The 62166-nt window shown below is 38.9% G+C and overlaps 1 protein-coding gene and 1 non-coding gene across 3 annotated transcripts; one reads left to right on the top strand and one right to left on the bottom strand.

The window, feature by feature from the left end:
• The first annotated feature begins 8538 nt into the window (after positions 1-8538).
• Positions 8539-60971, top strand: KLHDC10 (kelch domain containing 10). Of its 2 annotated transcripts, XM_043965009.1 has the most exons (10): positions 8539-8812; positions 33593-33679; positions 47443-47664; positions 48393-48547; positions 54472-54620; positions 55451-55535; positions 56400-56466; positions 58330-58377; positions 58925-59064; positions 59577-60971. In XM_043965009.1, exons 1-10 carry the CDS (start codon positions 8659-8661, stop codon positions 59784-59786), a joined length of 1317 nt encoding a protein of 438 aa, XP_043820944.1. In that variant the 5' UTR covers positions 8539-8658; the 3' UTR covers positions 59787-60971. The 2 variants fall into 2 exon arrangements, with proteins under 2 accessions (XP_043820944.1, XP_043820945.1); XM_043965010.1 differs by lacking the exon at positions 33593-33679.
• On the bottom strand, positions 12738-12844 carry LOC122730244. Its single transcript, XR_006353437.1, has one exon. It is a non-coding gene; the product is annotated as a U6 spliceosomal RNA (small nuclear RNA).
• Positions 60972-62166: the final 1195 nt, after the last annotated feature.

Here is a 62166-nt window from a genome sequence, read left to right as displayed (position 1 = left end):
TTGAGGTAGGGTGAAAGGAACAAGCTGTGTACATAGATAAGTAAATACAAATGATAGCACTAGCATTTGGGGAGGTCAGGATAAACTTCATGTAGTAGGTGGCTTTCAAGCCTTGAAGAAAGTTAGGGATTCTAAGAGGTTGAGGTAAGGAGAATGTATATTCTGGGCATAGAGGGACAGCCTGTAGAAATGGAAAAAGGAATGTCATGCATGGAGAACAATGCAGTTTATGCTGTGCTAAGGAGAGTAAACATGAAATAAATTCATAAAGAGAGAGCTGAGGCTGTGAAGGTCTTTCAGAACCAAACAACGTCACCTATATACTTCCTTAAGCTCAGTTTAGCAGATGGTAATGGAGATATGGTCCTGGTTGGAGGAAATGGAAACCAAACTGGTCCATGGCAGTTGTCTATAGTATTTTGTCTAGCACCTTTCATAAGCCTGCAACTCTCTAACTCTGTGATTTTGGACAAGTCACTCTTAGTTTCATCGTCTTTAAAATGGGAGAAAGGTTGGACCAGAAGGTCTCTAAAATTCCTTGGAGGGGGCAGCTAGGTGGCGCAGTGGATAAAGCACCAGCCCTGGATTCAGGAGGACCTGAGTTCAAATTTGGCCTCAGACACTTGACACTTAACTAGCTGTGTGATCCTGGGCAAGTCACTTAACCCTCATTGTCCTGCAAAAAGCAAAACAAAAACAAAATAAAATAAAATCCCTTGGAGCTTTAGAGTTATGATCTTCAGCCTCTACAATGCTGATTATGTAGTAATTTCTCATTCTTATGTTGATCTTGATCACATATAATATATACAAATCATGAATGAACAAATGAACATATACAAAAGGTGAATAATTCAAGAATCATAGAATTTAGGGGCAGCTAGGTGGTGTAGTGGATAAACCACCGGCCCTGGATTCAAGAGGACTTGAGTTCAAATCTGGCCTCAGACACATAACACTTACTAGCTGTGTGACCCGGGCAAGTCACTTAACCCCCATTGCCCTGCAAAAAAAAAAAAAAAAGAAGAGAAAAAGAATCATAGAATTTTAGAGCTTATCTTAACATGTTACATAATGTAAGTGCTGTTTGTTCCATTTAGTTCAACCCTGTTATTTTACAAGTAGAACAACTAAATCCAAAAATGGCAAGCCACTCAACCTTGTATGTAAAATGAGGGCGTTAGGGCAGCTAGGTGGCACAGTGGATAGAGCACTGGCCCTGAAGTCAGGAGGACCTGAGTTCAAATCCAGCCTCAGACACTTAACACTTACTAGCTGTGTGACCCTGGGCAAGTCACTTAACCCCAATTGCCTCACCCCCCAAAAAAAACAAAAAAAAAATGAGGGCTTTGGCTTAGTTGACCCCTGAATTCTTACCCAGCTCTAAAGCTGTGATCTTAAATTTATTTATTTTTTTGTCAGGGCAATGAGGGTTAAGTGACTTGCCCAGGGTCACACAGCCAGTAAGTGTCAAGTGTCTGAGGCTGGATTTGAACTCAGGTCCTCCTGAATCCAGGGCCAGTGCCTTATTTATCCATTGCACCACCTAGCTGCCCATGATCTTAAATTCAATGACTGCCATGGAGCTGCTTAGTACTTTGCACAAAACTTCTGTGTTTGCTCACAAGTGCAGTTCAGATAGTTCTAATGAACTTTATTAGACATAGAATGATGAAATGCTCCTAAAAAAAGACTCTGCTGGCTGATTTGATCTTCTTGAAATGGAAATAAAGTATTTGCACAGAAGGTCCTTCCCTCTGGAATTTACTCCCCTTTCTAGTCCAAAAGAATCTGAGTGGATTGACCTTCAGGGCAGAATATTAAATTTCTCTACCTTTCTAAACAGGCACAGTACTTTGGCATTTTCTTTTCGTTGTTTGTTTTTGTTTTTTTAAATAGGAGAGTCTAACTGCTGCATTTAATTTAATTGCTGTACAGCATTTATATTTTGAATCCATGCCCCAAAGGCCCCAGGCATTGGGTGTGCTTGTAATTAATCTCAAAAGCTGAAGTAAATTTTCATTTGCGTCAAAACCTGTACCTTTTATGTGGGGAAATTAGACATCTCTATATATAGTATGCTTTGCCTGGGGAAACAATTTCAGGTAAAGCTGACATTCAAACCTGGGGTCCTGACCTTTTTGATTTGCTGGTTGGTATCTATGGCTCTGATAAACTGGGCCAAATTCCAGTCAAGGAAATGATATTCATAAAATTTTCCAGGCTGTTTCAATTGTATATAACACTGTCTCCAACCTCTTGTCTTGCAGTCTGTTTTCAGTCTTAGAATTGGCTCGATTTCAGCAGTTTTTATTGATTTATATGTTGCTCTGAGGGACTGAATGTGTTATGGTCAATGTCTCTGGTGGAATACACATCTGTCATGGATGATGAAAGCTAGCAATTGTTTTCTCACTCAACACATTGACAAGCAAGGGTAGTAAGTACTTCCAAGCCAAATATATTCTATTCTTGCCACATCTTCTTTTGGTAAATCCTCCCACGTGCTCCCCTGTTTTGAATTTACCTCTTTTGTTTTTATTGATACCTTGGCTTTAACACAGCTGATCAACAGAAACAAACACTGTAAAAACATGTATTTCCTAAAGTTAAGCAAAGTGACATGAGTGTTTACCCTGATAGGACTGAATATGTAATCTTGAAGTCTTGTAATTTCCTGACTAATGTGGGGTTTAACTTGAACAAGGCAGTACTAAGGTTGAGGTTTACCAGTTAAGTTTTGCCTTTATTTAAGTTATTGTAGTGGCTATGTATATTGTTCCTTTGGTTCTGAATTATTCATTTTGCTCTATTTTAAACAAGTTTATATCTTAAATTCTTCATATTTGTCATTCCTTACTATGAACTTGTGGACTTGTGACCCTGTGTACCATCCCTTTTTGAACAAATCTCTTTGGCTTTCCTGGCCCTACTCTCTTCTGCTTCTTTTCCTACCTATCTGACCATTCCTTTCTCAGTCTCTTTTGCTGGCTCAACTTCCATGGTACACTCCCATAACTGTGGGCAGGAACTCCCAGGGCTCTGTCCTGGAAACCCCTTTTCTTCTTTATCCTTCTGTATCCTCTCTTAGTGATTTCCTCAGCTTACATGGGTTTTGTAATCAACTCTGTGCAGATGAGTCTGAAATCTATACATAGATTTAAAATCTTTCTTCTGAGGTCCAGACCCACAGTAGCAACTGCCTGCAGAACATCTGCAGTTCAAAGTCCTATTGGCATCTCAAACCAAGCAAGTCCAAAACGATACTTACTCTTCCCTGCCCTCCTTTCACAGTTTTCCTCTCCTCCAAACTTCATTATTCCATTAAGAAGGTCACAACTTGACAAATATGATGAATATAAAGAAGTATGAGAAAAGTTACATGAAATGATGCAGAGTGAAGTAAGCAGAGCCAAGAAAAAAAATTCTACACAGTGATTACAACAAAATAAATGGAAGACCCACCACCACACACCAAAAGTAGATGTTGCACAATTACAAAGAACAAGCATGACCACAAAAAAGAGAGAAGAGAAGATCTCCGTCTCAAGATGGGAAGTTTACTTTTGTGGAAGTATCTGAGGCTGGATTCAAATTCAGATCGGTCCTGACTCTAGGTTCAACACTAGACCCCAGCTTCCTTCCAGCTCAAAAACTCTATGAATCAGTTCTCTCATACTCTGGTACCTGGGTGATCCCTATCTTTATCAATTCAGGATGAAGATAGTTAGGTGCGGAAATGGACGTGGTGATGAGCCTGGAATTGGGAAGACCTACGTTAAAATTTGGTCTCACACACTTACTAGCAGCTTGACTCTGTGTAAGTCACTTGCTGTCCATTTATTTATCTGTTTCCACAACTGTAAAATGAGGGTAATAATAATCTACCTCCTAGGGTTAAGGCTCAAATGAAATATTTGTAAAGCACTTAGTACATTGCCTGACATACAGTAGGTGCTTAATAAGTGTTTGTGTCCTTAAGAATAACTGTCCATATCTACTGAATTCAGTCATCCTTGATAGTTTGATGAGTTATTAAAGCTTACATACCCGCACATGCAACTTTTTCTTGTCTGTTTCACTTACCCTCTTGTCCCATGCAGTAGAACACAAATACTGGCGGCCTGTTATGTGTTTCTTACTGTACTGGAATTGTCAATGTTGTCCTGTCGTTTTGCAGTTGTGTCTGGCTTTTCGTGATCCCGTTTAGGGTTTTCTCGGCAAAGATACTGGAGCGGTTTGCCATTTCTTCGTCCAGTTCATTTAACAGATGAGAAAACTGAGGCAAACAGGGTTGAGTGACTTGCCCAGGGTCACACAGCTAGTAAGTGTTATGCATCTGAGGCCAGATTTGAACTCAAGTCCTCTTGAATCCAGGGCCAGTGGTTTATCCACTGCGTCACCTAGCTGCCCCCTGAGGGCTGCATTTGAACTCAGAAAAATGAATCTTCCTGACTCTGGACCCAGTGCTCTAGCCATTGTACCACCTTCCTGTATGCAAGGAGTTTAGCATCTAGATGGGAGTCAAATCCAACACAGATAAAAAACATTTGTGTACAAGTATCAGATTATTACTTTTAATTCTCTGTAAAGGCTATTAAGAAAGGGAATTCTGTGATATTTTTGAAAATTACTTTTAATTATTCATACCTGTTTCCATGGAAGGTGTGAACATTTCCATTGGCATCTTATTTTAAACCATAGCTCCTGCAAAATGGTTATCTTGAAACCTTGGGAAGATGGGCTCTTGTTGGAGTCACCACCCCTTTGCACTGACATATCTATCTAGGACTATGGGCCACTTTTTGCTTTTTCCCTTGGGCATGCTGCCTGGAAAACTTAATTCCCCTAACTAGGAGGAATGGGCTCCGAAATGATATCCCTAATACGCTCCTTTCTCAGCCAAGAGTCCCAGGATTCTCTTCTTCTGATCATGCTGTTGCATTTTTTGGGCCAGGGAAGTTCATGTGAGGATCCCTACCATCAAGATAAGAGACTTATTATTACCCTCATTTTCTAGAGGACCACATTTTAGGAAAGCTGTGTTTCACTTTACTCCCTACTCTGATGTTATCTTCATCTTCCTTCTCTCCTCTCCTAGTTCTATAATCATTAACATGATCAAATAAACTGTCATTGTTCCTGAATGGGGTGTGGTAAGCCCCCTCTTGCTACCTTGTAACTGTCAACAACAAAAAAGTCTCAAGATGTTTGGAGTCCATCACCTCCCTATCAGGAGGTGGGCAGCATGCTTCATCCTTAGTCCTGGTGATGTGGGCATAATTTGGGGTCAAATTGATCGTGAGGAGTCCCAAAAGAATTAAAGATTCAGTGACTCAGTTTCCCAAGTTTTATTGCAATACTGTGAGTGACCACAGGGAGAGAACCAGAAAAGTAGAAAGGTATCTCTCAAATAAAGAAAGGAAAGACAGTTATATTTATAGTATGAATAAATTATCAGTCTCATAATCTCTACCTTCGGGGCAGCTAAGTGGCACAGTAGATAAAGCACCAGCCCTGGATTCAGGAGGACCTGAGTTCAAATCTGGACTCAGACACTTAACACTTACTAGCTGTGTGACTCTGGGCAAGTCACTTAACCCTCATTCCCGCCCCCCCCCCAAATAATCTCTACTTTGGGGAGGTACAGGGGAGGGCCTGTCCTCATAATATTCTCCACCTTGGGGTGTTACAGGGGAGGGCCTATCCTAATTTGGAGTTCCTGGGGTCCTAAGCCAACCCCCAAGACCAGTACCTTTTTCAGTGGAGGTGTTTTTTGGGGGTTTACATGTCATAAGGTGAATCTGGGGACAAATTTGGCTATTTCTGTACATGTATCTTTCTGATTCCCATGGCTAGTTTCAAAACACCTTCATTTTTCTTTTATTTCTAGTCTGAATTTCTGTAGGCTGTCAACTTATTTAAAGTCATGATGGCTTCTCTCCCTCTGTTCCCGTTATGGGTACTGATTTCTGTGGGTACGAGAATTTAGCATCATGACTTGTAAGTTATCCATTAACTGGGGTCTGACTCCCTTTGAGAGTTAATATCTGAATTAAAGCTTGGGTCTTAGGTTTTTCTATTAACCCCTTTTTGCCTCCTACATCACTGGAATCCTGTTTGGATTGTGATTTGTGGTTGGTCATTGTGTTGATCAGAATTCTTAAGTTTTCATTATATATATATTATGGGAGAGCGGTGGTTGTCCTTAAGTATGCCTCAATAAAGAATTATACTTTGGCACATAGTCCAATTAGAATTAAAGTCATCTTAGGGCTTAGAAACATTCTCCACCCCAAACAGAGGGGTGGGGAAAGCTTGGATACTTGTCATATTCCTGAGAAACAAGGGGAATTTTTTTGAAATGATGGTCATGACCTTTGGTCAGGTGGTAGCCACATCTAGTTGACTTTCCTGCTATAGAATTTTACCCCCCTTACTTCTTAGGTATGTCTGTCCTGATATCTAGTTGGTCTATCTAAACTTTAATAGTTCCTATCTGGTCATCTCACAATTGATCTTCATACATTCCTGTTACTGTGTACAGTGGTTTTTCTGGTTCTGCTTATTTCACTTCGCATCAGTTAAAGTAAGTCTTTCTATGTTTTTATTTTATTTTTTGCAATGAGTGTTAAGTGACTTGCCCAGGATCACACAGCTGGTAAGTGTGAAGTGTCTGAGGCCGCATTTGAACTCATGTCCTTCTGAATACAAGGCCAGTGCTTTATCCACTGCACCACCTAGCTGCCCCTTTCCTATGTTTTTCTTTTTTTTTTTTTTGGTGGGGCAATTGGGGTTAAGTGACTTGCCCAGGGTCACACAGCTAGTAAGTGTTAAGTGTCTGAGGCCAGATTTGAACTCAGGTCCTCCTGACTCCAGGGCTGATACTCTATCCACTGTGCCACCTAGCTTCGAGCTCGCCCCCCCCCCCCCATGTTTTTCTGAAAGCATCTCGTTCATCATTTCTTATAGCGAAATAGTATTCCATCACAATCATATGCCATGACTTGGTCAGCCATTCCTTAATTGATAGGCATCCTTTTAATTTCCAATTATTTTAATCCAATTAGGCTTATTTGAAATTCTAAGTTTTGACCAATTCATAATGGCATACCATTTTAAGTGGCTCATATTGTAGAAGGGCCTAATGAAGAGCTAGCTGATGGTGGTGTCCTCTATAGAATCAAGGGAGCATCACTTTTCATTCACATACATATGTCATGGGGAAAATGGGTAGGGGGTTTGGGATAGGGGTTAGGGGTTGGGGTAAGGGTCCTTAGGAATTCCTCTTTAAAGAATTATACCATCTTGCACACAAAACCAATAGAATAAGATAATAGTTTATTTAGGGGCCAGGGAAGGGAAACCAAGAGAGAAATCCTTGGACTTCTCATGGGGAGAAGGCATGGCACAGAGCATGGCTCTGAGAGACCAATCTCCTCAAGCAGGAGACAGGCAGATACTTTTATAGAGGTCCGATGGTGGTCCGATGAGGTGATTGTCTGACTGTGGAAAGTTCCCTTATTGGGGGAGGACCATCCCCCACTGGTGATGACTGGGGGAAATTGGGTGAGGGGCTGCTTAGATCTCTCAAGCCATCTCTGACCCCCTCATCTCACAAAGGCAGCAGCCACACCCTAATTTATCTCCCCAGGGGTGAAGTAGACTGGAATGAAGGGTAGGGGTCCCGGAGCTAGCTAAGTCCGATCTGGTTTCACTTATCTCTTTAGGTGTGTCTGTCTTTTGGTTTAGTTTCTCAAGAAGGTTCTTTGATGTACCCCAGAAAACTTCTGGGGTGCTCTGGGCCCATAACACATCAAACTGAGCTCTTTTCCACAGTTCTTTGTAACCTCAACCATAAGACCCATTTTTAATTTTTTAAACACCAAGCATCTTCCAAGGATACTTTCTGGTTGCCAAGGAAAATGTGGTGGATTGACTTGAGAGACCAATGTTTCCTTGCAGTAAGTTTTTACTTTCGATTGTATGGTAGCGCAGTGGATAGAGCGTGGGGCCTGGCATCAGGAAAACTCATCTTCCTGAGTTCAAATCCAGCCTCAGATACTTGTAGTTGTGTTAATGGACAAGTCACTTAACCCTGTTTGCCTCAATTGCTCTTCTACAAAATGAGCTGGAGAAGGAAATGGCAAACCACTGCAGTATCTCTGCCAAGAAAACCCCAAATGCGATCACGAAGAGTTGGACACGTTTGAAAGATGACTGAAGAACAGTAAAATGAGTGGGCTACACAGCCCTCCCTAAGTCTGCTGCCAGGATTAGCCTTCCCGGTTTTGGATCGATTTCTCAGGAGCTGCAGCCGCCCTTGCGACCTTAGGAGGGTGGAGGAGCTTGTAGTGTGATTGCTTTTTCCTTTCCTCCCTCCCCCTCCCACCTCTACTTTTTTTCTCCTCTTGCCATAGCTATGGTTACCACGTATCCCCTTTCCGCCTGCCAAGAACGCGGCCTTCTATTGGTTGCCTTTGCCGGGGCGGTCGGCTATTGGCCATCGGTGATATTCGTCCGGCCCCCATCCTTTCCTTTTCCGTTCTTTCCCTGTCCCGGGAGAAGGAGCCCAGGAAGGATTACACCTCACCGGCTCTGCCGGCTGAGGAGCGGCCGGGACGGAGCTGGGCCGTTCGCGGGCGGAAACAACGAGTCATGTCGGCGGCCCAAGGTTGGGACGGAAACCGCCGGCGAGGAGGGGGCACCGCGGGAGCCGGCGGCGGCGGTGGCGGCGGCGTCGGGGGTGGGGGTCGCGGAGCGGGGCTGCTCAACCGCTTTGTGAAGCTCTGCGGGCCGCCGCATCTTCCAGGTGAGTCCAGGACCGGGCTTCGGGAGGGCGGGAGCGTCCCCGCTCCCGTCCTGCCGAGCTAAGAGCATTCAGACCCGCGGGCGCTCTGCACGGGGCCGGCGTTTTGTTGCGTAGTGGAGGCCTCGGCATCTGTGAGAACGCTTGACTTTTTAATTTTCTTTATCAGATCAGGTGGTCTTGGGAGAAAAGATACTGGTGTCTTGGTGGTGGGATTCCCTCCGTAAAGGGCGCTCAGATAGGGCTAGAGAGGGGCGTTCTAGGGAGAGGTTCTTCCAGATGGTCGGCGTGTATTTACGGGGCTCAGGTATTTTGAGACGGAAGAAATGAGGAGGCGCAAAAAGGACCCAGAAGTTCGGGGAAAGGTTCTTTCTCTTCCTTACGTAGAGGCCTAGAAAAGGGCCACAGCAATTGGCATTTCAGCCTGATCAAGGACGAACTCTGCACTCTCTGGAAAGGGGTCGAAGGATCGATCAGTGATGTGAGATTTTGGAGGAAGGAAAGGAGGCTTTCGTTTGGGTGTTCACTTAGAGACACACTTAAGGTTTAGCCAAAAGCATGCAGTGGAAACTTCCTTCTCTGCTTCTCCCCCTCCAAAAAAAAAAAAAAGACACGAATATCTTTGTTCCTTGAATTTATACTTTTGATTTTTAGGCCGAATTAAATCAGATGGTTTTTGTGCAGACATCCTAAGATGTTATTCAGTAAAGATATTAGATAGGAAATACTGTCAAAAGATTTAAAAAGATGTTATTAAACATTGTATGGCACGGTACTATTTTAGCTTTTTACAGGACAACAATGGATTGCAAATTATCACAAGCAAAACAGTGGTAGGGTTCTACTTGAATTGAGGCAAAAGTAGGTAGGAATAAAGTCTAAAGGGGTTTTATTTTATTTTACTTCTTTTGGGTCAAGGGATTTTAAGTTTTTAAATTATTAGTTAACAGGACAGGTTTTGACGCACAGTGCCTAGAAATAAGGCACTGTATTTTACAAATGTAATGACTAGTATTTTACAAAGTACCATACAAGAAATTTAGTGCTTTGCTGTGTCACTTGAGTATTTTACAATTTTAATGACTAATTGTAATACAGGAAATTTGCGAAAGTATTTTAAATCTTGTTTAAGTTTTAAACCTGGATAATCAATTTTAGAGGGATATATTCCAGGATTTGGGGATAGAATTATACTGCCTTCCTATATATCTAGCCTTAGTCTTTCTCCAGAACATTTCCAATTACTTATTGTATATCCAACTCAACATATGTTACCTTTTCCCAAACATACCCATTTTATCTAACATTCCCAGTTCTGTTAAAGGCAACACCATCCTTTGTCACCCAGGTTCACCTTGCACTACCTTGATCTCTCACTTTTCCTTACCTCACATATGTCAGTTTCCAAATTTTTTCATTTTTATATTGTTTTATCCTTCTCCTTTACTCACAGTCACCACTGTAGTCCATGCTTTTCTGACAGGACTCTTTGCAGTAGCTTTCTAATATGTAGCTATCTATCGGCCTCAAGTCTCTTCCCTATTTCAATACATCATCAGCATGCTAAGGTGATTTTTTTTTCCCCTAAAGTGCAGTTCTCACCTTGTTACTTCCCAGTCTGGAAATTGCTTGTTGCCACTAGGCTCAGTCACATACAAGCTGCTCTGTTTAGTAAACTCCAGCCTACTTTGCCAACCTTATGTTACTTCCCTTCTCCTACTCTTAAGTCTGGCCAGTTGTGTTTTCTTGCTATTACCAGATAATTCCCTCAAAGGTTCCATCCAGGTTGGAAGGCTTGTAGGATATGGAGTACCTTTGGTATAACTTTTAATTGTTCCCAAAAGATGAAGATAGGTGGGGGCAGGGGGAAAATGGAAATCAGTAAAGATTTCCAAGTCTTCCTTGCTTCCCTTCTGAACTTACAGTTCACTTTTTACCTCCAGTAGTGCCTTTCCCCCTTTAGGCTCTTCACTAGGCTTTTTTCCCCTGGCACTTTGGGTCTTTAACACCTATGCATTCAAAAGAGAAGGATCTGATTTTTATACTTTGAACTAATTAAGGAGGAGGCAGGTAGGTGGGTCAGTGAATAGAGTACTGGTCCTAGAGTCAGGAAGACGTGAGTTCAAATTCAGCCTCAGATCATACATTTAGAGTTGTAAAAGACCTAAGATATCATTTTACCTGACTCCTTATTTTGCAAATGAGGAAACAGGCCCAGAAGCATTAAGCATTGAGGCATGTGGATAGTGTAGTGGATAAAATGTTGGGTCTTCTTAAGTCAGAAAGACCTAATTTATAATCCAGCTTTATATACTTACTTAGCTCTGTGACCCTGGGCAAGTCACTAACCTCTACTTGCCTCAGTTTCCTCATCTGTAAAATGGATCTAATAGCAAATGAGATTTGAAAAGTGTTTAGCACAGGGCCTGTTACATAGTACATGTTATATAAATGTTATCTATTATTTACACTGATGTGTTACCATTCACTTAGGTATTTGCATTTTAAGCCTTTGGAGCATGATTAAGCCATGAGAGCATGAAACAAGGGAGGATTTTTTTTTTTGATGGAGATTGAGGGTTGGAAGGAAGAGATTGAAGACTTGCTTTCTTTAAAAATTAAATTAAAAAAAATTATCAAGCATTTATTATTTTCCCTTCCCCTTCCTCCTTTCCAAAAAAGAAATACAAAACCCTTGCATCATAAAAGTTTAGTCAAAATAAATTCCCACATTGGCCACATCCCAAAATGTGGACAGCCTTCTTTATCATCAGTCCTTTAGAATCAATCAGTCTCAGGGCAGCTAGGTAGTGCAGTGGATAGAGCACCTGCCCTGGAGTCAGGAGGACCTGAGTTCAAATTCGGCCTCAAGATAATTAACGCTTCCTAGCTGTGTGACCCTGGGCAAGTCACAACCCCGATTGCCTCACCAAAACAAAACAAAAAAGAATCAGTCAGTTTTTTCGAATCATGGTTATCATTGTATTGGGAAGAGTCTTTTCAGAACTGTTTATTTTTGCAATATTGATATTACAGTATATATTTTGCAATATTGATGTTACAGCGTAAATTGTTCTTGTTGTATCCACTTCTTTCTGTATCAGTTCAAACGAGTCTTTCTCTCTGTAACCATTCCTTTTGTCTTTTCTTCATACCACCATATTGTTCCATTACATTCATACACCATGATTTGATTGGTCATAAACTCTTCCCCTAGTCATATACAGGGTGTATTAAAAGTCATGAAGGGATTTCAATATTTATTGCCTTTTTTGGTTTGTTTTTAATGTACATCACCATAGCATCCTATAAAATATAAGAAATGAATTTGCATTGTGTAAAAAATTAAATCTTGTGAATGGCAAAAATTAAAAAATAATTTTCAAAAAGTTATCAAAACATCCTGGCTTTTGGCCCACCCTGTATTTGAAAGATAATTTCTTCATTCCTCTAATATTTTATGATGTGACCTTCTATTTTTTACGTCATGTATCCATTTGAAGCTAACCTTGGTATGTGGTATGAGGTGTTGGCTTAAACCTAATTTCTAACCAGACTGCTGTTTTCCCAGCAGTTTTTATCAATTAGTGAGACCATATCCTAGTAGATGGAGTCTGTAGATTTAATTGAACACAGGTTTAAGTTTCTTTTCTTCTGTATGTTGTATACCTCATCTCTTTCACTAATTTGTTCTGTTTTTAAGCACTACCAAATTGTTTTGCGATTTATTTTTTTGTAGAAAGTATCTTTTGAGATATGATACTGCTTAGACATCCTTCCCACTTTTTTCATGATTATCCTTGAGATTCTTGATACTTTGTTCCTCCAGATGAATTTAATTTTTCTTTTTCTATAAAGTAATCCTTTGGTAGTTTGGCGTTGCACTGAATAAGTAAATTAAGTTAGGTACTAATGTCATTTTGATTATTGAAATATGGGGTATTTCATGAGTTTGTGGGTCATTTTTGCACCTGGCCCATTCTAATCCTCTGTATCATTCCTATTTTAATGTATGTGCTGTTGAATTGAGAGCAGCTTGGTGTTTGGTTTGGTCTGGGATCGACATTGGTTTTAGGTAGTGGAGAACTAAGAAAGTGAAAACAAACACTGAATTTTGTTTAGCTTTGTAAAAGTAATATTCGTTGGTCACTTATGTACTGTTTATCTTGTACATATAAATATCATGTATCATCACTATTCAAGAAATGTTATTTAGTAAACATGTTAGATAAAACATTTTTATTTGAGTTCAGCCGTGAATTCCATTTAAGTATGCTTAGGATTCACAGATTGCACAGTTTAGAGCTGGAAGGGACATTAGAGGTCATTCATTGTAAAATTCTCCCCCCCCCCCCCCATTTGAAAGACTAGGAAACTGAGGCCCATGTAGTTTGTTTGTTTGTTTGTTTTTGGTGAGGCAATTGGGTTAAGTGAATTGCCCAGGGTCACACAGGTAGTAAATGTTAAGTGTCTGCGGCTGGATTTGAACTCGGGTCCTCCTGAATCCAGGGCAGGTGCTCTATCCACTACGCCACCTAGCTGCCCCAGCCCATATAGTTTTGGGTTTTTTTTCTGGCCCATATTGTTTTGTGAATTTCTCACAGTACTAAATGGAAGAGCTGATATTTACATTCAGTGTTCTTTCTAATACACTATAATTCCCTCTCATAGTTTATTGTTCTTGTAGCATTATTGTCATAACTTCCTCAGCTCCATTGTGTTTCTGAAATCAAATTCAGGTTGCTAATACATTCCTTTTAAGCAATCATGAAAACTTTTTTAGGTTTTCCAAGTTTTTGGTTTTTAAAAAAATGTTAACTACAGAGGACAGGTTGTAAAACCAGCAGAAGATCCCAAGATCTCAAGACTTGGATCTTTAGTCTGTTGAAAAACATTGGAATCTAGGAGTCTTGCTACCTGGGTTCCTTCCACGCGTGGTTTTTGACGCTAATTAGCTGTGTTGGTCTTGGACAAATCTGTCAACAAGAATTTATTAAGCTCTTACTGTTTGCTGGGCACAATGCTAAGCCCTGGGAATACAAAAAAGACGAAAGTAGTTCTTGCCCTTAGGGAGCTTTTATTCTAATGGGTGCTTCACCACGGGAACAACTATGTACCTACAAGATAGATTGAGGGGATTGGAAGGGATTTTCGGGAAGGTACTAGCAATAAAGGGGGACTAGAAAGATTCCTTGCAGAGGGTTGGATTTTAGATGGAAGCCAGGGGGCAGAGATGTATTCCAGGCATGGAGACAGCCAGTGAAAATGCCGACTCAGGAAATGGAATGTTTTAGGAAAGGAACAATGAGTCCCTTGCAGAGATGTAAGACTAGAAATATAGGAAGGAGCCAGGTTACGAAAGGCTTTAAAAGTTAAACAGGATTTTATATTCGATCCTGAAAGGGGGGAAGGGAAGAGGATCAGAACTGTTTTTGGAAGCTGAGGAGATGGACTGGAATGGGGAGAACCTCTGGTCCTTGTCTCTAAAATGAAAGGACTGGGTTTGATATCTGAGGCCTTTGCTCATTCTAAGACTTCTTTGATTAAATAACCTTTCTTGGCTTCAATCTTAGGGTTAGATTTGTGCTTGGCTTCAAAGGGTACTATTAAGAGCAGTGGGTTGAAATGGCAAAGAATCAGATTTAGGTTTGCTTAAAGGAAAATTTTCCTCATTATTAGAGCTAACAATGGAACCAAATTACTTGGGAATTAGTGAGTTCCCTCTCACTGCTGGTCATTAAGAAGTTTTAGTATTTTGATCCTTTTGGTCTTTCAGGTCCCTTCTAGCTTTAAAAAAATGCTGGTATTCGGGGCAGCTAGGTGGCGCAGTGGATAGAGCACCGGCCCTGGAGTCAGGAGTACCTGAGCTCAAATCTGGCCTCAGACACTTAACACTTACTAGCTGTGTGACCCTGGACAAGTCACTTAACCCCAATTGCCTCACTTAAATTAAAAACAAAAATGCTGGTATTTTCCCCTCTCCCTTACTATCTCTTCAATTTCCACTAAATGGCTTAACCCCAAACTCTAGACTCCAAAACAAACAAAAAAACCAAACTTTGAGTTTTTAAAAAATCCTCTTCTGCTTTCACATGTTTATATTTTTCTATTTTTCCCTACATGTTGGACCTCTAATTCCTTTTCTTTCAAACAAAATTAGAAGGCATTGAGTAGTCAGACCGTTTTATTTGTTTTTACAGAACATGTAGCTTAATTTCCTTCTATCTTCTTGTTTCTTTATCTAGGAAAGTAATTAGGCATTTCCGTATTTTCCAATTTTATTACATTGAATATTGCTTGAAATAGCTGTACTGTCAGAGACATAAAAACTATGAATTTTTAGCATACAGGAATTTGCTTATTTTTTATGATTGTATCTTTTGGTATTTTAAAAAAATTACTACCTTTCTGTCTTCTTTGACTGGGATGGGGGGAGCAGTGATCTTATTTAGACAAGATTTAGCCTAATTTCTACCCATTATTCATTTTGGGGTAACTTAGCCTTTGTTTTCCTTTTTCTAAAGGGAAAAAACTGGTGAGGAAATATTTTTAGATTGAGAAAATATTAATACTTTTAGTTAAACTAAAAAGAAGCTTTAAATATTTGCTTTCTTTGAACCAACAGCACAATTATTTGAAGTACATTCTAATCTAGGGTCTCAATTTTATATCTATTAATTGGTAATAAAATACCTTTGTAGTTAGTTGAAAATATGTTTTTTTGTGTTTTGCTTTAATACAGTGAATGCAGCAAAATAAGATGACAACTATTCTAGTTGTTTTAACAGTATGCCAAATGACACAAGAGTGGAGGGTATTTCCTTCAATTGAGGTAAAAAATGAAATGCAGAGATCCACTTTTCAAATATATTTGTGTCTCTAACCAGACGTTTAATCTTCTGAACAGCCACCAGAAAGTTGTGCAGATTAACAGTGTTTTTTTAGGATCAAAGTGACCCACTTTAAATGCAATTGGAACTTCATTCTGCTGGTCTTTTGACCATTAGATAGTTGAATTCCTTTAGCCATAGCCATTACTGAACAGATGTTCTGAATCTATGTACTCATTCTTTCTTTCTTTCTTTTTTTTTTTTTTTTTGCGTGGGGCAGTGAGGGTTAAGTGACTTGCCCAGGGTCACACAGCTAGTAAATGTCAAGTGTCTGAGGCTGGACCCAGGTACTCCTGAATCCAGGGCTGGTGCTTTATCCACTGTGCCACCTAGATGCCCCCTGTACTCATTCTTTCATATAGACATCTGTACAAGTCTAATCTAGACAGTGTAGTTGCCATTATCTAGTTTAACAAATCTGATCATGCTACTATATTTTTGTGCACGCTATAAGTAGATGGTTGTGAAGTGCATTAATTTCCTATTCCATACCAAATATCTGCTGTTGTATTCCAATAGCATTCATCATGGACTAATGAGGCTCCTCTGGAGCTTTGAGTTTCCACATATTATGGTGGACTACTTAATTCTGCATGTAAACATCTTAGGGTCCTTAAGAACTCCATGGGATTCATGATTCTTTGAAACTGTCAGGCCAACATTGATAAGTGAAATTATTGTATGGCCCACAGCTGATCAATCAAGAAATTTTGGACCTCAGAACATTGCTTTGTCTCATTGGAGTGTGTCCCAGCCTTTTTAGAAAACATGATTTGTTAATATGTGAGAGGTTATTGGAGCCTGGTGTGGAAGTAACATTGAACATTCCCAAACATACCTGGAGTTGATTCCATAGGCTTCTGTCCTAAGGACAAAGGCTTTTTCTAATTGTACTAGTAGTGGCTTTTCATTTTGTCTTTCTTTTAAAAATTTATTATTTTTATCATTAAAATTTTTTTTCTGAATTCTCTCCTTCCCAGCCCCCTTCCACCCATTGTGAAGGCAAAAAATATGTCAGTTATACATGTGAAATCAGGCAAAACGTTTCCACATTAGCCATGTTGCCCCCTTCCCCAATAAAACACAAACAAACCAAGAAAAATAAAGATAAAAAAATTATGCTTCAGTTTGCATTCAGACTTTAATTAGTTTTCTTTGGAATTGGATGGCATTTTTCATCAAAACTCCTTTGGAAATGTTTTAGATCATTTTGTATTGATCAGAATAGCTAGCTCATTAACAGCTCATCATCACATAATATTTCGGTTACTGTGTACAATGTTCTCTTGGTTCTATTCACTTTACTTTGCTTCAGTTCATATAAAACCTTCCCAGAAACCATCCTCCTTGTCATTTCTTAAAGCACAATAGTATTCCATCACAATCATATACCACAACTTGTTCAGACATTCCCCAGTTGATGGGCATCCCCTCAATTTCCATTTCTTTGCCACCACAAAAAGAACTGCTGTATAAGATAATCTTGTAAATATAGGTCCTTTTCCTTTTTCTTTGCTTTCTGTGGGATACAGACCTAGTAGTGCTATTGCTGGGTTAAAAGTTATGCACAATTTTATAGCTTTTTAGGGAGAACTCCAAATTGTTCTCCAGAATGGTTCAGAATTCCACCAGCAGTGCATTAATGTCCTTATTTTTCCAATATCCCCTCCAAGTTTTATTTTCCTTTTCTGTCATATCAACCAATCTGATGTGAGGTGGTACCTTGGAGTTGTTTTTTGTTTTTTGTTTTTTTAGTGAGGCAATTGGGGTTAAGTGACTTGCCCAGGTTCACACAGCTAGTAAGTGTTAAGTGTCTGAGGTTGGATTTGAACTCAGGAACTCCTGACTCCAGGGCCGGTGCTCTATCCACTGCGCCACCTAGCTGCCCCTGGAGTTGTTTTAATTTGTCTCTCTCTCTCTCTCTCTCTCTCTCTCTCTTTGCTGTGAGGCAATAAATGACTTGCCCATATCCACTGCGCCTCCTACCTGCCCCCTAGTTCGTTCTTTTTTTTTTTTTTTTTTTTTTTTTGGGTGTGTGGCAATGAGCGTTAAGTGACTTGCCCAGGGTCACAAAGCTAGTAGATGTCAAGTGTCTTTGGTCATATTTGAACTCAGGTCCTCCTGAATCCAGGGCTGGTGCTTTATCCACTGTGCTATCTAGCTGCTCCCTGTACAAAACCTTTTTTTTTTTTTTAAGTGAGGCAATTGGGGTTAAGTGACTTGCCCAGAGTCACACAGCTAGTAAGTGTTAAGTGTCTGAGGCCGGATTTGAACTCAGAGCACCGGCCCTGGAGTCAGGAGTACCTATCCACTGTGCCACCTAGCTGCCCCTGTCCAAAACCTTTTTAATGAAATCAAAATTATCCATTTTCTATCCCATAATGTTCTCTTATCTCTTTTTTGGTCTTAAATTTTCCCCTTATCCAAAATTTTTCATGTTCCACTAATTATAATATCATCCTTTATGTCTAAATCGTGTACCCATTTTCACATTACTTTTGTTATACAGTTGTAAGATGTTGGTCTATATACCTAGTGTGTCAAGATAATGGAATGTGGTAGATGAGGGGATTTAGCAGATACTTAGGGGCCCACCTGGAGATTGAGCTAAACTGATTGAATTAAGTGAGAGAGTGACTGACTACTGACTAGCTTATAAGCACATCTGACTGGTACTTAAGAGGGTATTGTTCTCAGAAGCTTAAAAACTTTGAACTTTACATGGAGACCACCTTCAGGTCCAGTGAACCAATGAATTTGTTTTTGTTTTTGTTTGGCAGGGCAATGAGGGTTAAGTGACTTGCCCAGGGTCACACAGCTAGTTAAGTGTCAAGTGTCTGAGGCTGGATTTGAACCCTGGTCCTCCTGAATCCAGGGCCGGTGTTTTATCCACTTCACCACCTAGCTGCCCCTGAACCAATGAATTTGAATGATGCTAGCCAATCAGCTTGAAGAACCTCCTATTTCTGGGAGGAGGACATGAAGGAGGAAGTGAACGCTGCTGGGGAACTACCTCCTCTTTGGCTGGAGAGATCAGTGTGGTGGCAGGACTTCACATAGGAGTTTAGGAAGACTAGGATTTCCATGCTATAAGAAATCTGTTCTCAGTCTTTCTTTACTATCTTATATCTTTTAATAAACCCGTAAAAGGCTAAACTCTTGGTGAATTTATCAGTGATTTTAGCCAGTTTCCCCCCAAAACTGGGGGACAGATTAGAACCCACATTTAGAATTTTAAAAAACACTACTTTCTGTTGAACTACTTTTCAGTTTTCCCAGCACTTTTGTCAGATAATGAGTTCTTGTCCCAAAAGCTTGGATTTTGGGGTTTATCAAACACTAGATTACTATGGTTATTTATAGTAGTAATCTCTTTCTAGGCTTTTATGTAAATTCTAGACTGAAACTGCTCATGGGTTTATCACAGAAATATACAATTAAATCTCACTTCTCTCTTGTAAGGATACTTAGATGTTAGTCAGGCCTAGTCAGGTTTTGTCAGTCAGGCAACTGTAGACTTAGAAACTATAAAGAGTTAGGAAGCAACAGACTGTTAAAGGGGTGTTAAAAAAAATACCAGGGGGGCATCTAGGTGTCGCAGTGGACAAAGCACCGGCCCTGGATTCAGGAGGACCTGAGTTCAAATTCGGCTTCAGGCACTTGACACTTAATAGCTGTGTGACCCTGGGCAAGTCACTTAACTCTCATTACCCCGACAAAAAACAACCCCCCCCAAATCCCCCCAAATAGCAGACATAACCTTTCCAACCATGTACCTTCTTTCCCAATTTTAAATTCTGTAATATGGTCCCATTTTCAGATTCCTAGTGTCAAGAACCAGAGCTCCATCATCAACAGTGACAATTTGTACAAAAGTCATTACAGACAATGTACCTTACATTATATACACTTATAAAATACCTTGTTAAGGAATAGATTTTTGTCCAGAGGTTGGAAGTGGTAGGAAAGGCACAGTTCCTGTTTCCTTCCAGAAATGTGCTTATCAGGAATTAATGTACATTTTAATTTTAATTTTTATGTTGGTCCTGGAGATGGTAGATGGGATAGTCTTTTTTGCCTCAGAGTGGCACATCCTTTGCTTACCACAGGGAGAGAAGTTACAAGCACAGGCACTCTTTTTTTGCTTCAAACTCCAGAGAACAGAAGTCCATTCATAGGAAACATGAACTCTCAGTATTGAAGATACTGGCTTTCGGGAGCCGTTTGGTGTTTAACAGTGATTTGGTCAAAAAAGTCAGCAGTTTTATTTGTGACTACTTTGGAGTCCACTTTAGCTGTAGAGTAAAATTCACTTCATCCTAAAAACATGTATACCCTAACAAGAACATTCATTATAGTATTTATTCATTTGAATAAAATCAACTTGTATAGTCAGCAGATAAAAACTCAGGTATGCTTCTCTTTTTTCCTAATACTTAAGCTTTATTTTTGAACCTATTCCTCAAGAGCAGTTATTTTACTATCATATTAATAACTGATTAGTAATTTAGGATCCAGGCTTTTCTCCTTGATTTCCTCATTTAAGGTTCAGTTTCTATAAAAAATGCAAAACATTTTGCACATATCATTTCACTTCATTTCTGTAAAGAGCCCTTTTTTTCTGGGCTGGGGCTGACTCAGTTCAGCCCTGTAGTAGTTTAGGTTCAATATTTGGAACAAAATGAGATTTGCAGGTTATTCAGTAGTTAACAAAAAGATTTACCTAGCTCAGACTGTTGACATCACTTCTTCATTACCTAATTACAAAACAGCTACTAGGACCTGGGGAAGGGATGTAGGGCATTCAGCTCACTGCTTTTTCTTGAATATCCTGTTGATATGGCTACTAGGGCTTGTACTCTAATGACCTGTGTTGGGTCAGGGTTATTAGTTATTATGATGACAGTGCCCTCCTGTGTTCAGCAGGCTCACTGTGAGTACTGCTCCTCTCCAGGGCAACGCCACCCAAAAAGCAATAAAGTCAGAGACTCCTCTAGGCCAGTACATGTGCCCTATTTCTACCAAGGTTGGGGAAATGCTCTTGAGTCCTTCTTCAGGGTCCCATCAAAGGAAGTACAAGAGAGAATTATAGTTCATACTTCAGCAGCTGGGTAGAAACTTCAAAGAAACCAATGCATCACTCCTGCTTGTCCTTTTTTGAGGGAGAGGGGAGCCAGGGTCACACAGCTAGTGTGTGTTTGAAGCTGGATTTGAACTCGGGTCCCTTCCCACTCCAGGATCTATGCTGGCTCTGCTGTGCTACCTACCTGCCCCAACACTGTCCTTTTAAGCACTTTTCCCCAGTGTCTTGCAACAGAGATTCACAACAAAATCTCTGCAACAGTATTATAGTTGTTGGTATCTCAGATTTCAAATGAAAAACAAATGAACAAAAGTCAGATGACTAATTTGGCACAATTGTTAAGACAACCCTCGAATTCCGGAGCCCTGCCTTGGTTTGCATTATCTCACTTTCTGGCATATTGACATGATCTCAGTGGCTGGTTATGTCCGTGTACCAGACTGAGGACTGCTGATTCAGCTGCATCATCCGGCTTCCAAAAAGCCATTCAAAGACAGTTTGTGCAAATATGACTCTCTTAAAGCGAGGAAGTGCTTTCCCCCCCCCCCTCAATTGCATGATACATTGAAATACAAAGGCATCCATTTCCAGCCTGGAAAAGGCTGAACACAACTAGTACTTCAGAAGTTGTCTTTTGAAATTGTCCTTTTTTAATGAGTGCAACACTCTGTCTCCATTTCAAAAATTCAGTTTCTCTAGGCTGTTTTGAAGCTAAAACAGGTTGTAAAGATACGTGGTAGAATTAGGAGCAGACTTATATAGCCAGACTTGAAGCGTCAGCAAATTTGCGTGACCTAAAATAGTTTACTTCACTTATCTTGAAAGTACCTATTTCTTCAGGACATAGAACTTACGTTCTTTTCTTGCTGCCTGGTTACAAGCAGTTTACTCTCTAATGTACTGGGAGTAAGGAGTGCTTCACAGTAAGGAACCACTGAAGGCATGAAGACCAATCCAGGCTCACCTTTCTTTCTGTCCTGCCCATACCCTACTTCAGTGAACTCAGTTTTCAATCTTGCAAGATTGTTCCAATTGTTTTGAGTTGGTCCTGACTCAGATCAGTCCCTTGGCAGTTTAGGCTCAAAAATGAAACAGAATAAGTTATTTGTAAGTCAGTCATTTGACAGGTAACCAAAGGATATTTACTCAGCCATAGCAGGAGAAGGATTTCAACAAAATAGACATTGATTCAAATTGATTCAGCTGAGTGAAGCTTCATTATATGCATTACTCATCTTGTTCTGAGGCTACTTTGTACTGTCTAAGCCCTTCTTGAGGAAGGTCTCAACTTTTAAGGAAAAACTAGTTTAACCTGCATGAGAAGAGGGTTTTAGATGTTCTCACACCTATGAAGTAGATGCTGCAATTATCCGTATTTCACAGATGAAGAAACAGAGGTAGCTACCGTGTCAGGATTTGAATTTTGGTCTTTCTGACTCTCCAAGTCCAACATTCTATCAGCTGTCACTTAGCTGTCTGTCTTGTTTCTCAATATTATGTGCCTGGCAGATGAGGCAGGTACAATAAAATTGTTGGATTTTTAAAGAAATTTAAACTCAAGACAGTACCAATTAATAGCCACTCCTCACTCTTTGCTAAAGTACATTATGCAAAGCATTGGATCAAGGTTAGGGCTACTTGAATCTGAAACAAAGCTTGTAGAAAGTCACAGTTGTGTGTTTGAGGGGTGAAAAAACTAAAGATCCCCAGATAGGAAATTAGCTTTAGTCTAGCCTTTTTTTCTAAATTGCCTGGCTATTCTTAGGATTCTCCCACCCCACTCCCCAAAAAAATCTGGGAAGGAAAAAAAGAAAAAAGTGTCATGCATAGTCAGGCAAAACAAATTCCCATTTTGAGAGTGTCCCAAAGTAAATTTTGTTCTGCACCATGAGTTTCATTACCTCTTTCAGGAGGTGAGTTTATCCCCCCAGTCTTTTGGAATTTGGTCATAGTATTGATCAGAGTTCTGCAAAGAATTGTTATTTGAGGTTTTTTATGCCTCAGTGTGCACTGGCCTGGGGCTCCGCAAACTGCATGGTGCTCCACCACTCGCCGATGCCTATATGGGCCTGGCAGAATTATGATTGGAAGCCTAGTGAGGGCAGTCATGTGACTGTCAGAGCAGCCATCCCATTGGCTGGGGCTAGTGTGGGGTTTTTCTGGGATTGGGGGAGGAGAATTGGGCATTCTAGCTGGACACTGGAAGGACAGGAGATCTGCTGAGTATTCTCAGCTGATTCCTGGGCGGTGGTATCTTTTGAGGTTGTATAATTTCCCTTTCCCCATTTTATTTCCTTTCCCTTGATCCTACTAATCCTATTTGTAGGGTTTTTGTTTTTGTTTTTTTAAGTTTGTTCTTGTTAAAATAAATCTTGTTCTGTTTTGAGGGAGGCTGCCGGTCTCCTTCCTTGCCCCAATATTGCGGCGAGCCGCTTAGCTAGCACTCCCCCATTAAAAATTGGTCCCCACAGTTCTTAAATCTTTCAAAGTTGTTTGTCTTTATGTGTTATTGTATAAGTTTGTTCTCTAGGTTCTGTTCACATCAGTTTATCCAAGTCTTATAGTTTCTATGAAACTTGACACTTCTATAATTTTTTAGAGTACAATAATATTCATATAACATCACAGCTCTTGGCAATGTTCAGGCTGGTGGATTGCTTGAATTTACTATAGGGCTGAGATTCAGTAAGGCTACAGCTGTTTCGGTGTCCAAATTAAGTCTGGAATCAATATGTTGAGCCTCTGGGAGCAGGGAGCCTTATAGGTTCCCTGAAGAAGGGAAACCTGGAGTATGTCAAAGTGTTCATGCTAATCAGTAGTGGGGTGGAGCCCCTCAGTTGCTGTACTTTTAGTTTGGGAGAGATAGGACAACAAAAAATTCATAGAATGTATTATGCAACTATTGACAGGTACCTCCTTAGTCTCCAATTCTTGGCTACCATAAGAACTGCTATAAATATTTTTGTGGATATTGGTCCTTTCCTTTTGAAAGGAAACTCTCTGGGGTAGTATGCCGTTTTTTTCCTGCATCCTCTCCAACATGAATTATTCCCATATTTTGTCAACTTCACCAATTCTTTTTTTGAAAACTGTTCATTCATGTCCTTTGACAACCTTTGGGAGATCTTCCTTTGGCTTTAGTGTTTCAATATAAATTACTTAGAGGTGGGAGAGGGACTATAAGCATGTGATGATTCATGTACTATTGGATGTATGTTAGTTTTTAGCTTAACTTTTTTTTGGTTACAATAGAGGACTCATTGGTTGTGGTGGTAGTACGGTGTATCAGAAATGACTGCTATAAAAGCAGAAGGTATCAATAAAACTTAGTTTAAAAAATAACTTTGTACTATGTGTAAGGTACTATGCAATAGTGACATTGAGCTTTCCTTGTTCCCCACTTGTCTTTTTTGACATTACTTTCTTTGGGGGGGGGTGGCAATGAGGGTTAAGTTACTTGCCCAAGGTCACCCAGCTAGTAAGTGTCAAGTGTCCGAGGCTGGATTTGAACTCAGGTCCTCCTGAATCCAGGGCTGGTGCTTTATCCACTGCACCACCTAGCTGCCCCTGACATTACTTTCTGACTCACAACTGAAACCTCACGTTGGGGTTGTGTCTTGTGGGTGAATGAAGCTTAATAGCTCCCTATTTTGTGCAAAGCACTGTGCTAAATGATGGGGATAGAAATAGAAAAGTAAGATAGCTCCTGCTTTCAAGAACTAAGTTTATCAAGTTTTCTTGTACAAAATGACAAATATGGTAATGTTTTACATAATTATACATGCATAACCCATATATGATTGTTTGCCCCCGTGGGGAAGGGGGAGGAGAGGGAGGGAAAGAGGGATAAAAATTGGAACCCCAAACTATAAATAAAAACATTTATTATTTGGTTTTGTTTTGCGGGGCAATGAGGGTTAAGTGACTTGCCCAGAGTCACTCAGTTGGTAAATCTCAAGGGTCTAAGGTTGGATTTGAACTCAGGATCCCTTTAATCCAGGGCCGATGCTGTATGCACTGCGCTACCTAGCTGCCCCAAAATGTTTATTATTAAACAAAAAAACCCTACATCTTCTTTGATAGAAGAGTCATGCCTATCTATATGAGCATACTGGTAGAACTTTAACATGGGCTAAAGTTTATAAAAACACACTAATAAATATTTAAGAAGTTAAAGTAAAAACTAAGTTTAATGGAGTATATAACACATGCAATGTTTCAGTTGCAAGTTATATGGAAAGGTCCCATAGTTCTTAGGATTCATTGGCAAAGCACCCTTGTCTTTAATGTCATTTCTACTGATAAATATCATGTGTTTCTGATGTTGAACCATTTGACTTTAGTGACAAGTACTTTTTTCTCTGGGTCTTCTGTAGCTCATCTCTAGAGGGGTCGCTTCCCAGGATGATGACTGAAGACTCTGGGCTGGAAACATTGCCATCTTAAGGTGTAGTAGACACACAAGCCTCTTGGGTTCAAGGTCCTGATCTGTCTTCATCAGTCTGAGGGGAGATGGTGATGAAAATGGTGGTGGTGGTTCAATTTGGTTGAACCAAATAGTATGTTTCTGCCATACCATTACTGCAGCCTACCCTGTGGTTGGCAGTAGTTGGGGATGGCTGCTTGCTTCTCCATGGGATTTGCTTCTGGGGATGAAGGCTGTTAGGACTGGTTGAGGAGGAGAGAAGGCAGGTCATGCAGAGCTGCCATTTCTGGGACTCTTGTGCTCATAGGCCTCTTAGTGACACTTGGTCTGCAGTTGTTGCTAGTAGTATTGAGGAAGGTGGGCCTCTTCCCTATAATGATCTCTCCCCTCAATTATGACTGTGGGGACTGACCTGAAGCTAGTCTGGTGGTTTGGGGATCATATTTCCAAGACTCTGGGGCTGTTTTCCCATCAGGGTCTTAGTGGAAACAATAGACAGGGTAGTGGTGGTTTGTTCTACCTGGCACATTACTGCCTTCTTACTCTCCCTTAAGGTGTCCCACTCTACCACACTGGCACTAGCATGGTGAGCTAGAGACCACCAGGCTGCCTGAGGAGGAACAAGTGAGAGCAGGTCAAAGCTTCCATGCTAATCAGCAGTGTAGTTGCATCCTTGAATTGTTGCCACACTTCTAGCCTGAGTGTTCCAACCTAGAAAAGTTTTGAGACTGGTCTTAAAACAAACTGTATTGATACATTTTTGGTGTTATGGATGCCTTATGGTTTTATATTATTATTATTTGGGGGTGGGGTGGGGCAGTGAGGGTTAAGTGACTTGCCCAGGGTCACACAGCTAGTAAGTGTCAAGTATCTGAGGCTGGATTTGAACTTAGGTCCTCCTGAATCCAGAGCCAGTGCTCTATGCACTGTGCCACCTAGCTGCCCTATATTATTTCTTTCTGAATATACCCTCCCCCTTCAGTGAGCCTTCACTTGTAGCAAAGATTTTTTTTAAAAAGCCATCTAAACAAAACTAAACACCTTAATCACATTTGATAGGCTGTGCAACAGTCCACATTTAGATTTTTTCCATGTTGTCAAGGACAGAAGGAAGGTGCTTTTCCATTTCTTTCACTGGGCTGTGTTTAGTCATTATGATTGCAGTCATAGAATCAGTTTCTTTTCTTTTTTGTTGTTGTTGTTTACATTGTCATAGTTATTGTCTAGGTTGATTTTCCCCTTTATGTTCAGTTGGCCTCAATTCATTCATCTCTGAATTCCTCATCTTTAGCATTTCTTATAGTATAACAACAAATATTCCATTACATTCATGTACCACGTCTTAGTCATTCTCCAGTCGATGGACATCTTAAGTTGTTTCCAGTTCTTTGCTACCTTCTTTGGGACTTTTATTTTTGTCTTTGACTTTGGGGTATATGTCTAGCAGTAGGATCTTTAGATCAAAAGGTTTTACTCACTTTTTCATTCTCCCAAATTGCTTTCATTTTGTATCTCTACCAACAGTATACCAATATTCCTGTTTCCTTCCAACTGTAACTTTTTATATTTTTCATCATTTTTGCCAATTTGTTGGTGTGGAAGTGAATTATTTTTTAAAAATTGTTACTGTTTTGGAGCAGTCTTTCAGATGGTTGTTAATAGTGTTTTTGAGTGATTCATAACCTTTCACTGCTTATCCATTGGGAGATGGTTCTTGGTATTTTTATTCACTATATATTTTAAATATCAGGCTCTTATCAGAAATATTTGATGCAAAGATCTTTTCCACTTATTAATTTCCTTAATTGTTTGTTTTTGCAAATATAATAGAAATTGCCTCTTTTTTTTTTGGTGATCTCTTACCCCTTATTTTACCAAGAATTCTTCTAGTAGCAATGATTGCGAAGGGTACAAGATCTCACCGTCCTTTTAAGTTTGTTTTTTTAAATGGTGTGATCCTTTATATTCTGATTGCATAGCCATCTTCAGCTTATTGTGGTATATGGTATAAAAGGTTAGTTTGAATATCATTTCTGTGAAATTGCTTTCTTTCCCAGTACTTGTCAAATAGGGAGTTCTTCTTCAAGTAGTTTATATTTATTGAACATTGGGCTTAAATTCTTTCTGATTCTTGCTTATTGAGTTTGTTTCACTGTTCTACTTTTATGGTTTAAAAAAAATCAAATAGTTTGAGTACTGTTTTATAATAAAATGGAAGGGTCTCCTTCATTCTTACTAGTTTATTTCCCTTGAGATTCTAGGCCGTTAGTTCCTTCAAATGAATCTTGTTACTGTTTTGTCCAGCTCTCTAAAGTAATACCTTATTGGCTTCATTGGTGTAACATTAGACCTGTGAGTTAATGTCATAATTTTTATTATAATTGGTATGGTTTGATCATAAGCAAGGACTGTTTTTCCAGTTATTTAATTATTTTCTTAGAGTGTCTTATGATTGTAAAAGTCTTATGTTTGTGTCTTTGTAAATTAACTCCCAGATATACAATTTATAGTTATTTTGAATAGGATTTCTTTTTCTGCTATTTCCTTCTGGTTTTTGTTATTGTAGTGGTCTCCCTAATTGGAAGCTGGGCTTAGAGGATGTGTGTGGTATTCAGTGTTTTGCCTCAGGATGGATGAGGTAGCAGACATCTGGGAAGCAAGCTTTTTCCCTCTGGGTGTGTACCTTCTTCACCTTATGGTCCTGTCTGTCTTCCTATACCAGTGTACCTTACCTGTTGTTTCCTGGTGTTGAAGTGGGTTGTAGACTTTGAAAGTGGGTATGGGACCACACTTTCTAGAGGAGATATTTCTGCTTTTCTCCTAGTTCAACTATATTCAGCTAGGGTGGAATTTCTGCTTCCCTCTGGACCCTTCTTAAGGTGTAGTAGACAGACAAAAGCCACTTGGAATTGCTAGCTGAGGTGGGATTTTGAGGTTTTTCTGCACTCCCAGATGGCTGCCTCCATCTGTCCATAGGATCATCCCACAGGACAGAACCTTAGATCGCAAGTGCGTCCCCCTCCCATTTCCCCCACTTCTACTCAACTAAATTTGCTTAGGTACCAGACTTGCTACTTGTAACTCATTGGAAGCAAGACTAGGTACAGTCAGAGAACATATGGTAAAGAACTGCTTATTGCTAACTCTGATATATATATCATCTTTTAAATATTTTGACTGTAGAGCTATGTTCATTGGAACCTGTTCACTTCTAGACCATATTTACTTGGAAAGAGGCATGACTGTGAATTAACTACAAATTTACTTAGCTAATTGAACATGGCTAGCTTTAAGAAGAAAAACTTCTCTGCAGAATAATAGTTAAACTCCTACAATATTTCCATTGAAGTTGTTGGGAGAGCCTTGAAGTTTATCATCTAAAGATGATTATGTGTTTCTCCATTTCTGAAAGGTGGTGGTGTTGTTGTTTCATTTTTCCGGGGCAATGAGGGTTAAGTGACTTGCCCAGGATCACACAGCTAGCAAGTGTCTGAGGCTGGATTTGAACTCAGGTTCTCCTGAATCCAGGGCTGGTGCTTTATCCACTGTGCTACCTAACTGCCCCCATTTCTGAAAGGTTTTAAAAGAGATTGCAGAGAAAAGTATACTTAACCTGCTACTGAGTCTGCAGATAAGTCTGGTATGCCAATGGAACATCAATTTGCATGAGCAATTCTATGAATATATTAGCAAATATTTAACAAAAAATCCATAATCTATGCCTTGAACCAGATGCAGAGATGTGTAGAATCTTTAGCAAAGATTACTGAGAAGAGTTTTCTCAATAGTTTTCTAGAAACTGTAGAATACAAGTACTACTGTTTTTATAAGAAGAAAGCATTGTCCTTATGATTTTAAAGGCTATTATGAAATTTTTTTTCACCAGTTTGAGCAGTTTGGGAAATGGCTTTTAATCTTAGATTTTTGTTTGTAGTACCTTCAAAGATTTTGGATGTTAGACTTATCAGAGATATTTAATGCAGATCTCTTCTCAAGCAGCATCTTCTGGTTCTCTCATCGATTCTGGGGGTGATGAAAAATTGAAAATTTTTATATAGGTAAGCATGCCAATTTTGCTTTTTATTGTCTTTAATTCCTTTCAATTATTACTTTTCCCATACTTGTAATCATGAAAAGCATCTTTCACTTCTCTAATTGTGTCATGGGCTTATTTTTCAGTTAAATAATTTTATTTGTGATTTTTTGGGGGGGAAAAAGTATAAGATGCTATTTTTCATCAGACTGCTTTTTAGTTTTCCCAGCAATTCTTTTTGAATAGAGTGCCTTTCCTTAATATAGTTTGTGTTCTTGAATATTAGATTGCTTTGTGCGTTTGTGTGTAGTTGTTGCTTGTGTAGTTTATTCTACTATTGCACTTTTTATATCTAATTTCAGATTTTAGAATTGCTGCTGTATAGCATAGTCTGACATAAGGTAGCACCAGCCTCTCCCTACTCTAATCTTTTTATCCCACTTTTAAAAATCCTTTGATAGCCTTTTTAATTTCTCCAAATGAATTTTTTCTTAATTCCATAGGCCAGTCTTTTGATACTTTTATTGATACAGTTCTAATTATACTGAGTAATTGGGAATATTGTCATTTTTACTTATTGGCACAGTGCAGTCATAGACTCTGGTAAGACATCATCTCTCCATTTACTTAGGTCCTGTATTTTTGTAAAAGTTGTTTTCTAGGTGTATTTATATAAAATGTTCTTTTGTCTTGATAGATGCTCCATTAAAAAATAATTTCTACTGATATCTTTTGTTTGTACATTGCCTAAATTTCCCTCTGTATCCTCTTCCCCTTTCCAGAGGGCTTATCCTTTATAACAGAATATTTTTTTAAAGGAAAAAAATCAGCAAAACTGATGGATGCATTTAATAGATCTAAAAATATAAGCAATGTTTCACATCAGGAGTTTCCCACTTCTGCAAAGGAGTGGAAGTGTTTTCTCATATGTCTTTGTTTTATACTTGTTCTTTGTAATTTCACAACATTCACTTTTTTTTTGAATCAATCTTTCCTTTTTACATGGTATTGTATTCATTTTGTAGATTGTTTTCTTGTCTCTGCTTACTTCACTTTCTGTTAGTTCTTTGCTTGTTTCTCTGCCTTCATCATTCATCATTTCTTACAGCCCAGTAAAATAGTATATATGAATATACATGTTTATACCACAATTTGTATAGCCATTCACCAGTTGATGGGTATCAGTTTGTTTCTAGATTTGTTTTTTTAACTAAAAAAAACTGCCTCTATGGATATTTTGGTGCAAATGGGGGACTTTATTATGGCTTTATCTGACCTCCTTGGGGGGATATGCCTAGTAATGGAATCTTGGGGCCAAAGGGTGTGAACATTTTAGTCATTTTATTTGAATAATTACATATTGCTTTCCATGATTATCATATCGACAATGCTCCACCAGCAATGCTCTTTTTTTTTTTTTTTTTTTTTTTAGTGAGGCCATTGGGGTTAAGTGACTTGCCCAGGGTCACACAGCTAGTAAGTGTTAAGTGTCTGAGGCCGGATTTAAACTCAGGTACTCCTGACTCCAGGGCCGATGCTCTATCCACTGCACCACCTAGCTGCCCCCAGCAATGCTCTTTTGTTGGACTTCTTTTCACTGGAGGAATTTTCATACAACCTTGGTTATATAGGTATATAAATAGGTTTACATGACCTTACTGTTGCTAGATTTTTCTCAACCCCCCACATTTAAGAAGCTTTGCACTATTGTGCCTGTCTTTCACCAACCCTCCCCAAAGTTTGCCATGCCTATCTTTTTATCATTTTTGCCAGCTTCCTGGGTATGAAGTGAAATCTCAGGGTTGTTTTGATTTGCATTTTTCTTCTGAGAACTGTTTTCTTCATATCCATTTACCACCTATGTATTGGGGGAATAACTTTTGGTCTGGTATCTTTCAGTTGTCTATATCTTGGATACCAAAATTCATTCCAGAAATTTGATAGAATTTTTTCACATTTTGTCTACTTCCCTTCTTAGATGCATTCATTCTGTTTGTATGGAAGCTTTTCAATTTCATATCAGAATTTTCTGTTTTATCATTTGAAATTATCTATCTCTTGTTTGGTCAAGAATACATTCCCTACCCATGGCCATATACAATCTGCTGCTTTTCTGATTTTTAAAATGGTATGGTCTTTAATATTTAGATTATATGTCCACTTATAGTGGGATATTGTTTAAGCTGTTGGTTTAAACCAGGGGTTCTCATTTCAACATAATTGACAAATGTGAAGAGGGAAAGAGAACATATAGGATTAGGTTTGCCTTAAAGTAGAATAAGGAAAAATACTTGGAGACAAAATCCTGTATAGAAAATGGGGAACAAAAAAATTCTGATTCAGATAAGAAATGTTAGAGATGAGTAGAGGAAAAAACCCTAACTCATTTCAGTAACATGAAAAAGAGTAGTCTATTGAATAAGAAAACAAAGTCCCACAACTTGTTACTTAGAAAAACATACCTCAAAAGCAAAGGCATACATGGATAACTGTATTTTAAATTTATCGTGCATCAGCTGAATCAGAAAAAAGCCCAAATTGCAGTCTTGCTATTAGATAAAGTAAAAACAGAAACTCAGAAACAAGGCAGTTACATTATTCTGATAAGAACTGTAGGCAAGAAACCATTATCATTATTAAACTTTAAAGGAAAAATCAACTGAATTACAAGTCATTAACATAAAAATGGAATTACAGGAGAATTTTATTAAATATTTAAAGAACAATTAATACCAATTGTTCAAAGAAAAAACAAGCACTCTACAATTTTCCTTTCATGAGATACATATAGTCCTTTTTTTTTTTTTTTTTTTTTGGCGGGGCAGTGACTTGCTCAGGTGTCAAGTGTCTAAGGCCGGATTTGAACTCAAGTCCTCTTGAATCCAAGGCCAGTGCCTTATCCACTGTGCCACCTAGCTGCCCCTACATATAGCCTTTTTTTTTTTTTGGCAGGGCAATGGGGGTTAAGTGACTTGCCCAGGGTCACACAGCTAGTAAGTGTAATGTGTCTGAGGCCGGATTTCAACTCAGGTACTCCTGACTCCAGGGCTGGTGCCTTATCCACGGCGCCACCTAGCTGCCCCTACATATAGTCTTAATACCAAAACCAGGGAAAGATAAAGCAAAGAACTATAAAGCATTTCCTAATGATTATTGATTCAAAAAATTTAAATGAAATCTTATCAGACTGCAAGAAATCATTATGACAGAGTTCTTAATGTATACTTGATTGACTTGTAAAAATATGCCCTTGCTTTAAAACAAAACAAAACAAACTGCCCTTTTAATGAATACTCTGGTTCTTCTATCACCTACTTATCTTTATGGTAAATCTGAGGAGTTTCTGTTTGTCTTAAAATAGCTTAAGCCAACAATCATGGGTGAATAGCTGAATGTAGTTTCAACAGTCTGAAAAGAGATCTAGGGTATTCTTTTTTTTTTTTTTTTTTGGTGGGGCAATGGGGGTTAAGTGACTTGTCCAGGGTCACACAGCTAGTAAGTGTCAAGTGTCTGAGTCCGGATTTGAACTCAGGTCCTCCTGAATCCAGGGCCGGTGCTCTACCCACTGCGCCACCTAGCCGCCCTCAAGGGTATTCTTAAGAAATTGGGATGGTTAAGATTTTTTAAAACTTGTGGGCATAGTCTTTCTTGAACTTTAGGAAGAGAAAAATTGAGCCCCATTAAGAAGTAGAAGGTAGTTATAGGTATTATGGCACTGCTATGGTTGGGGGAAAAAACCCCATGGTTCTTTTAATTTTGTATGTAAAACCAGTTTTTTCTTTTAAAGAGTGATATATTTTTCAGTATGAAAATATAAAGATGTATAATGAATATTTGATTTGTCCTATATCCTAAAATGGATTATGCAAATCAGTGGGGTTTTTTGGTGAGATACCTATTATTGCTTAATCCTTATACCCATTTAAGCAAGAAAGAATAAAGCATAATAGAGAGGAGTCTGTTACCCTTTTTTTTTTTTGAGCAAGACTGTATTTCCACTTTTTAAAACTGGTTTTTGCTCATGTGATATTTAGTCTGTGCCATAAGCACTTGGTGAATTTTGCCACAAGGTGGCAGCATATTGTTCTCAAGCATGCCGGAGTTGTTCAGGTAAACAGGACTGACTGGAAAAAAATAAGAATGTAGTCACTAGTTCACAACTGGGAAATGGTTGAAAACACTAATTACTGATTAAGGGTTAGTTTCTTTTCATGTGTGCAGTGTTGTTTGCCATGCGTTCCAGTATTAAAGCATTTTTGTTTTCCTGTCTTTTCTGTTTTTATAACTATAATAACTGTATTACTTACCATTTGTTGTATGTGTGACTCATTGCTGATAATTGTGGTAACAGGTAAGAAGAAAATACGATGGGACGCTGTTAGGAGATGCTTCACTCAGTCCTGTCCCATCCTAAGGATCCCTAAAAGGTTTTTGAGAGGTGGGTGATAATTAGCAAGAGATCTGTACTTCATGTGGGTTCAAGGGAGTCTTTTTAAAATTTTGTAAACTTGAACTGATTGCTGCTTCTTGCTGGGGGGGCGGGGTACGTCTAGAATTTGACTTTAGTTTATGAAACAGCATTTCGTGTTTCTTCATTTTCAGAAAATAAGAATTAAAACATTGTGGGTGGTAGTGGTTAGGATGATTTAATGTTTTAGAGGATAAGAGAAACTTAGGTTCACTTAACTGTTTTACTTTTTTTGAACTGATCAAAAATGCTTTTGAAAGAAGAAATTATGGTCACAGAAAAACAGATGGGATAGGGGTTTTGTGTATTGTTTGTCTTCCCTCCCTCCTTCCTTCCTTTTCAGAAGATGAGCAAATGTAAGTAGACATGTAACTGTCACTATATGGTGGTTCCCTGTGTCCCCATTGAATCATATTAGAAATCTGAGTTGAAATTTCCCCCCTTGAATTTTAAAAAGATTTTGTGAAATTGTCATGAGTTCTTTTCGTAACAATAAGTGCACCTTAAACATATTCTCATTTTTATCCTCACAGTAACCCTGGGAGGTTGGCTGTATTTTTATAGATGAGGAAAATGAGGCAGGTAGAGGTTTAAGCGATTGCCCTTGGGACACACAGCTAGTAAGTCATATCTAAGGCCAGATTGAAATTTAGGTCCAGTGCTTCTGTTTTGATATGTAAGTAATTGTTACTTTTTACTTTGCTAATTTTACTATAAAGAAATAAAAATTAGTTCATATAAAAATAACTGTCATTCATATAAAAATACCTTTGCATCATAAGACTAACCTAATTTACCAAAGTGGTAGTTATGGAGTTTATTTTTTGGCTTAAACAGTCTCTTTATTCTTTTTTCGGGGCAATGAGGGTTAAGTGACTTGCCCAGGGTCACACAGCTAGTAAGTGTCAAGTGTCTGAGGCCGGATTTGAACTCAGGTCCTCCTGAATCCAGGGCCAGTGCTCTACCTTGGTTATTACATTCCCTCAACTTTCTATATGTTGGAAACCCTAAAGTACAAGGGATTGGGTAATGCATGGAGAAAGAATGCTGGATTTTGAGTCAGAAGACCTGGGCTTGAATTCCAGTTCTGCTGACTGGCATCTGTTTCCTTTTCCGTAAAATGATGATGTTTGGAAAGTTTGGATCTGAACCAAGTAAAGTCTCTTTGAACTATTAGATCCTATGATTCTATGTGTCTAAAAGCTAGCACACTTATCGTAGTACTTGACAGCCTGATAGTAAGTGGAGACCAGAAAAGCTTTAAAAACAGGTCCAAGATCTTAAAAGAAAGAAACCCTAGAAAGTAATATGGGATCATAGCTCTGAATATTTCAGAAGTCAGTAATGGAACCATGGTACAGCATTTTCACTGATGCTCATTGTGATAATCCTGAATCATTAAGGAAAATATTAAATTCTTCTAAAAGAATCTTAAGGTAAACCCCAAATAATTGTGAATATGAAACAGGACCGTCTGCAAAATCTTGGGCAGGGCAATGAGGGTTAAGTGACTCGCCCAGGGTCACACTGCTAGTAAGTGTCAAGTGTCCTGAGGTCAGATTTGAACTCAGATCCTTCTGAATTCAGGGCTGGTGCTTTATCCACTGCACCACCCAGCTGCTCCCTGTCTGCAAAATCTAATAGCAAATGACCATTTCCAACAGTGACTTATATGTAGGAAGTAGTATAAAAGATATCAAAGACCAGAAAAAAGTGCCCTTCTGTGCATATAGCCTAGCATGAATAGAGACTTTTAGTACTCAACCCCGTGGCCTGCCATTAACTGTAGAAAATAAGAGAATGAAGTTAGTATTTTATGTTCAATTCCTAGGAATCCAGTTTGCTCACAAAGACACTTGGTCCAAACTCCACAATACCAGGTTTCTTGAGTGGAGTTAGAAAAGGATATACATAGATATACATGACTACTCTCCTTTCCTTCCAGTGAGACAGCATGGCCTCACAGTTAATGTTGTTCAGTAACTTTTCGGTTGTGTTCAGCTCCTTTTTGGAGTTTTCTCGGCAAAGATACTGGAGTAGTTTGCCATTTCCTTCTCCAGTTCATTTGATAAATGAGGAAAGTGAGGCCAACAGTTAAATGACTTGCCCAGGGTCACACAGCTAGTACTTGTCGGAGGCTGGATTTGAATTCAGAAAGAGGATTCTTCCCGACTCCAGGCATTCACTCTATATACTGCACCATTTCGCTGCCCAGTTCGTAAACCTTTTTTCACCTCATTTGGTCTGCAACTTTATTCTACCATATCCATCCATGGGGCAGTCATACCTTAGATCTCACAATTAACCCAAACTTTATCACCTCCATGATCTTTAACATCCTGCTGTTGCATTATCCTGCTCCTTACCCTCTGTTTTCACTAGGACTGCCACTCTTTCTCCCTTCCTGTTCTCTTCTTTGTCCGTCACTTCTTTTCTGGCTCCTTTTTTTCCCTACACAGATTTAACTTAAAAATTAACAAGCCTTTATTAAGCATCTACCAGGACCCAGTGCTGAGGAGAAAAAAGCCAGAAGTCAAACAATGAGACTTCTTATTCCCAAGTGAGTAAATACAGGATAGAGTGATTGACAGGCAGTAACTGAGGGAATTAGGGAATGTCAATGGAAAGAAGTCTTGGGGGTGGGGGTGGGGTTGAGGCAGGGATGAGAGAGGGACAATCTGGGAGTGTCCTCTGAAAACAGTTTGTCTGGAGTGAGTTGGCATAGGTTAGGGAGTAATGCATAATCAGCCTGGAAAGATAAAGTAGAGCCAAAAGGGGAAGAGCATTAAAAATAAAAGGTCTTCCATTTAAACCTAAAGGTAGCACAGACTCACTGGAATTTTTTTTTTTTTTGAGCAAGAGAGTGACATGCTTGTATTTGTTTTAGGAAAATCAATTTGCCAGCTATGTGGAGGATGAATTGGAGAAGAGAGAAACTTCCGTGAGTGACCAGTGAATGAAGGAAAAAGCATTTACTAGGAAGCTATTAAAGTAGGCCAGGTGAGAGATGATGAGGATCTGGATTAGGGTGTTTGTGGTGTGAGTAAAGGGAAGAGGATGGATGTAAGAGATGTTTATAGGTGGGATAGACAAGACTGATTGAATATGGGGGAGTGAGAATTTCTAGGTATGGGACCTGAGTGACTGGAAGAATGGTGGTGCTCTTGACAGAAACGAGCTCAGTTCTGTGCTGCCTTCCTCCCTTGGCTCTTTTGCTCTCTTGTTCCAGTCTCTTCAGCCTTCTTTTTCCTCACCTTCCCCCCACATGCTTCTGTTTTCTCTTTCATGTGATTGTGCTTTCAACATCTACTACAAATTAATGTTATTTAGCATCAGCTAGACCCTCTACCAAAAGGCAATCATCTTATTCATTCCTTATTGACTCTTATCATGCTTCTCTCAGCTGCTATCCCAAACCTCTTCCTTTGTTAAGCTCCCAACAGCAACACCAACCCCCCCCCCCCAATCTCAGCAGGGAGACCTTGACCCCTACTTTATTGAAAATATTATCCATTCATTGTGAGTGGCTTCAATCTCATATGCCTCAGAAGCTTTATATGTCTTCACTTGTCCTCTCTTGTTCCAATCACTGAGGGGAAGATGGTGCCCCTTTTTCTTTCAAGGCCAACCCCTTCTATTTGTACCCTTGATCATATTCATTCCTCTTCTAGGCGCTTGTCTCATGTTACTCCTTTAAAAAAATAATTTTAATCAGTAGCTTTGTTTTATTATCACTGAAATTTTTTCCAGTATTTCTGCCCAGAGCCTCCTATATTAACAAAAGTTATTTTTTTTTAAAAAAGAAAAATAGGAAGAGAAAATCATTAAAACCTTGATCATTATTATCAAAAAAATATGAAAATATGTGATAACTCTCCATCTGTGGACTTCCCACCACTGTAAAGTAGTAGGAAGAAGTGTCTGAAGGAGCTTTGATTGTTATATAAAATTTTCTAACAGTCTCTTTACTTTGCCATCAGCTCCCTTAAATCTTTCCTTAAATCTATACTATTATATTCATGTACCACAATTTGTATAGCCATTCCTCAACCAGTGGAAATTACTTTGTTTCCAGTTCTTTTCTTTGACAAAAAAATGCTGCTGTAAATATTTTGGTGTCATTTATCCTTTTCATTTTTTTCCTGTTGGCTCCCTCATTCTTAAACTTTCGTCTGACCCTGCCAAGCCTGAAAGCTATTCCACTACATCTTTTTTCCTTTTCTCTGCCAGACTTCTGAAGAGCCATACTTTTGGCTTTTACTTCCTTATTCTCTGTTTATTTTTCATCCTCATTTAGTCTGGTTCCCAGTAATACCTCTACTGGAAACTGCCCTCTCAGAAGTAAGTGGTGATTCCAGATCACTTATTTCTCCAAGATACTTTCACTTTCTTCGGTGACTCTCTACTCTTTTGCTGGTTCTCCTATCTCTAACCTCTTTGCTGTCGTACTGAATCATCCACCAGCTAGTATGAGTGGTTGTCTCCCAGGACTTTAGCCTGGGCTTGCTTTTCTTTTCCTTCAGAGTCGATCTCATCAGCTCCCATAGGGTTAAGTTGTGCTTATGTAGATCACTCCCATATCTAGACACTTAGGTCAAATCTGTCTCCTTAAACTCAGTGCCTTTAGCTAGCTTTCTTGCTAGTAATTCACACTCATCATGTCTGAAACAGAACCGATTATCATCTCCTTAAACTTTCCCTCTTCCAAACTTCCCTGTTTCTATTAAGGGACATCACTTCTACCATGCACTCAAGTTCATAACTATTACCCTATATCCAAATCTTAATGATTTTGTCTCAATAATACCTCTCACGTGCATCTACCTCTCTCTGCTTTTATTGTTAAATGCCGATTCAGACCATCTTTTTGCCACGATTAGAGGCTCCTAATTGATCTTTCAGCCTCCAGAATCTGCTTTCTCTAACTGTCCTTTACACAGTTCCAAAAATAATCTTCCTTGGGTATGGACCCGACCATTCCAAACCCATGGTATGCTTTGCTTTTTCATCTCTTCCTGTCAGAAATACTGTCTTTATTCAAGGAGCAATTCATTTGCTACCTCTTCTGTGAAGTCCTAGTTGTTAATGTTCCTCCTTATTTTGTCTGTGTGCATGCAGTGTTTTTGTATACACGCATATACTTATGTACTTGTTGCATCCCATGAGTATAATGTAAGCTTTATGAGGGCAGATTGTGTGACATTTTTGTATTTGTTTACTTAGCAACTAGGACAAGGCTAGAGAGAGGCCTTACAAGTTACTTGATTTAACCTTATTTTAGAAATGAGAACAGAGGCCAAAAAACCTTAGTGGCAGAACTAACTGATGTTTGAGCTCAGATCTTCTAGTTGTAAAGCAGGGCTCTTTGTATAGAAAAGAGCCATGTTATATATATATATATATATATATATATATATATATATATATATATATATATATATATATATATATATATTCTACTGAATATAGTTAAAAGTAGTGACAGAGAGACAGTGAGTGATATGTTGTTAACTGTAGAATAGTGCAAGGATCTTGAAGGTCTCTAGTGGCTTGTATAGATCTTCTGTGGAGCATTTATGGAAAAAATTAGACAAAACATCTTAAAGGATGAGATATAAATGAGTTGGAGCTTGTACTATAGTAGGTGGTTACCCACATTAACTCAGATTCATTTTTTTCCCCTTTGCTTTCTTTTTTATCCATAAACGTATTTTATTATTTTCCAGGTACATGTAAAGATAGTTTTCAACAATTGTTTTCATAAGGTTTTTTTTGGGGGGGGGGGCGGGCAGTGTGAGGGTTAAGTGACTTGCCCAGGGTCACACAGCTAGTAAGTATCAAGTGTCTGAGGCCAGATTTGAACTCAGATCCTCCTGAATCCAGGGCCAGTGCTTTATGCACTTTGCCACCTAGCTGCCCCATAAGGTTTTTAGTTCCAAATTTTTCTCCCTCCTTCCCTTCCCTCCCCCCTCCCCAAAACAGAAAGCAAGCTGATATAGGTTATATGTGTACATAGTAGATTCATTGATTAATTGAAGAAAAAGTATTTTCTTTAGGAATGAAAGGAAATATATAACATGGTTTAGGAGGATTCCATCTAAAATGGTCATTTTTTTATTTTTTTATTTTTAGTGAGGCAGTTGGGGTTAAGTGACTTGCCCAGGGTCATACAACTGGTAAGTGTTAAGTGTCTGAGGCCGGATTTGAACTCAAGTCCTCCTGACTCCAGGGCCGGTGCTCTATCCACTGTGCCACCGAGCTGCCCCCTAAATATATATTTTTTAAAGGATTGATACTTATAAGGAAAAAGCTTCAATTACCTCAAAAGCTGAGCTATATGAAAATAGCTCATGTGGTTATTTTGTGTTACATTGATTTGAGCAAGCAGAATATATAATTAAGTGTTAGAATTTCATTATAAACAAGGATAGTCAAAAGAACAAATTAAAGTATTGATCAGGTATTTATTAAACACTATTCTAGACAATGAAAAAAACACGTACAGAGTGAACTTATATTTTAGTGGGCTGCCCAACCTATAAAATATATAATGAACATAAAGTTGGTAAAATATATACAAAGTAGTTAAATACAAGGCAGATTGGGGTAGAGGGCACTAACAGTTGATAAAGAAAGGCTCTATACTGCATGTTAAGAGGCAGATGAGGTGAATGCTCTTTAAGAATTTGGGATGTCTAGTATGAAGGCATAGATGGAGGTTCTTGAATGAGGAACAGAGAAAAGGCCAATTTGTCTAGAACATAGAGTGTGCGAGGTAGGTTGGAGCCAGAGAATAGAAACTATAGAATGGCAGAGTGGGATATACTACAGTTGAGCTTGCCCCCATGCTTAATCCATAAACATCTAGAAAACCCATTAGTCTGAGTCCTGTTTGGGAAATCCAAGAAAAAACAGTCATTTTTTTCCAGCCCATTTTGGCATTGGGAATCAGGTCTTTGCACACTGGGGACACTCTAGCCAAAATCATGCCGCACAAAGCGTTCCAATGTAGGGACTGAACAAGTATTTTCCTGTAGCTGTGCACCAGGGCAAGAAGAAATCCCAGATTTGGCATAGAAGGACCTGACTTTAGGCAAAGAGCAGGAACAGGTACTGAATCGAAGCTCTGTAGCTCACTGGCAGTGGCTACTGCTGGCTCACAGGTCTAGCGTGGGAGGAGGGGACCTGTGCCTAGCTGTGTGCCCCTTCAGGGCAAGGAGTAGTTCTAGCCCTGGACTGATTGAGTAGCAAATACAGCAGCAGATAATAGGTATGTGGCTCTGATCGGGAGCAGATTAGGGTCTTGGACTCATCTCATGGCTCAGTCTGAAGCTTGCCAGCAGTATAACCAGGGCAGGAAGCCTCGACCAAGGGGAGGCTGCAGTTCTGTCACTCTGAACCTTCAGAGCTTTCCAGCTAGATAATGCTGAATTAGTTTGGCAACAGTGTCCTGGAGCTTAAACAGGGTCAAGCCTTATTATCGTGTTGTGTAGACTGAAACCTGGTCAGGAACTTGCAGAGCCCGGACCAGGAGGTCAGCTCTCAGACTTCACCATAGTCAGTGGACTGAAAGCTTGTTCCTGAAATCCAGGAAGAACGTAATACTCAGTACCCTGAGAAAATGGTAGCAGGATCCAGGAAGATACAAAAACATGTCCAGGCATGGAGCCTGGTCCTAACACAGAGTCCCAATTTGAGAAATTGTGCTAGAAGAACAAGGGAAAAAAATTCTTTCAAAAAGAGCTGCTAATGTAAGAGACAGTTAGATACAAATCCAGAAGAAGAGAATAACTCTAAAATACTTAGAAGCAAAGTCTCAACACAATCTGATCCCAATTTCAACTGGCCTTTCTGGAAGAATTGAAGAAAGAGTTGAATTAAAAAATGATTTTATAAAAGAAATGAAAGAGCCAGAGGAAACAATTGGGAAAGAAATAAGTGTGCTAGGGTGAAAATTGGAACTGTGGAAGAAAGAATTAGGAAGAGAATTAACAGCTTGGCACAAGAAGTATGAAACCTTATCCATGCAATAGACTTCTAGATATTTAGAATATACTAAATAGAAGTTAACAATTCCATGAGATGACAAAAAATATTAAAACAAAGTGAAAAGACTGAACAAATAAAAGAAAATAAAAGGCATTTCATATAAAAACCAGCTGATTTGGAAAACAGATCAGAGGGAGAACTTAAGAATCATTGACTACCTGAAAGCTATGACCAAAAAGAAAAGCCTAGACATCATTATTTTTCCCGATTACATGTAAAAACAGTTTTAACATTCTTTTTTCAGATTTTAATTTCCAAATTCTCTCTTTCCCTCCCCTCTCTGCCTCATTGAAAAGGCAGGCAATTTGACATAGGTTATACATGTGTGATTATGCAAAACACATTTCCCTGTAAATCATGCTGTGAAGGAAAACAGACAAACCAAAGAAAAAAGTATCTTTGATCTGCGTTCAGGCCCCACCACTTCTTTCTCTGGAGATGGATAGCACCTTTTATCATAAGTCCTTCAGGATTTAGACATCATATTTCAAGAAATCTTAAAAGAAACTTGCTCAGATGTCTTAGAATCGGATGGGAGAGTAAAAATAGAAAGAATCCAATGCTCAAGTCTTGGAAGAAACCTTCAAATTAAAACTCCTAGGAACTTTATAGTGCCCTAATATAGAGCTTTCAAGTCAAAGAAAAAATACTGCAACCAGATAGAAAAAGTTCAAGTACTAAAGAGCCACAGTCAAGATCATAGCAGGTTTCTTCTACCTAAATTAATTTACTTATTTACTTCCATACCAAACTACCAAAAAATAATTTTATGGAGCTAGAAAAAAAAATTCATCTGGAAGAACAAAAGGTCAAGAATACCAACGGAATTAATTTTTTTTTTTTAATGAGGCAATTGGGGCTAAGTGACTTGCCCAGGGTCACACAGCTAGTAAGTGTTAAGTGTCTGAGGCCGGATTTGAACTCAGGTACTCCTGACTCCAGGGCCGGTGCTCTATCCACTGTGCCACCCAGCTGCCCCGGGAATAAATTTTTTAAAATGTGAAGGAACATGGCCTAGCCATACCAGATCTCAAACTGTATTATAAAGTGGTAAACATTAGAATGCTCTAAATCACTATTAGAGAAATGCAAATGAAAACATCTCTGAGGCACCACTTCACACCTATCAGATTGGCTATTATGATAGAAAAGGAAAATGATAAATGTTGGAGAAGATGGGGGAAATTGGGACACATGCTCTATTGGTGGAGTTGTAAACTAGTCCAACTATTCTGGAGAGCAATTTGGAACTATACCTGAAGGGCATACAAACTGTACATATCTTTTGATCCAGCAATATCAGTACTAGGTCTATCACAAAGAGATAAGAGCCTATTTATATAAAAATATTTATAGGGGGCCGTTAGGTGGCACAGTGGATATAGCACCAGCCCTGGATTCAGGAGGACCTGAGTTCAAATATGGCCTCAGACACTTAACACTTACTAGCTGTGTGACCCTGGGCAAGTCACTTAACCCCCATTGCCCTGCAAAAAAAAAAAAATAGAACTGGAAATTGAGGGAATGCCCATCAACTGGGGAATGGCTGAACAAGTTTTAGTATATGAATCTAATTAATGCTATAAGAAATAACAATCAGGATGCTCTCAGAACAACCTGGAAAGACTAACATGAACTGATGCAAAGTGAAGTGAGCAGAATCAGAACATTGTAAACAATTAACAGCAATATTGTAAAATGATCAACTGTGAATCACTTAGCTATTCTCAACAATGAGACAAAGCCAAAGGAAAATGCTATCCACATCCACAGAAAGTCTGCATGCAGATTAAAATATACTGTTTTCTGTGTGTGTGTGTGTGTGTGTGTGTGTGTGTGTGTGTGTGTGTGTGTGTGTGTGTGTGTGTGTGTATTTTGGTCTGTTTTACAACATCACTGATATGGAGATATATTTTACATAGTTACACATATATAACCTCTTTCAAGTTGCTTACCATCTTAGGGTGGGGGAAGGTGAGGGAGGGAGAGAATTTGGAATGTTAAAAATATTTTCCATGTAATTGGGAAAAAATAAAATACTTTATATTTTTAAAAGATCACAGCATTGGGGCAGCTAGGTGGCGCAGTGGATAGAACACTGGCCCTGGATTCAGGAGGACCCAAGTTCAAAGCTGGCCTCAGACACTTAACACTTACTAGCTGTGTGACCCTGCGCAAGTCACTTAACCCCCATTGCCTCTCAAAAAAAGAAAATTTCAGTTATTGGGGGCAGCTAGGTGGTGCAGTGGATAGAGCACTGGCCCTGGATTCAGGAGTACCTGAGTTCAAATCCAGCCTCAGACACTTAACACTTACTAGCTGTGTGACCCTGGGCAAGTCACTTAACCCCCATTGCCCTGCAAAAAAACAAAAAAAGAAATAGAAGCAAGCATATGTATAATAATAAATCATTTTTCAAAATTAAAAAAAAAAGATCACAGCATGGTTTCCATAAAGGAGTGGAGAGATTGAAATATGATATTCCACAAGACAAAGATATGGGCTTACAAGCAAGAATAACTTACCCAGCAAAATTAAGTATAATTCTCCAGGGACAAATGTACGTTTAATGAAATAAAAGATCTGGAAACATTCCTGATGAAAAGACCAGAGCTATGCAGAAACTTTGAAATACAAACACAGAAGTTAAGAGATGAGTAGTCATAAGGGACTAGTCAAACTACTGTTTACATTCAAATGTCATAGAAAAAATCCTAAGACAGATGGCCTTGTTTTTTTTTTTTTTTATGTTTGGATGATCTTAAGGGAAAAGGAGAGGAAAAGGAATATACTAGGAGGGAAAGGGGGGGAAGGGAAGGGCTGGGGGGGGATTAATCTTAAATAATAGAATATATAGAAGACTATACAAATGAGCAAGGGGGTGGAGGAAGCAGGTAACTTGAATCTTCCATTTGGACTGGTTGGTTAAAGGAGGGAAGAATATTTACATGCAGAGTTATATGTAAAAATATACTCAGCTGGGAAAAAGCAAAAGGGGAGAAAGAAAAGGGAGAAATAAGAGAAAGTAGCTTAAGGGAGGAATTCACTTGATTGTGAATTGAGTTTAAGCAGGAAGAGTTGTACAGATTGTCAGCTTCACTCTGTTCTAGAGTCCAGTGGCAAGACAAAAGTCAGGATGATTGGTGATGGCCTGGGATGCAGTTTGACGTGTTTGATGTATGACCAAGCTCTAAGTGCCCCACAGTACCTTTTTCAGCCACCTTCATGGCTTTTGGAACAAATTGTGCTCATCTGCCCATTCTGCTGGGGAAAGGCTTTATGTGCTTGGGGTAGGTCACCCCCTACTTCAGGCCTGTCAGTTACCCAAAACCTGGTTTAGCCTTTTTGCCAAGACAATTTTACCAGGGTGTGGCCATTCTGGGGGGTGGGTTGCCCATCTGAAAACAAATCAGGTCAGAGCTCCATTAACTATCAGTGGTGGGATCAGGCTGGCTGGTAAGGGCCTACTGTACTTTTAGCATGGGTGAGATAAGGGGCTTTAATAAAAAACTTTAATAAACTTGACATAGTTCTCAACATCCCCCTTCCTCTCATTCTCTTTACTTCTGTAACTTTTTTCTTATTTGTTGGCATGGGTTTTGTTTTTGTTTTTGCAAAATATTTCATATTCTGAAAGGACATTGAAATTTTCCACTATTAAAGTTTTTCTCCATTAATCTTATGCTCTTAATATTTTCCTTTAATAATTTCGTTGTTGTGCTATTAGTTTTACATCAGTATTTAACATCTATATAATTTAGCTGTCAGTGATTCCTTTATTCTTATATAGTTACCATGCTTTCTTTTCTCAGTGCTTTCTAACATTCCATTGCACCTTGCAAATAGGCAAGAATGACAAAAATGGAAACAGGCCATGTTGAAGGGATTGTAGAAAAATAAACACACCAGTATCTTGTTGGTGGAGCTGTGAAATAGTATAGCTGTTTTGGAAAGCAATTTGAAGTCATGCAGATAAAGTGACTAAATGTCCATATCCTTTGAACCAGAGATACCATTACTGGACTTAGACTCAGAGGAAGCCATAGATAAAGTCTTCATATACTCCAAAACATTCATAAAAGTATTTTTTTTTGTGGTAGCTGATAACTGGAGACAAAGATGCTTGTCTCCAGTTATATATAAACATTCTTCCAAATAAAAACTAAATGTAACAAAATTATAAAGATCATATAGGAAATGCAATAAAGAGCTATGAAAAAATATTCCTGGCTCCTTTGTAGAGGTGAGATGTCCACAGGTATTAACATTTTGGGACTTTTTCAACGTATGGATCCAGCTGCGCTGACCGCCCCCCAAGCCTCCCCCCCCCAAAAAAAACCCAAAACCATATTGTTTGTCAATAGGAAAGGGAGGTGGAGGAGCAGGAAATAGAAAATATCAATAAAAACTTATTCAAAACCTAAACAAAACATGATTCCAGCTCCTGATTTTTTGGAGAGTAGCCAGTGCATACTACAAACTTCTTGCATCTAGTCATTTTAAAGTTGAAATTGACTTTCTTAGGTATGTGCTTATTCTAAAACATCCCTTTTTAAGAAGTTTCATTATCTTCCCTGACCCAGTTAGACCTTTTAATGTTGGAAAAATAGTTAAGCACACCTAACTAACCAATAGATTGACTATCTGATAGAACGTGCAATATTCTCTATTTTCTCTGCTGAGAGAAATAACATTTCATCTTTTGTCTTTGTGAACCAGGATTGGGTCATTATAGATTGGCCACTTTTCAGTGTTTCCATTACATTTTTTCCGTTGTGTATATTCTTCTAGTTCTGCTTGTTTTTCAGTTTATACAGGTCTTCCAGTGCTTCTATAAATTCATGTGTCCAGTTGCATGAGCAGTAATATTCTATTACATTAATATACCATAATTTGTTTGACTGTTCTGTCAACGAGCACCCATTTTATTTCTACTTTGGCTGCCACAAAAAGTAGTGCTATGAATATTTTGGTGTACGAGGAGGCCTTTCTGTCTTTGACCTCCTTGAAGAGGTATTTTGCAGTTGTAATTTCCAGTAAAAGCAGTCATTCTTCAATTTTGATCTTGGAAGTAGCCATTCGTAGAACAGAATGTTTCAGAAATCATTTTGGTGAATATAAGAATTTATAACTTAAGTGCCACAATTTGGGGACTGGTAGTTGAATATTTTTATCATAGCTTTACTAAAACAAGAAAAAGAATTATGGCTTATGTATAATGAAAGCATAGATTAAATTCTCTTGAGTGTGTCTTTTATATGTACATGTTTTATACATTTGTGGTTATGTAAATATGCTTCTTACATATACTTTAATTATAGTATATTTTTTTTTCTAAAGAAAATTTGCCCTTCTGTAAGAATTTCCAGATTGTGAGTGCATCAGAAATAGTTTTTTGAGACATTTCATACATCCAAAGTTTTGGGATTTCTGACAGTCTTTGTCTTGTTAACAAGTTGCGAGAGTTATCTGTATGTAATGGAAATGCTGAATCCTTAAATCCAAATATTTATAGAAAATCAGTGGTTTATATGAACTTTCCAGCAAGTGGGAAGTTTTTTCCATATTGTAAATCTTCCCCTGGTTCTTTTTCAAAGCCAAAAGGAGACATCTGGCTTAATTTTTTGAGGGCATTAATTTTATATTGGTGGGCCAGCAGATTGCCATGTCTTCTACTCTCCTAGGTCACAGAGCTCCCCCGGCACGAAGTGGACATCGGTGTGTGGCAGATAATACCAATCTGTATGTATTTGGAGGTTATAACCCGGATTATGATGAGTCAGGAGGGCCAGAGAATGAAGATTATCCTCTCTTCAGGGAACTTTGGAGGTACCACTTTGCTACAGGAGTGTGGCATCAAATGGGCACAGAGGGTTACATGCCCAGAGAGCTGGCGTCTATGTCACGTGAGTTCTAGAGTTCAGTTCCTGAATTTTTGACTTAAGTTATTTGAGAGAGCAGACTTACTATATCCAATAGTCTGTATTTGTCAATATTAATAAATTTATCTAGAATATTAGGATAGGGATCTGTGATTTCATTGATCCCAGAAATAGCTTGTTGGATGAAAAGACTCCCTCTACAAGTAGGTCAGCAGCTCCTCTGCCTGAAGGACTAAGAAGTTAAAGGAACTTGTCCCAGTCACTGCACAGTCTGTGTCAGACGTGAGGTTTGAGTCCAGATCTTCCTGGTTTCAAGGCCCATGCTCCATGCACTACACAGCACATCAGTTATGGCAGGACTCTAAAGAAAGAATCAGTGACAACTTAAACTTAGTGCAATATGGTTACAAAGATAGCGTGATTTCATTTTGATCCTCACAGGAACTCTGGGAGGTAGATAGTACAAGATCATTCCACTAAAGTACAGAATTGTAATTCACATGTATTACCATCAAGAATTGTTCTGGATTTCAGTCATGTTCACTCTAGCTTATATATTATATGCTATATAATATATATTATATGTTATCTGGCCTCAATTAAGGCATTGGAGCAAATCTTTGTACCATATAGTTACTGATTTGAACTACTTTGTGAGATTTTCAAAGCAGAGGCTTTTAAAAAAGCTTAAGTAATTTTCTGCATGTATGTACATAGAATGTGAATAGAATTTTGTTTTTGTCCCTTTCCAGTTGTGTTGCATGGAAACAACCTGTTGGTGTTTGGAGGTACTGGCATTCCCTTTGGTGAGAGCAATGGCAATGATGTCCATGTCTGCAATGTGAAATACAAACGATGGGCCCTGCTTAGCTGTAGAGGGAAGAAACCCAATCGGATTTATGGACAGGTACCAATTTATGTCCTTTAATTTGTTCACATTTTGTGGCAGTGTGTATGGTATCAGAGTAAATGTTGTATCACTAAAATTAGGTTAAGGGAAAATTATTTCAGAATGTCAGGTATTTAATTTCTTTGTTTCTGATAAGGAAAAATAACTTAAAAACTAGCCACATTTTCTTTTTCTTTTTTTCTTTTTGCCCATCTGCTTTTCTCTTTTAGTTCCTCCTTGAGTAAAGGATCATAATACAGTTTTGTGGAAGGAATGTTTAAAATTTTTGGAAATTATTGTGGTGGTTACATGTTTAGACTAAACTATCTGATATACTGCTGTAGCCCTCTACTATCCTGGAAAAGATGGAATTTTTATTTTATGAAATAAAACAAGCATTTCCATAACATGGTAGAATAAAAAGAGATGATTGAACATAAAACTGCAAATCTCTTATGTACAACTAAGCTATTTTAAATATATAATAAAGTTATCATGTAAATTTTTTTCCCCTCTTTCCCCATGGCTACCATTAGACAGACAGACAGACAGACAGACAGACACACACACACGTATCTATATCAATAGTTCTTTCTCTGGATGCAGACAGTATCTTCCTTCTTAGGTCCTTAATTTAATTTGGGGATTTATAATAGTCAAAGATGTTTGTTTTGAGTACCAAAATCTATCCCTCTCTCATTCCTTCCCTCCCTCCCCTCCTTGGGGCAGCAAGCAACCAGATATAGGTTATACATGTGCAATTATGTAAAACATTACCTTATTAGTCATTTTATACAAAAAGACTCAATTAAAAAAAAAAGAAAGAAGAAAGCACAAAGCATCATGCTTTATCTGTGCTCAATCAACGTTATTTCTTTCTTTTCACCTCCGTGGATAGTATGCTTCATCATCGGGCCTTTGGGACTGTCCTGGATCATTGTATTGCTTAAAGTAGTTAAGTCATTCACAATTGTTCATAGAACAGTAATGCTGTCACTGTGCACAGTGTTCTCCTGGTTCTGCTCATTTCACTATATATCAGTTCATATGAGTCTTTCCAGGTTTTTCTGAAATCATCCTGCTTGTCATTTCTTATAGCAGTTAGATATCCCATTTGAAAAGGCGGAATTTTCTGAAGTACCCCAAATGGGCACTGAACTACCAAGGGGAAAAAAATGCTTTCAGTACTTATTAAAATAAGCTGTTAGTGATTTGATTCAAGTTTCAACTCTTTAAAGTGCCGTTTCAGAATGGGGATTCAGTGATAGAGGGCAATCCAGCATAGCCTCTTTAAATCCACACTTCAAAGGTTGCTTCAAAATAAGCAGCTTGAAATAACCTACCTATGACGGTAGATTTGAAGAAGCTTCGCTGTGCTGGATGACTCTTTAATCCTGTCATAGATCCTTTATTCTCTGAACAGTCACTATCTGCTACTAGCAGAATCTGTTTTAAAGAAGGGAACCTGGGAAGAAGCTAAGTGGTTGCCAAAGATTCTTGATGCTTCTCATCTTCATAACTTCTTTATAATTGTAAAAGCATTTTTCTTCAAACTTTAGAGAAGGGATATTGTTGAGCACAGATACTTACATCTGTGGTATTAGAATTTTGGGGCTAGCAATCGTCTAGTTTGCCCTCATCTATTTTCTCTGTATGGGACCTGCTTTTAGATTGGACAGAGTTTTATTCTCTAAGAATAATAAGTATTCCTCTCCATAATCTTTAGGTTGCCAAGGATTTATATTCTAGGAGGCTTTAAGGTTGAGAGGAGAATCACTTAAAAATTGACAGACACATTGCTGATTACTTAGTTCCCTAGTTTAGGGTTCCTCTAACATCTGAGCTAGTGCCTCTAGTGGCTGTTTACAAAGGAAATGCCATTGTATTCCTCTTTGTTTGGAAACAATTGGCATTGACCATTGGTCCTGTTCTGACCCCACAGATTTTTTAACTTCATTTTTTTTGCCATTATTTTTTTTCAATCTTAATAGTATAGCTGTGTGACCCTGGGCAAGTCACTTAATCCCAATTGCCTCACCAAAATAAAAAATCTTAATAGTATTTTATTTTTCCAGTTACATGTAAAGATAGTTTTCAACATTCTTTTTTATAAGATTCCAAATTTTTCTCCCTCCTTCCCTTCTGCACTCCCCAAGATGGCAAAGCAATCTGATATAGGTTTTACATGTACAATCACATTAAACATTATAGCACTATAGTATTCCATTACATTCATATGCCACAAGTTGTTTAGTCGTTTCTCAGTTGATGGGCATCTCCTCAATTTCCAGTTCTTTGCTTGTTTGTTTTTCAGTGAGGCAATTGGGGTTAAGTGACTTGCCCAGGGTCACACAGCTAGTAAGTGTTAAGTGTCTGAGGTCAGATTTGAACTCAGGTCCTCCTGACTCCAGGGCAGGTGCTCTATCCACCGCCACCTAGCTGCCCCAATTTCCAATTCTTTGCTACCACAAAAGGGCAGCTAGAAGTATTTTTGTACGTGTGGGTCCTTTTCTCTTTTTTATGATCTCTTTGGGATACAAACCTTGTTATAGGGATTCCTGGGTCAAAGGTTATGCACAGTTTTATAGCCCTTTGTCTTTTCATTGTAGTTATTTCTGGAGGAGAAACAACCAAAGTCTCATGCCTTTCTAGATTCAGCCTTGCTCTTGGGACAAAGGAGAACAATTCAGTCTTGTCACCAGTTTGGGGGTGGGGAGGTAACTCTTACAGTTAGTTAATGGCTTTCTTGTCAGGTTTGTTTCCTAGGCCAGGGCCTCTGTCCCTGGCAGCTCCTGAGCAACACTTTATCATTAGTAGGTTTTCCTTGCTCTTTCTGCTTACTTTTCCAGGTTGGTTTGACAATACACTTTTTCATTTATTTATTTATTTTTGATAATACACTTGAGCAGCTTCTTGCCAACACCCTAATAGGTGCTCTTAGCAGTTTTATTTGTAATTTTAATTTCTAGCTATTTACCTATTTCTCTATCACTCATTGACTTCATATTGCTTCTTTGCTATCTGCATGAATAGTCATGGCTTGAGCCAATATGACTTCATCATATAATGTTAGTCCCATGAAATGAACTTAGCCTCTCTTTACTGTCACCTAGTAGCATTGGTGATGCCCAAAATCATGGCTAGCAGTCAAAAGATTGGTCCTTTTGGAATGCCTCTCCCCGACCTTTTTCTTCTTTTTAAATTTTCTGTTGACTGCACATATCCTCTCTTCCTTAACATCCTCCCTCCTCCAATACTCCAATATAATATGATGCTGTAGCTATATGACGGCAACATCATATTATATTTGGAGGCACAGATCTTGGTAAGGCGAATTGTACTCTCCGATGAAGCCCACAGCACAGGCACTTGGAAATTTTTGGAAACCCATTTGTGACAGGGTTTCATCCACTCTTCAGCCTCTCTAACTGGGGTCTCAAACTCTTTTTCAAAAAGACAAGTGAAGAAATTTGCCTGTGTAATTAGTATTGAGATTATTACTTTCTTTCACTAGTACTTCCTGTCCTTGGTGCCTGCTGTATTTGAACTTTTGATGGCTATCATATACATGAATCTGGACCTCTAAGGCATCTACAATTACAGTGAGAAGGGATGAATGGAAAATAGCTTTCCGAAAAAAATATGACTACTTCAAGTATACTTTATGTTTAGACTGTAGCACTCTAAATGTTGTCCTAGTGATTCTGTGCCTCTTGTAACATTCTTTATTTTACTTTAATTATTTGTTGTTATCTTTTTCAAAATACCACACTATCACTTGCATTTTTGGTGGGGCCACTGCAGGTTACATACTGACTTAGAAAACCACATATTAACATTATCTATGTTCTTTTCTATTTTTAAATTTTGTTAAATATTTCCCAGTCACATTTTAATCTGGTTCCAGCCAGCTGCTGTATGTTTGACACCTCTGTAGGACATCACAGGCTAAACAGTTCAAGGATTGGCTGAATATACAAGCAAGAATCCTGTAATTGCTAGTCCAGTGGCTGCGGCCTTAGTAAGCCATATAATGTCCTTGTCAAGGAATTTTCATCACAGCCAAAATGGCCAAGATTTTCTGCAGAGTATCTTAGTTAATAGTTCTGCTAAGCTTGGTTATTTATGACCACACGGCCCTAGTTTGGGAATCCTTTGCTTTATATTTTCAGTTAAAAAAAAAAGTGCAAAACCAAATAGAGTACTTATGTTACTGAATCACCTGTTAACCAGGATTATTGGACATCTTTCTTCCCCAGGCAAATTTTCCTATAGCAGTAGTCATGTATCTAGTTATATCATCTTTGCGATAAACAAAGACAAACACTTAACCTGGCAATATCATCTTTGTATTGAGGACCACATTTAGCTGTCAGTTTCTTATCAATGTGTTCTTTGTGGATGTTGGAGGAATGTTTCCTCAGGCTGTTTCTTGTTAGGTTTTTTAAATCCCATGGCTTATCCTAACTTGAAGGTGCCTTATCAAGTATTTTTTGGATTGTGAAGGTCATGTTCCCAAAGAACCAAATGTTTCCTTCTGTTCACATCCCATTTTTCTTTACATATTTTTTCCCCCAGCATTGTCCTGCTTAGCCCTCATTCCACTTAGACACATTTCTAAGTGGGGAGATAGTGTCAGGGCCTACCAGAGTCTCAAGTCCTTTTAAATTCTAGCCATTCTAGTGAATAGTACTTCAGAGGGAGCCTGTTAGAGCCATTTTTGTTTAAGTAATTCATCTTATTGACTGTGGTCCTAATGCATTTTATTGATATATTTTTTTTTCTTTTGGTGAGGCAATTGGGGTTGTGACTTGCCCAGGGTAAGTGTCAAGTGTCTGAGGCCAGATCTGAACTCAGGTCCTCCTGACTCCAGGGCCAGTGTTCTATCCACTGTGTCACTTAGCTGCCCCCCCCCCCCCAGTGCATTTTAGTCTTCTGCCAATACCACAGGTATTCTGACCACTTTTTATTTTGACCTATTTTAGTCTTCTCTTATTCTGGTTTGACCCTTAAATTTTGTTGAATAGTTACTTAATTTCAGGTCTGTGAACTTGTTAAGGGCTAAAATTCTAGCTAAACTATCTAAAATATCTAATGAATGGTCGCCAATAAATTATAAGCTTTAGCAAGAGTTAGGCTTTTAAGCATTTATTAAGGAGAATAAGAATTTGGTAAAGAGAGAGAGAAAGGCCTACATTCATCTATCTATTAAAGGGAGAGCGCATTTCTAGCTCCGCTCTCCGCCAGAGTCCACAGGAAAAGAGCCAGAGTCAGAGCGCCAGGCTCCCTCTTCTTCCTCCCACAAGCAAACGTCACTTCCTGAAGCCAAAGAAAAGACGCATGGTCTTGCCCTCAGAGACCTTCACCTCATGGGTGGAGCTCTTCTACAGTAAGTCTCCAGCAGGTGGCGTCATTCCAATTGTTACAAACTTAAAAAAAATTTGATAAGTATAATTGGTTTGCTTGATAATCTGCTATGTGTTTTATTTTACCATAAGGAATTTATTTTACACTGAGGAGAATCCATAGGCTTCACAAAAAGAACTCCTCTGGGTTAGTGTGATTTGTGATTAACATAACCCTGTTCTTTCCTTCTAGTTACTCCTAAGTTTCTCTCTAATTAGTCAACTTCTTTTCTTTTTTTTTTGTGGGGCAATGAAGGTTAAGTGACTTGCCCAGGGTCACACAGCTAGTAAGTGTCAAGTGTCTGAGACTGGATTTGAACTCAGGTCCATCTGAATCCAGGGCTGGTGCTTTATCCCCTGTACCACCTAGCTGCCCCAGTCAACTTCTTTTCTTCTGAATTTTATACCACTTCTGCCCTTTGGCTTAGTTGCATTACCTAATTACCTACCCCACCAGTGATCATCATGTCCTCAGATGACTTGAATCAGAGTTATTAATAGATTAATTTTGTTCTTTTTTTGATTTTTTTTTTTAAGGCAATGGCTATTATAAATGGCTTCCTTTATGTCTTTGGAGGAACAACTGGCTATGTTTACAGTACAGACCTACATCGGTTAGACCTGAATACCCGGGAGTGGATACAGCTAAAACCAAACAACCTATCTTGTGATCTGCCTGAAGAGAGGTAAAGTTCCAAGATACACTTGGCATTTGCTGCTAAGATTTTGCTTGTTTAAAATGTCAGTGCATATAGCTTGAAGAAAATCCTTTAGCTCGCTTTGGAATAGCAAATTAATTGGTCAATAATCTACAGTATTGTGATGTTTCATCCCTCCTTAATATTTAAATTTTCAATATACTTTGAAATTTCTGTGCTAGAAAAACAACTGGAATCTTGACTAAAAAGTGGAACATGGATAGGACAGTTATTCCTGATTCCCTTGTTTTTTCCATTTATTCCTTCTTCACATATTTACTAAGGGCTTAGTTTGTACAATACATGCAAGAGTTTTAAGTGCCTTATAAGAGTATTCATTACATTATTCTGACTTTTAGGTACCAGCCTTAGTTGTTCTTTTCCATAGTCTTCCCATATACAATATCTTATAGTAATTGCTTGTTCTTAAGATTAAGCTCACAATTGAATAACAAAACCTTTTCCTTTTCCTGGTTCCTGCTAAAGTGCCTTTCTCTTTGTTATATCTTATTTGACTGATTACTACAGAACTATTTTGTCATGCAGAGAAAGCAGTTTGTCCTACTGGTATCATATCCCTCAGGGAAGGAAGGAAAACCAGTTCCCTAGGAAAAAACTTGATCTTTTTGGATTAGTTTAAGGTTCATTCATATGTTTCCTTGGTGTCAGATTTTTGTTTTGGTTAGGTTTTTTGATTTTTGAGGTAGATTTCTGACTTTGTAAATAAGTAATTTGACCTCATGGATGATCTGTAACCTAAATCTATTATTAAATGTGGGCAAAAATACTTTTCTCCTAATTATATTTGATATTTTCAGGTATAGACATGAAATTGCGCATGATGGGCAGAGGATATACATCTTGGGAGGTGGGACTTCTTGGACAGCTTATCCCTTAAATAAGGTAAAAAGGACTTTCAGAACAGAAGGGTATGAAAAAATATATTTCAGACTAAAAAATTTAGCTTCAATTGCTGTGGTATTTAGAGGGTTCGTGACATACATTTTGTGCAGAGTACCCTTTAATAGTATTACCTCAGTCAACTTCTGTGTTACATGCCAAGAACTGAATATGCTTTATGATGACGAAAGTGACTAGAAGCTTCCAGTAAGTTCTTAGCAGATTTGGAATTTGAACTAAGATTTCCATGTGGTGTAAAAGCAGTTTTGGTATCTTCTGGGTAACAAACACTTTATTTTGGCCTTTTATTTCTTTCTTTATTTTTACTTTCCTTTGATAAAGATCTTAGATTGTTAGGGAGTAAATGAAAATTAAGCTTCTGCATTGGGGTTTATACCGTAAGGGCTGTTTGAATCTACATTTCAATGACCTCATTGCCGAGTATCTTGATGTCACACTCAATCTAATTTCCTCTGAGGATAGAATCAGGAAGGTGCTATAGATGATGATGTTAGAAATTAGTTAGGGGTATGCTGTCTTTAGAGAACTGAGTCAAAATGGGTTTTTGTATACCAATCCTTATTCTTAGTTGATGTGTTTAAGATCCTTTTTACGTGGAGAGTCCTTAAGATTTAGAGTTTACTAGATTCTGCCTTTCAATCCAGAGGAAATTTGGAAAAATATATATTTTTATATATCGGTTAGACAGATCAGAGATGCTTTTCAGCAGAATACATGGCATTTATACAGGGCAGCGTTAAAACATGCCTTGTCGGACATCCAAAGTCACAAGTGATTATCATTGTTTCCATGAAATGTTTTTATGAATGTGTATATATATGTGTGTGTATATTTCCTTTTCCCAAGATTCATGCATACAACCTTGAAACGAACACATGGGAGGAAATTGCAACGAGACCCCATGAAAAAATAGGTAAGTCATAAATGTGCATTCTCCATCCTTTAGTAAATGTAAATTTTTTCTTTTGAATGTTTTAAAGGGGGAAATGATTTAACTGATATTTGTGGTCCTAAAGTAGGGACGCTTGTTATTTTAATTTGGACTGATGTTTGATGGTGTGATGAATAATGGAATTTGGCAGATGCCCAGGGTGTCCCACCTGATTGATTTAGTATTGTTTGAATTGGGTGAGAATGAGAAACTGACTAAGTACCTACTTGGGAATGATTAGACATGGGCCACACCTGGCCTGCCCTGATGATGTATACTGCTGACATCAGCAGGGGGACCATTCTTAGTCATGCAACTTGAAGGACCTCCCCTTTCGGGGAGGGAGAGAAAAAGTAGAAAAGGGAACGCTCTCTCAGAGGAACTCTCTCTTTCCTATTGGTGAGCTTCCGAGAGCAGAGTGGAGAGGGGCTGACTCCCCTAGAAACTACGGACCCCAGGTGGACTTAATAGAAGTGAGGCCAGCTCTTTGAATTAGTTGAGCTGGAATCAAGTTTGGGGACTCAGTATTTGCTAGAGCCAGGGAGCTTATCCATTTGTTCTCTTCCCCTATTCCCTTGTCCCTGGCTTTATTAATTTCACCTTTGTTGTATATTTTATTCCCATTAATAAAACCTGATTTGTTTGTGGAAAAGAGGCTGTTAATCTCCTTTCTTATTAGCCTGGGAGAAATATCTAAAAAAGGCACTTTGGAAGAGAAGAAACTTTGGACCTAGAGGTTGGTCCCTCATTATTTTCAGAACCCCAGTATTACAGCGAGCCACCTAATTAACTCTCCACATATTAAATTTGGCCCTTATAGAGAGAGCTCCTCTAGTGAGCGTTCCCTTTTCTACTTTTTCTCTCCCTCCCCAAAAAGGGAGGTCCTTCAAGTTGCATGGCTGAGAATGGTCCCCCTGTTGACGTCAGCAGTATACATCATTCAGGCCAGGTGTGGCCTATGTCTAATCATTCCCAAGTAGGTACTTAGTCAGTTTCTCATTCTCACCCAATTCAAACAATACTAAATCAAATCAGGTGGGAACCCTGGGTGTCTGCCAAATTCCATTATTTTATCACATTGGTAGTTATAGTCTAGAGTCAATGATTGCTTCCATCATTCAGCCACTGTAGAGAGATGTGCTTTTGACCAGAATTGTTGAATTCTGTGACAGAAGTGGAGTAGCAGAGTCAAAAATTTTTATTTAAAAACCTAGCGGGTAGGGGGCAGCTTGGTGGCACAGTGGATAAAGCACTGGCCCTGCATTCAGGAATTCCTGAGTTCAAATCCGGCCTCAGACACTTGACACTTACTAGCTGTGTGACCTTGGGCAAGTCACTTAACCCCCCATTGCCCTGCAAAAAACAACAACCACCACCAAAAAAAAACCTAGTGGGTAGAGAATCAGATTTGGAGTTTGAGTCCCGACTTTGCTTGTTGCCACCTTTGTAACCATGGGCAAGTCATTTCACTTATCTGGGCCTTCATTTCCTCATCTGTAAAATGAGGGCATTGCAGTAGTTGATTTTAACACAAAAGTTGAGATTCTCTACAGGTGAGGAGCCAGTGGGAAAACACTGCCTGCAAAGGACAGGAACTCCTGCCCTATTGCCTGCCTCTCTCTTTATCACACCAGAGTTGTGCTGCTTATTGGCATCGCCATTCTTTATGGTCTCTACTCATTTTAGTAAAACCAGAGCTATTCCATTTTATAGCTTTTCCTAATAAAGGGATTACTTGGTGTATCTAATTTAAGTGAGCAGTTCGTTGTATGTCCTTTGCTATGTCATTTTAGCATTATGCTTTGAGTGAATAATAGAGCTCTTCTGTGTATATGTTTTTGACAGGCTTCCCTGCAGCCAGAAGATGTCACAGTTGTGTACAAATTAAAAATGGTAAGGACATCAAACTAAATGCTATTTCTATCTCTGTGCTCAGTGAGTGAGTGACCAGTTGAAAATGGGGCAGTAGTGCATAGGAGTATGCAACAATAGTGTATAGGAGTGAAGGAATCTGTTCTCTGGTGCCAGATAGAAGTTAGCTTCAAAAGATACTGGGTCATTCAGGAAATAGAAAGTAGTATTTTCTAAGTGTGGTTTATCTAAATTTTATAAATAACTTTTCCTGGGGGTGGCAGCTAGGTGGTAGAGTGGATAAAGCACTGGCCTTGGATTCAGGAGGATCTGAGTTCAAATCCAGCCTCAGACACTTGACACTTACTAGCTGTGTGACCCTGGGCAAGTCCGCCTGACTCCAGGGCCAGTGCTCTATCCACTGTGCCACCTAACTGCCCCACCCCCTTCATTTTGGAGACTGGTACCACACCAATGGTGTCTCCACATGGCATGAAAATAAAACCTACATTAGCAAGTCTTGTAGTCTGCCATAAATGTTGAGTTAATTTGACTCATGTAATCTGCTCTTTATTTCTGTACTTTGTAGATGTATTTGTTTGTGGTGGCTATAATGGAGAAGTGATTTTGGGAGATGTCTGGAAATTGAGTCTGCAAACTTTTCAGTGGGTAAAGCTTCCAGCTGTTATGCCTGAGCCAGTTTATTTCCACTGTGCAGCTGTAACACCAGTAAGTTTTTATTTTATTACTTGCAGGGTAGTGGATAGTAAAGTAATTTCTGTTTGGAAATATTTGGTAAAAACGTTTAATAGAAGAGAGATTAACCTTTGCTTTGAAGCTTGCCTCCCAGGTTTACTAAACCCCTGAAGGAAAAAACCAAAACACCTAATGCCAAGACCCATACATACAAAACACACTGTCAAACCAGTGTTCTGTGCTCGGTTCAAATCCTGCCTCTGCAAGCTCTTTGACTCTGGACAGGTCATAACCTCTCTGAGCCTCAGTTTGCTCATAGTATAATGAGAGGGTTAGACTAGATGATGGCTTTTAAGGTCTCTTCTTGTTCCAAGTCTGATTTTCCTGAATGTCAGCCTTGTAAGAGATATACCTTAAATCTCATTTTGGTTCCACCTGCTTTATAAAAATCTTTTTCTAAGAAAGTCTTTGCTAGATTGTCAGTATGTCTTTCTTCCTCATTTAATTTGTACTCTTCCCCCGCTATTTTCCCTATTTGTTTACAGGCTGGTTGCATGTACATTCATGGAGGAGTGGTGAACATCCATGAAAATAAACGGACTGGGTCATTATTTAAGATGTGGTTGGTGGTACCCAGCCTTCTGGAACTATCGTGGGAGAAACTGCTTGGGGCCTTCCCTCACTTAGCAAATCTCTCCCGGACACAACTTCTGCACCTTGGACTCACGCAGGGACTCATTGAGCGGTTGAAATGAGGATTTCTGGACTGTTCATTCACCATGGAAATATTAATTTAAAGAGACTTCTTTTCACTATTTATGGGCAGCGTGGAGTGTGCTACCAAGAGGATTGAGTACACTGATCAAGGCCTTACTCAGAAAATACATCAGATGCCTTTCTGTAAATTTGTTTTTAAGTTTATGGAAATGTGTGAATTTCCCCATATGCTGCTTCTCCCTCCCCCCTTTCCTTAAGTTCCTTCTTCGTTGATGGGAAAAGGGAGGGGGAGAGTTGAGTTAGCTTTCTAAAAATCTTTAAAATATCATGAATAAGATAAAAGCAGACCTTTTCAGGAAAATCCTGAACATATAATCAGCAGCTTTTGGCTAGTGCTCTCCTACTTTAAAACACCACCGTCACATCCCTATAATTCAGGAAGTGTGGGAAGGGTGCCTGTTGAGAGCCCTGCTGGTTTTCCTCAATGCCACGTTTTAATTTATTATTCCTAAAGAGGTATTTGATTGAGTAGATCTTCCTAACTGCAGCAATCTTTGGCATCTTACTCTATAGACAGCCCAAATGCATACTTTGGCTTTGGATGGAAGTTTAATACAACTAGGTGGTTTGCCTGTTTATCCCTTTAAGGTAGGGCTGACCTAGAAACTTGTGTGTACATTATAGGTTTGTATGCTCTATATTGTTGGTCTTAAAGACTAGGGTACTGTGAACATTCCATGGGCCAAACAAAGCCAGAATGACTAAAAAACACTGGCATGCCTTCTCAGTGTTTTTTTCTTCTAAGTGTCTCCCCTCTCCCACCTCCTGTGAAATGACCTGTAGCTGTTTCCTTTTTAGAGACCTTAGACTTGGTCTCTGATCTGAAACATGAGCTTTGGCCTTTCATTTAAAGAATCTCCCAGGCCTCAGAATCGGTGCCATTTGCTATTAGTAACCTGCTGCTTTTTGGGCTCTGGACCACAAGCCTCTTGTTTTCTCAGGCAATGGGATTTTTCCCTCTAGAAAGCCAACTGGCGCTTGGTTGTTCACTTAAATAGTTCTGCTTTTTTCTTTCTGTTCATATGTGCATTGTGCTCTGAATCCTATGATCTAGTAGCTGGAAAAAGCCAAAATCAATTTGTTATCCATTCTGGGAAACCAAGTGTCATTTAAAAACCATCATGAGGGAAGAATGCAATTGAATGTCATTTTTTTTTCATTTTTGTGTGGAGTCTTGTGTGTCTTATTTTTAAATTTGGGAAAGTGACTTGAATTTCCAACTTGCTTTTTTCCAGTCTGTTAGATAATAATTGGATAGATTATAGTCAGGTAAACATGTGGAATACAAGAGGGGGCAGCTAGGTGGTGCAGTGGATAAAGTACCTGCCCTGGATTCAGGAAGACCTGAATTCAAAGCCAGCCTCAGACACTTTACAGTTACTAGCTGTGTGACCCTGGGCAAGTTACTTAACCCTCATTGCCCCACCCCCCCCAAAAAAAAGAGAGAGAGAGAGAGAGAGAGAGATGCAGACCCGGTTGTCCCAGATAGGTCTAATTTAGAATTGGGACATGTTTTTCCATTTAAGTGCCTTTTTTCCAACTAACTTGGGGGGGGGGGCAGGGCAATGAGGGTTAAGTGACTTGCCCAGGGTCACACAGCTAGTAAGTGTTGTGTTCTGAGGCTGGATTTGAACTCAGGTCCTCCTGAATTTGGGGCCGGTGCTCTATCCACTGCGCCACCTAGCTGCCCCTCCTCAGCTAACTCTTAAAAATAATTTCCCTTCCTTCTCTTTAAAAACCACTTGAGGATGTGTTTTAAAATAGTCTGAGTTAAATTTTAAAAAGCATCCAGTATCTAGAGCTTTTCATAACATCCTAATCTGTATGGCATGAAGACTTAAAAGATTTTTTTTGTTTGTTCTGTAGTAGTAGTTTGGAATAACTGTTTGGGCGAGCCTTAGGGAAAATTTTGGCTTGCTCTTCTTTTGAGATGGGCTGCCCTTTTCTATGCTTTACTACTAATAGTTTGCTAACCAGTTGCTTTTATAGTTTGTAGTTGCTTCACTGAGGAAAATAGCTTTTTCCTGGTGTGGTCAGTCTAGATAAGCCCATTTTTAGTTCTGAGAAAGCAGCTCTGTGGCAAGCTGCCAGCCTGAGCTAAGAGCATCAGACATGCCAGGCTCTCAGGTGGGTGGTATGGTATTTCTGGTGAGGCCAAAGAATGATCCTTCAACTTCCAACCTTTTGGTTCTGTAGCAGCAGCTGCTTCAATCTTGACTTGTTCTCATCTTGTAAGCCTTCTGTTAGCAGACCCTTGGAAGTACCAGAAACAGAAGAATGGCAGCACTCACTCTATCTTTGCTTCATAGCAGTAGGCTTATTGACCACAGCAGTAAGAATACCTGGCTTCTCTGTAAA

The sequence above is a fragment of the Dromiciops gliroides genome, chromosome 5 (assembly GCF_019393635.1).
Source record: "Dromiciops gliroides isolate mDroGli1 chromosome 5, mDroGli1.pri, whole genome shotgun sequence".
NCBI lineage: Eukaryota > Metazoa > Chordata > Mammalia > Microbiotheria > Microbiotheriidae > Dromiciops > Dromiciops gliroides.
This window is presented reverse-complemented; position numbering and strand designations above follow the sequence as displayed.

Coding starts and splice junctions, on each gene's coding strand:
- KLHDC10 (XM_043965009.1), top strand. CDS start 8,659: ATGTCGGCGGCCCAAGGTTGGGACGGAAACCGCCGGCGAGGAGGGGGC. Junction 54,621..55,450: donor TGTGATCTGCCTGAAGAGAG/GTAAAGTTCCAA, acceptor TGATATTTTCAG/GTATAGACATGAAATTGCGC. Junction 59,065..59,576: donor ACTGTGCAGCTGTAACACCA/GTAAGTTTTTAT, acceptor ATTTGTTTACAG/GCTGGTTGCATGTACATTCA.